Genomic DNA, 72,089 nt, shown 5'->3' on the forward strand with positions numbered 1-72,089 from the left:
CTCATTAGAATATAAAGTGGAGTTTGGTGGTAGTACAAGTCATGAATGTAATTAGTTTAGAACACAAGACATTATGGTGTTGATAAGTAATCATACAAATAACAAATTAATAATATAAGCAACTTAGAACATAGAGGTTAAAATTTAGAACATAAGGAATACTATAGAACCTATTATAGATTAGAACATACAATAAACTTTAAAATATATAGAATAATTGGACAAAAATTAATATGATATTAAATTTACACGAATTTGAATTTTTTTCAATGCGCAAGTAAATGAGATTATTTTAGAACATGATTATTTTAGAGCATCTTGAATTACTTTAAAACATAAAGAATAAAATTTAGAACATAGAAAGTAACTTTAGAACATAGATAAAACACTTTAAAACATTAAATGAATTACATTAGAACATAATAAAATAATAAGAATATGAATTTTAAAAACAAAGTATAAAGTTAGGATATTAGAACATATTATTATATATTAATTTTGACTTAAAACTTAAAGTGTAGAAAATTAGAACAAAAGAAAATTAAAAAAAAAAAGTAATAAGAAATGACAACAGCCAAAGTAACAAGATTCCAAAGCATTTAATTGGTAACTTGATTCTAATTATATCTTATTATGTTGTACTTTTTTCGTATTACATGTCCAAATTATTGATTTTGTTAATGTTTTAATTATTTTTATCTATGTTCTAAAGTATTTGCTTATGTTCTAAACTGGCTGCTTCTAATCCATTACTTTTGCTTTATTTTTCCTTTTGAATACAATGCATACACTCTTTAGTGCATATCTAATAAGGCATATGTAAAGCAATGTTAACAAACTTGAATAAATAAAAGTTGATTAAAGCAAGATTCAGCTAAATGCTGTTCAATAAAGGTATCTAAAATGCTTGTACTATCATTACTCGTAGTTCAAATTGACTTAATAAAACAACTTATAATTACGAAAAAGGGGGAAGATGAAAAGACAGGAGATGTTATAAAAGATTATAATCAACTTTAATTAACATAAAATTGATAAGAAAAACACTAGTAGAGATACTCTGAATAAATATTGGACAAAAAAGAAATAAAAATATATTGTTTCTAAAAGTAAATAACATTGAGTTCTTATATTTTAAGAATTACATGAATAATATTTTACGTGCTAGTAAATGAGATATTGTTTCTAAATATATAACATCTCATGCAACTGGAATAATAGTACATTCATCAACCTGTAAAGAAAAAATAAAAACAATATTAGAACATAAGCACATAATTTAGCATCAAAAAATGTTATAACATGCCATTTGTATTAGTTTAGAACACATGATATTATATAGAGTGAAAACTTTAGAACATTTAAAGAAACCTTTAAAACATATAAAGAAAACTTTAGAACATATAAATAAGGAAAAATTTGCACCAAATAATACGACCTTTGCTCTGTCCGCTAAAAACAAGTTCACCTTTTGTTTATTGCAGAATAATACGACCTTTAGGGGTACTCCGCTTTAAACAGGTAAAAAAACTGGCAACCTACAACTAATAAGTCAGCAGGTTAAAAAAAATTGGTTGACCACCATTTCCCTCCCAAATTGCACAGGTGGCTTGCACAGGTGGCAATTAATGACTCCAACTACCCAAACTTGAATGCTCTAAGTTTCGTACTATTGCGCCATAATTGAAGCTCACCTAAATTCGTACTGCTAATTGGGGAAGACAACAGAAGTTATTGCGCCGGAAAACACCCTGACGTTGGTTAATTGCGTCGGAATTCACCTGGAGTTGCTTAATTTAAGGTACGAACTGACCACTGTTGATGTTTTGTTTCCATTTTTTCTGGGTTTTATGGAATGATTCAATTACGCATGATAATTTAAATGTGTGAAAGTAATTTGTGTTTGATAATGTGTGAAAGTAATTTGTGTTTGATTATGCTTGTTGTAACATTATTTGGTTGCGTCGAAGGTGTTTGCTTTGTTGTAGTTCAACTGTAATTGGATAGGTGAATTTAGGTGTTTTGGGGCTTTCGTTGATGCGATTTAATTTTGCTCTGTGTGTGATGATGTTGTTGGTTACTGTGGTTGATCTTAGGTGACAATGAGCAAGAATAGCTTATCTGAGAATGTGAGTTTGAGGTATTGGCATGGAGGCAACTTTAAAATTGTTGGTAATGGAGAGTTAGTGTATATGGGTGGTAAAGGAAGGACATTTCAGGTTTCTCCTGATGAATTATGTTATTGGGAGCTACTTGAATTGGGAACAAAATGTGGGGATTATATTAAGATTGCTGCCCTATATTATTTAGTTCCTGGGAAGTCTTTAGCAGATGGGTTAAGAAAGATAGCAGGGGATGCAGAAGTATTAGAAATGGGAGAGATAGTGATGAAGCATAGGAGTATTGATGTGTATGTGTTGCATAGTGATAAAGAGCTACAAGTGTCAGCAGAAAATCCTAGTACTTTTATTAGCCAATCAAGCTCAGAACACATTATCAGACCAATTTCAGAAAATATCCTATCTCCCAAACCAACTAAACCTAAAAAATTAACTCCCAAAAAGGGTCCACAGTCACTAAAGTTGGGCCCACCTAGAAGAAGCCCCAGAAAACACATGGCAGCCAATGTAACAACATCTTCTTCTTTGGCTGATCCTACTTTAACCAAAAAAAGTTGGCTCAAAAGCATCTTCTTCATCCTTTGCTGATAAAAACACTTTGACCCAACCATCAAACCCTATTTCTAACTTAGAACCTCCACAACAAACCCTCAACCAAGAACCAGCAAATCCTTCACATGGTTGTGGTGAGAACACAAATTTAGGCCCTCAGTATGATTGGGAAGACAACAGGCCAGAAAGTCCACTGACCCTTAAGGAACTATGTGGTTTTAGTACTGATGATGAGGATGAATCAGATCCTGAGTTTGTGCCTGATGAGGAGGATGAAGAGGAAGGAATTGATGTTGAACTGGAGGTAGAAGATGATGACTTTGAGGTTGATGAGGGTCTTGACAGGGTTGATTTGGTCACTGGTGAGTCAGACAACAGTGATGAGGAGGTTGAACAAGCTAGATAGAGAGTTTAAAATTGCAACAAAAAGATCCTTGAAATAGCAAGCCAACTTCAAAGAGAGGTATGTGAAGGGAGATTTGGAGGTCCAAAAACAGTAGAGGGTGGGCAACAAAGAGCTGCTGAAACAAGTGGTGTTGCTGAAACTGCTGGTGCTGATGAAACATCTGCTCCTGGTGACACAGCTGGTGCTGGTGACACATCTGGTGCTGGTGGTTATTACAGTGAGTATGAAAACAGTGAAGATGAGATTCACACCCCTGAGAATAGTGATGATGAAAATGCTGGAGCAAGAAGGAAGGGAAGGAAAGGTATGCTTGTGAGTGGTGGGACTGATTTTTCTACATTCACTTGGGTAGTAGGTAAGAGATTTGCCAATAGGAGTGAGTTTAAACAGGTTGTTGCTAGGTATGCAATTATGCAGGGCAGGGATTTGAGCTTTGTTATGAGTAACAAGAACAGGCAGCAGCATGTAGGAGTAAGATGTGTAGAAGGGTGTCCTTTTTTTCTGTATGGTGCATGGCATTCAAGAAATGCTACATTCTTGGTGAAGACGATGGATGGCAGTCACACATGTCATAGGAGTATGAAAAAAAACAGACAATTCAAATCAACTTGGGCTGCTAGAGAAATGTTGGAGGTTTTTAAAGCTAGGCCTCACTGGCCAGCTAAGGAAATAATTGAAGCTATTAGGAGAGCTTATAAGATTGTGGTGAGTAGGGACTTTGCATACAAAGTCAAATTCCATGCACATAGAATGCTCCATGGCTCCATGAGGGAACACTATATGAAAGTTGAGAGGTATATCCAATTTGTGAAGGATTCTAGCCCTGGAACAAGTATTGAGTTGGAGGTGGATACTTCCAAGCAGACAAATCCACCTGTTTTCCAGAGACTCTACACCTGTTTTGAAGGAGTAAAGCAAGGTTGGAAGGAAGGCTGCAGAAAAGTCATATGTGTAGATGCTGCGTTCTTAAAGACCTTTCTTGGTGCCAAATTTTGAGTGCAGTTGGCAGAGATCCTAATGAACAGATGTACCCAATAGCATGGGCTGCAGCAGAAGGTGAAAACAACTCATCTTGGACATGGTTTATCACCCAATTGCAAAGTGATTTGGAGCTAGGTGATGGCACTGGGGTTGCTGTTATATCAGATGAACAACAGGTAAACACTAAACCATACTTGCTTTGGCTGACACTAGTTAATGCTGGTTTTGTTTGATATTCTGTATGTTTATAAGAAGTTATTGGTTCATTTTTGTGAAATGTATGCACTAGTTCAGTAGTGTTGATTGGTGTGTTTAAGTATGCATTTTTTGTTTTTGGTTTTACAAGGCTATTGTACATGCTGTTACTGCTGTCCTACCAAAAGCTGAACATCGTCACTGTGCTAGACACATTTTTTCACTGTGGCATAAATCCTTTAGAGGAGATGAAATGAAACTACATTTCTGGAAAATTGCTAAATCCTACAACTTGGCAGATTATAATGAGTGTTTAGAGGAGTTGAGAGAGTTAAATCCAGATGCAGCCATAGCTTTCACTTCATATAACCCAACATTATTCTGTAGAGCTTACTTGAATTCTGAAATTAAGACAGATGCAATCACATCTAACATGGCTTAAACATTCAACTCATACATTATTAATGCCAGAACCAAGCATTTGATATATATGTTAGAGGACAGCAGAGTGGCTTTGATGCAGAGGTTAGTGACTAAAAGACAAGAAATGCAGCAGTCAACCTTTGTTCTTTGTCCTAGAATCCATGCCATGTTAGAAAAGGAAAAAAGTAAGGCTGCATTGTGTGATGTTTTACCTTCTTCAGATACAGTGTTCAATGTGAAGTATTTCCTTGATCAACTCAAGGTAGATTTAGAGGCCAGAAAGTGCACATGTAGGAAATGGGACGTGCTAGGGGTTCCATGTTGTCATGCCATAGCATGTATATTCTTTAAGAACAAGGATTCTGAATCTTTTGTGGATGATTGTTATAAAAAGGATGTATACTTGAGGGTTTATGGTGGTTTTATCCCTCCATGTGAAGGAGAGAGGCATTGGCCTAAGATACCCTACAACTTAAACCCCCCTGCCATCAAAATAGGTCCTGGCAGACCTAGAAAAAATAGGATCAAAGATCCTTATGAGAACCCAAAAAAGCCAGGCTCTTTGTCAAGAACAGGACTTGAAATGACATGTAGTCTCTGCAACATTAGAGGCCACAACAAGAGGAGATGTCCAGACAAAGACAACTTTGTTCACTCAGAGCCAGCAGCAAAGAGGAGAAGAGGCAGGCCAAGGAAAGAAGGGTCTGCAGCAAGGTCTTCTGAGCAGCAGGTAGTTGACCCCACATATGCATCAACTTCTTCCGCAAGTGTTCAACACCATTCCACCATTGCATAGCCAAGTCAATTAGGCAGGGGTGGAAGGGTAATTTACAGTGGTAGGGGTGCTAGAGGTGGTGCTAGAGGTGGTGCTACATCTGGTGCTAGAGGTGGTGCTGTTAGGGGAACCAGAGGAGGAAGGGGGAGAGGCAGAGCAGGGGTTGGTGTGCTGTTTAGTGCTGATGGTACCCCAGTACTACAAGTAAGGTTCATTTGCTTCTGTTTTGTGGTATCTGTTTTCTTAAGCTAAGTTATCTGTTAAGTAATTGTTTCAAAATTCTGTTTCAGGCCCCCTTTACAAGGAATAGAGCAAGGAATCAGGAGGCACACATATCCACACAGTCAAGCCAAACCTCTACAGTGCATCAACAACATCCATGACACCTTGGGTTCATTCAACTGTTACTTTGTGACACTATCATTAGCACTACGTATTTTGAACAACAATGTAGTGAATATTGCTTTGTCTTTTGAACAATGTAGCATGTGTAAACTAAGTATTTTGAACAATCTTGGTTTATGCCAACCCATATGCTTATGTTATGTAATTTTCAGACAATATGATTAGCACTAAGCAATTAGTACTGTATTATTATCAACTCTGTTATGAAATCAGCTCTGTTAAGCTCTGTATTATTATTGCAACTGCAAAACATAACAACTACAAATACAGTGCAACAGATGACAAAATCAAGTTCCTAAATCTTAATTGTTAAATTACAACTCCACCTAAACTCCACTTAAAAATTCAGATAAAACAACACTACAGCAAAGAAAATCCAAGAAAAAACCAAAGCCATGGATAAATTCTTCTCGTTCCTGGAACAATTCATCATCTCTACATGCATCGCATACACTTCGTTCTTCATTTCTTGAACATCCTCTTCTAAGTTATCCTTCTTCAACTGTAACCTCTTGATTTTATCATCTTTGCATTGTTGCTTATACTCTAACTCGCAAATTCTTGTTTCCTTCTCCAAAACATGATATTGAAGATCTTCCATGGGGTTGCTCTGATTAACCCACCTAAACATTTCACATTTGGTGTCCTACAGTAATACAATTTTCAATTAAGAACTATGAATCTCAATTAAGTCAACATCGAAAAAATTGAAAGGAATTTGTAATTGATAACAAACCGGCCATAAGGGACAGTTGTAGAACTTCATCCCACTGTTTGGACCCTTCTTTACAGATCTCACCACCGCATAATTGCCACAACTGCAGCGGAGTTTTTGGTTTTCCTCGTTCGCAAAGCTTGAAGAAGAACCACTGGATGATTGCCTTTTCCCAACCATTTAATTGCAATTTTGATTTTACCTGGGAAGACCACGTTTTCATGGAGAAAAATGCGAACAACAGATACAGAGGTATAAATAGAAGAAGATAAGGGAAAGAGGAAGACACGTCACCAGTTAACCTGCAGTAATCGGTTACAAATTTTTTTTTACCTGTTTAAAGTGGAGTACCCCTAAAGGTCGTATTATTCTGCAATAAACAAAAGGTGAACTTGTTTTTAGCGGACGGAGCAAAGGTCGTATTATTTGGTGCAATCTTTCCTATAAATAAAATATTTTGAACATAAAGAGAAAAGTTAAAATATAAAGGAAAACTTTAGAACAAAATGAATAACTTTATATTCTAAACATCAGAGCATATTGAATTACACTAAAACAGAAAGAATAAACATTAGAACATAGAGAAAACACTTTAGAACATAGAAAAGTAACTTTAGAACATAGAGAAAACACTTTAGAACATATTGAATTACTTTAGAACATATATGAATAACTTTATGTTGTAAACTTGCTTAGAACATAATTACTTTAGAACAAAATAAATAACTATATGTTTTAAACATTAGAGCATATTGAATTACATTAAAACAAAAAGATTAAACATTAGAACATAGAGAAAACACTTTAAAACATAGAAAAGTAACTTTAGAACATATTGAATTACTTTAGAACATATATAATAACTTTATGTTCTAAACTTGCTTAGAACATAATTACTTTAGTGCATATTGAATTACTTTAAAACATAAATAATAAACTTTAAAACATAGAAAGTAACTCTAGAACTTAGAAAGTAACTTTAGAACATAGAAAGTAATTTAGAACATTAGATGAATTACATTAGAACATAATAAAATAATATTACATGACATATATATTAGTTTAAAACACTAGAGATTATGTTTGGAAAATAAGAATATTAATCTAGAACACAAAGTATAAAGTTAAAATATTAGAACATATTATTATATATTAATTTTGACTTAAAACTTAAAGTTTAGAAAATTAGAACATAAGAAAATTAAAAATAAAGTTTACTTACAATATCACTTGACTTTTCTAGGGCAATTACGACTATCATGATAACCAAGCTCCCCACATGCTTTACATAATCTCTTCTTCTTTTGACTTTGTTCAATAGACTTTTCTCTGTCACTCTTCATTCTTTTGTCACTATTTGGAACATGAACCTCATTTGGAACATGGACATCATTTGGAACATTGACCTGATTTGGAACATGAACCCCCATGCCTTTGTTAGTTCTTCGAAATTTTAGGAGGTGTGATTAAAACATTAGAAGGTAGACTAGCTCCAATAAGAATTTCAATGTCTTTAACGTTGCTCGAAAGATTGTTGCTTCCATTTGTTTTCTTCTATTCCAAATCTACCCTCATGGCTCGAAGTTTTTTGACAAGATCACTAAGATCATCTTCATTGTTTTGCACTAAACTCACACAAGCATGAATTTCAGACCACAAATCATTTAATAGCATTTTCTTATCTACTGCATTAATACATTCCTCCAACGCATTACCCTCTAAATAAAAAATGGGCTTCTTATAAGCCATTGTACACCATCTATTTAGAACGTAGGCCTTGGGAATTTTTTCTAACATCCTTGCCCCTTCCACACCCAAATCATGTGCCTACAAGGCACACCATCACGTTCAAGTTTTTTACAAAAACACTTGGTATCAAAGGTAGTTGGATCAAAAACAACATCAAAAGTCCTCCTCCTAGTTCCTTCCCTCAAATTGAAAATGTAAAGCTCATTGTCCTTCTTCATCTCCTCAACACCACAATTAAAACATCCAATTTCAAGCTCATATTGAAATTCATAGAAAATTGTTGTTGTAAACAATTCAGAAGCATCTTTCTCTAAAGGAATTGGAGTCTTACACTCCGGACGCTTATTCTTCGAATCATTATCTATTTTATTTTGAGTGTGCCTTTAAGCATCCAATGCACATTCAAACCTATAGAAAATAGAAATTAACTTTAAAACATAGAAGATAATTGTAGAACATATAGTGAATTACATTAGAACATATAAATATACATGACATGCTTATTATGATCTAAATAATATTAAAACATAAAGAAAAAACTTTTCAACATGTAAGACAAAATTTAGAACATAAAAAGAGAACATAAAAGAGAATTATAAAATAAATAGTAAAACTATAAAGCATAAAAAGAAAACTTTAGAGCATACAAGGAAAACTTTAGAACATAAAGAGTAACTTTAGAACATATATAGACAATTACATATTACCTCATGTAGAACTCAATCAAAGTGAGATGGGGATTTGTGAACATAGTGAAAAAATTATTTTCACTTTCTGATCTAGATGTGGTCCTCATGATGCCACCCAAAAATAAATATCTGAAATACGCTGGAATCCACATATCACGTATGTTGTACATGTATGCCAACCATTCATGATCGTTCAAATGGAATTTTGAAATAACTTTGTTCCACTTTTCTTCAAATTCTACTGGCTCAATCTCTAAATGCCAAACACATGAACACAGTTTTTTCAAAAAATCAATGTCTTGGGCAATTGCCCGACCTACTTTTTCAGGCGCCTTTTTCATAATATGCCACATACAAAACCTATGTTCTGTAGTTTGAAAAACATTTCAAACAGCAACTTTCATTGCAGGGTCTTGATCGATAATCATACACATAGGCTCGTTATTTCCCATTGCTTTAAGAAAAGTTTTGAAAACCCATTCAAAAGATAATATATCCTCATGAGCTACAAAAGAAGCCGCAAAAGTAACACATTTCTTATGATGATCAACTCCAGTAAATGGACCAAAGATCATATTATATCTGTAACATACACAAATTATTTATGCAGAAAATGTTACAGCATAGAGGTAAACTTTAGAACATAGAGGTAAATTGTAGAACATAGAGGTATACTTTTGGAACATTAAGGATAAACTGTAGAGGATAGTAATTTACTTTAATTATTAAACTTGGCAGTAATATAGTTGTTTTAAAACATAATGAATTACTGTAAAACATAAACACTAAACTTAAAATATACAGTGAAGCTTTAAAAACTTATAAGTAAACTTTAGAACATATAGACATAATGTTTAGAACATGATGGATATTAGTTTAGAACACAAAGAATAAAGTGTAAAACACAAAAGCATAATGTTTAAAGCATAAAAGCATGATGGATATATTTCAAAGCATAAGATAGAACATCAGCAATATATGTTTAGAACATAAGACATACATAGTTTAGAACATAAAGAATATATGTTTAGAACATCAAAACATGATGGATATTTGTTTAGGAACACAAGGCATAATATTTAGAATATAAGAACATATGTTTAAAAAATTAATATGTAAAAGTAAAATATTAATTAGATTATGAAAGAAATTTACATTTAGAACATCACTTGTTTGTTTTGAATGTGGTATCAAAAGAAACCATATCACCAAAAAGTGCATAATTTTTTCGACAGATAGGATCAGCCCATAAAGCTCTACAAAGTCTATCTTCTTCATCAACATCATAGGAAAAAAAAAATGCACTCCAGAGCAATTTCTTATTTTGGAAATTATCCACAAACATTTGGGCATCTGATCCATCAATATAAGCCTTCAAATCTCTATAAAAATTTTTGAAATCTTGTTTAGATGCACCAACATTATCATGTGATCCAGCTAATTCTTTCATCATAGTATAAGACCTCACAGGACCAACATTTACCTGTTTACAAAAAAAAAAAAAAATTACTAAGATTAAGAATCAACTTTAGAACATAGTAAATCAAAACAAAGAAAACATTATTTAGTACATAAAAATAAATCACCTTTGAATTATCAACAATCAACTTTTTATGCATAATATGCATTTTTCTATTATCCTTCTGAAATTTTGCACAACTTGGAGTATATAAAAGATGATTATGTTCTTTTTTGAAATGAGTTACAACATACTTTCCAGCATCATATCTTATACATATGTGAGCATTGCATCCTACACGAGTGACTAAACGTTTCCTAGTAATACGAACTTTACCTTCTTCATAAACTGTTTGTTGAGCAATAAGTTTTCTTATTGCCCTGAAACCTTCCTTATTGCAAACTCCATATTGAAAAGCAATTATATCTTTGTTATTCTTCTTCTTTTTAGTAGTAGATTTCCTAGAAGTAAACCAAGCGGCATTTGCATATGCTTTATAAAAACTAAGACCCTCTTTAGGATCTTTAAATATCATCCCCAAACTGGGTTTTAACTCCTCGGGAACACTTGGAATCCATTCCTTAGTGTTACCACCAGGGCTAAATGATCCAACAACTTCTGGAGTACGATAAATAACACCAACTGCATTAGAACATGAAAGTAAACATTAGAACATAAAAATAAACTTTATAATATAAAGAGAAAGATACATAAAAAACTTTAGAACATACAGAGAAAACTTTAGAACATCAAGGATAAACTTTAGAACATCAAGGATAAACTTTAGAACATATTAAATCAGGGACATACTTATAACATAGTGAATTACTTTATAACATACATAATAAAATTTAGAATAAAGTGAAAAAATTAAACTAGAAGGTTAACTTTAGAACATACAATGAAAGTAAACATTAGAACATAAAAAGTAAAATTTAAAATTAGAAGGTAAACTTTAGAACATAGAATGAAAGTTTTAGAATATAAAGAGAGAGATATATAGAAAACTTTAGAACATATAGAGAAAACTTCAGAACATTACAGATAAACGTTAGAACATAGTAAAGAAACTTTAGAACATGTAAGTAAATTGAAATTAAAACATTGAAAAACAATAAAATTACCTGAATGAGTAACACAGGAAGAAGGATAATTAGGTTGCACACCATCTAATCCATCAATATGCATAAACCTATTTTGAAAAACACAAATTGTAGCAAAAAAGCAACCAGAAATTAAAATCCATTAAAAATAAAAAAACAGGAAAACAAAATAGGATAAAATCGAAAACGAAGTTGAAAAACTCAAGCAAAGGAAAAAAACAGAAAAATCTGGAAATAAAAAATCTGGAAATAAGCAAAGGAAATAAAATCTAGAAATAAAATTTGGAAAAATCTGGAAATTGAAGAAGAAAAAGAAAACTAGAAAACGAAATTGATGAAATTAATGAAAAAACTCAAGCAAATTCGCAAAAAAAAAAAAAAAAAAGATAAAATCAGAAAAAAAAAAAAAACTGAAATTAATCGCATGAAAGTCGCAAAAAAAAACAGATAAAATCGAAAAAAAACTGAAATTAATCGCATAAAAGTCGCAAAAAAAAATAAAATAAAATCGAAAAACTGAAATTCAATCGCATGAAATTCGCAATAATAAAAAAAATGAATGATGAAATCGCAAAAGGAAAAAAAACAAACAGATGATTTCAATTTTCGAGCTGATGAATTGCAAATCGCACAAATAATCAGGAAAAATAAAAATTTCACAGAAATTCGCAAAAATAAAAAAATTAGACAGAAATTCGCAAGGAATAAAAATCAATACATAAATTCAGTAAAAGAATAATTAAAAATAATAAAAATTGAACAAAAAACCTTAACTTGTTGAAGGAATTTTGCATCCAAAAGTATGAGAGGAGAGAGAGAGCTGTAATGTACCAAGTAGAATAATAAGGAGAAAGAAGAAACGTGAATGAGGAGAAAGAAAGGGGAAAGTACAGCAAAAATTACTAAAATGCCATTACTAATCATTCATTTTGAGCGGTCAGATCAAGCTAATTCCACGGTCCAGATTAGTTCTTATATATAATGGGTTCTTATACAGAGGAGGGTTCTTATATGAGTCTTCCTCTATATATATATATATATATTTGATTTTTTTAAATTATTAGAGCGCCATGTAGGATTAGTATTTTTAGAGCGTAACGTGTAGGATTATGCCACGTAGGATTGTTATTTTAAAGCGCCACGTAAGATTAAAATTAAAGGTTTACATTTATTATAAAAAATAAAATACTACTCTGTATCTTTTTAAATTGGAAATTTTATCTAAGAGAAAAGAAACAATTTATTTTATTTCATACACACACACACACACACACACACACACACACACACACACACACACACACACATATATATATATATATATATATATATATATAATACTATTAAACTTAAAAAAAAATGAAATTCACGTTCAATTGATATTTAAAAAAAATAGATTAGATAAAAAAAATATAATGAAAATATGACAAGTGATTATAATAAAATATTTTATAAGAAAATACTAATAAAAAAATGAAATCACTTTCAATTAAAAAAACAATTCAGTTTTTTCTAAAAAAAAAAATCAGTTTTTGATTAGATACAAAAAATAAGAAAAAATCATTGAAATTAAAAATATCCTTTCTCTTTTTCTAGCAAAAAAAATGTTCATCATTTATCATTTATTCGTCCAAAAGAGTAAGTTCTACGTTAACAAAATTTATCATATCTAATAATAAATTTTATCAACACTTTAAATCCAGTATTTTTAAAATCCTATATTGTAGACACCTGATTGTCTCCCCAAAAACCAAACCCAGTGATGAGTATCTTTCACGTTTTTGATCATCGCGTTAGGTAAAAAGTTGAAGAGTCTCGTGAAGTTCCCTTTAGCCTTAACCATTTCTAACCTTTCCTAAAATGTTTTAGACCAAAATCATTCATTTCGTATCCTTGAAATCATTCATTTCTTGTCCACTTTATAAAAATGTCCCAACCAGATTATTTTGGTCCATAATATGGGTCCAATAATTATGTAGTTGGATGGGATTTGAAAAGAGATTTTCAACGATACATTATAAGCCCAAATTTGAGTTATAACGAAAAAGTTATGGCCAAAATACTAAACTAAGCCCAAACCGAACCTTACCTACGACCCAATGACCATGTGGAGGGTCCATTAACCTTAAACATCATTCCTAAATCCCTTAGGATTTATTATTAGCTTCTAGAATCCTCTAGAAGGTTCTAATTTATCCTGTTTTAGATAAAGACTTAGAATTTTATATCGGATAAAACACTTGTCTTTTAATGATTTAATTATGATACAATTAGAATATGTACGGAAACACGTTTAACCCAATTTGATTGGGAGTCGGATTCCGTACGATTTCTATCTTCCAAAAAAAGTATCGCGTCGCGACGGAAACTTGTTTTACTTTGAGTCGGATTCTGACTCTTTTCTGATCTTTCGACCCTCTTTTTTCTTATAAATAGAGGTCTTTTTACCCCATTTTCGATCATCAACAAGCTTGATCGCCAACAATTATCATCTTAATCCCTCTCTAAGCTATAATCTTCTCTCTCTCTCTTTTTCTTAGCCTTAGCCTAAACACATCACACACCATACGTCCTTTGCGAGACTTGAATACTCCAAGCCCTTCTCAAAGTTACCTTCGACCTCGACGTGAAAGGTTGATATTTATGAGGGTTTAGTCCCTAATCTATATTCTAATTCTTATTTGATTTATTTATTTGATTTAATCTTTCTTGAAGTTACTAACGTGTGTATTGTTTTGATAGAAAGAGATACGAGACATCAAAGTGAGTAGATCTACTATCCTTATTCCTCGCTTTTGATATAGAAATCATGCTTAAAATATTATTTTAATTCCTAGTATCATGTTAGGATGTCTTTATGATTTCTAGTATCGTGTTAGGATGCTTTTATGATTACTAGTATCATGTTAGGATGTTGATTTTGATTCCTAGTATCATGTTTAGGGTGTTAATTAATATTTCTAATATCATGCTTTCTAGTATCATGTTAAGGCTAAAGCTTTGATTTTTATGAGTGACATGCTAGGGCTTGTTATTAATCCATTTAGTATCATGCCTAGGATCTTGCTAATTATGTATATTTATGATGATGATGATGATTGTTGTGTTAATTATACATTGCTTGATTATTCATAATTTATTGTTATTGCTTGATCACGCCCTTTCTTGTAGGATTAAAGGAAATTTGTACTTGAAATCACACTTAATAAGATAACTAATAATTCGATTTAGGCTAATATGATTTTAATTTAAGTGATCACCAATAATAGATTTATTTGTGCATTAATAATCAACCAACATAAATTAAACAAGTTTAGGATTAATTTGTAGTATGTATGTTGATCGGAAAGAGCACATGAATATCACAAGAATTAAGAAGAGGTCGATTTAGGGTGGGTTCAATCTCTTTTAGGTTGGATTCGTACCATCATCCCCGAATATCCAGTCATGGTTCTGGACCACTATGGAGTTAACGATCTCTGTGATCGTGAATGGGGTGTAACCTTCGCACCCGTGAACGGTTTACAAGTTCCTAAAACTTGTTGGCGACTATTTTGTCTCTAGCTTCTTTCCCTTTGGACGCCACCATGCTTAAATGCATGATCACTGTGGGGCTTGATGTTTGAAATATTCCCTATAGTTTTTTTGGCGACTTCACTAGGGAGGATTTCTAATTTTGATCCTAAAAGTTTTTGTGCAATTAACTTTAGAATGAGTGGATGAGACTTGAAAAATTATAGATATTCATTGTGCGTAATTTTGATTAACATTGTGGAATAAGCATAAAAATGTCCGCATTGGAAAGACCATCTGTAATGCGTAAAAAACATAGGATTTTTACACATAGAAAAAGCCGAAAATATCTTTCACAACTAGAATCGAAAAGATACTGCGAAAATCGAAAAATCCTAAAACATATATTCTACATCCTGATTGAGTTTTTCGTTCTTTTCTGAATCCATATGTGTTCTACATATGGTTTTAGCCCTTGGGAATTCATGCTCCATCTACCCAATCGAACGCTCCATGAAATGATGGGTACATCCGAGTTTGTGAATTCACCAAACCATGGAAGCAAGTCTAACTTGCGGGGTCCCATCCATACGCGACAACCCTTCCAAAGGTAAGACCTCCGCGCGATGCATCCGGACTCATAACCATGTACCCTCTTTGACTACTGTAATTCTTAAACTTTAAAGAACTAGAGCCATGGTTAGGTTGCAAACTCATTGCATCATATTGTGACTATTTGACTAGTGGTGCATTCCTTACTCATGCATATCTTGCTTGTGATAAGACTAACCTTTTATCTTGACTTGTGTTTATAAAGTCATAATAAACCAATTAATGACTAAAAAGGACTTTGCTTAATTAGTTAATTTAGGTTAATAAAGTCTAAACATACTTGACCTAATAAGACTATAGGCTTCCCTTTTGAAAGAACTACCGAAAATAAGTTAAATTGACGTTCTAGTTCTGGCGCGAAAGTTTGGCTTTTGATGAGTGTCGTTTACGCCACTGTTTCACCCTATTTCACTAATGAATTTCCCTCATTTGTCACTTGTTTGTGCTTTCTCTTACCATTTTTACTTCTGTTTTAGTTACTTTTATTCTGTTTTTCCTTTTCTTTTATTTTTTCTTTTGCTTTTTATCTTTTGTTTGTTTGTTTTGATAGCTCTTGGCACTCGTAGGCAGAATTAAGTTGCTCAATGGAGTTGAAATTGCTATTGTGGCTTGGTCCAACAAGAGGAGATGCATAAAGGAGAGGGCGCGCAACACACAGCAGGCCGTGGGAGCGAGTGCCAAAGCCGCGGGCGCGGGTCAAGGTTCTGAGCTGAACATCAGTTTCTGAAGATGGTTGGGAGAAGGCTTGGAGAGGGCACGACCCAGGTGGCCGCAGGCGCAGATCAGGTGGCTGCGGGCGCGGCAATCAAGGCCGCGGGCGCGGCGAGCTGGGTTTTCCCAACTTCGTACCTACAACGGAGAGGACGCGGCAGCTTCCTAGAGAGGCCTCTCCCCCACTCGGTTCCCTTATTGTATCAAGAGACTATAAATAGTCCTTGAATTGAAATTTCATGACATTCACTATTCCATTGTCATCTAGAACATTTGGTAGAGAGAATATCAACATTTTAGAGAGAGAAAATAGCTTAATCTTCAAGTTTCCATTATTGTAATCAAGATCTTTTCAAGCTTCCTTCAAGTTTTCATCTTTTCAATGCAACTAGTCCATGTTTGCTTAATTCTTCAAGCTTAATAGTAGAAATCTCTTTACCCCTTATCTTTTGTTTGGTTTTATTGCTCTTAATAGTGTTTATTTCCATAAAGTTCTTTGCTTTTACTTATTTCATCGCTTTTTCTTTGGTTTTGAATCATGTTTAGTTTTGTTAGGATTGAATCCATGTTTAGAGTAGTTGGTATGACTATCTTCTTTTCTCTAGCTTAGATTTCTAGCTAGGGAAGGGGGTGAAAATCATGGTTGATTGAGTTTATATTGATGATTGATAGGGTTTTGCCTTGAGTTGATGATTTTGTGCCTATAATGCTTGGAGCTATTGTTGTGCACCTTTAGCCCCAATATTTGAGTTCTAGATTAGATGCATGAGAATGATCTAGTTTAGGTTTGATCGATTTCATCAACTTGCTTTGAGTGATTGCATGAGAATGAATTATTTTGAGTAAAGTTTGTACTCCTTGGCATGAATCCAAGATGATTACCATAGCTGTCTTAGTTGATCATGATTGGAGCCCCCTCTCCCTAGTGTTTTTTTATCATATTTCCCTTAAAATGTTGTTTTTCATCTATATTTTAGTGATTCTAGTTCAACTCCTTATTTTGCTTGTTTTAATCCCTTTTTTTGGTAGATAGTTTAATCTTAGATATTCACAAAAACAAACCAAAATACCCCTTGTTACTTGCAATAGATTCTTAACTTCACTTTGATTGTGCAATACCCCGTTTCCTTGTGGTTCGACCCTAGCTTGCTGCTATCTAGTATAAACTTGATAGAGTTAGGTTAGGAATGTAAATTGTATATTTGATCTAGGATAGTAGACCAACGACCTATTATCGATCGATCAAATTTTTGGCGCCGTTGCCGTGGAGACGGCTAGTTTTGCACTCTTATTGTGTTGTTATTGGATTTGTTGCTTTTCATTTTGTTCCTTTACTCTCTTGCTAGTCATTGCTATTAGTTTGCTTAGCTTTGGTGGATGTTAAGGAGATCTCAAGGACCACCTACACATTACATTGACCACGAGATTGACCGCACTTTGAGACAAGTCCGTAAACTTTATCAAGAAGTGGGGCGAGGTCTTGGTGCTATTGTTGAGAGTGAGAGTGATTCTTGGTCTTCGAATTCTCAAAGTGAGGCAATGGCGAGACAAGAAGATGATGTCTTGTTTCATGATTTTGGAAATCCGGAGGATTATGAGCTCACGGGAGGGATTTTGCTACCCGTCACGGAAACCAATTTTACCATTCATCCTCAATACACTAGAATGGTACAAGCGGATCAATTTTCGGGTTCTCCAAGTGAAGATCCTATTAAGCACCTTAATAGATTCCTTGAGCTTTGTGCCATGATTCAAACAATCAAGTTTCTCAAGAATACATCCATATGCACTTATTTCGACAATCTCTTTCGGGTAGAGCAAAGAAGTGGCTCAAACAAGTTAAGCCAAATTCTCTTACAACATGGAGAGAGATTGTCAAGGCATTCTTAAAGAGTTTCATTTCCGAAGAAAAGACCGCCGAAATGAGAAGGAAGATTGCATCATTTTGAACAAGAAGCGGATGAGAGTCTTAATAAAGCTTGGGAAAGGTTCAAGGAGTTGGTACAAGCATGTCCTCACCATGAATATAATCAAAGCTTGCTCATGCAATTCTTCTATGATGGATTGGAACCTATGTCCTAGAGCTAACTTGGATGCGGGGGCGGGTGGACAATTGATTAAGATCCCCCAAAATCAAGTTGAAGCAACAATTGAACAGGTAGCGAAGAACTACTCTTGGGGTGGTAGAAGGAGGAACGCACCAAAGAAAGGTGGGATGCATGAATTGGAGAAGGTTGAGCAATTGAAACATCAATTTGAGCTTTTGACAAAAGGGCTTGCAAAGTTGAATTCGAGTGTTAATAGTGGGGCAAGCTCTTCTCAAGTCAATTCTTTCTCTTGTCAAAATTGTGGTGGTACAAACCACGATAAATCTTATTGTGGAGGTTTGAGCCCCGAGCATGTGGCGGCATACAACACAAGGTAAGATGGATATAGGGGAAGTGGCGGTGGAGTAGCTTGGAGGCAACCACCACCTGGATTTGCACACCAACCTCAACAATGGAGTCAATAAGCTCAACAATCATACAACTCCAACCCTCAATACCAAAACCCACCTCCATTTCAAAACCAAAATTCAAGACCCTCTATCATCTATCAAGGACTCTCTTTGCTTCACCAGACGAACGCGTGGTTTTTAGGCGAGCGCGTCGTCTGGCAGCTCTCGTCCGAGGAGCCTTTGGTTCCTGCGGACCCTTCGATCCGGATGCTGCATCGGATCTGCTGTCTACCGGGGATCAAGCTCAGGCGATCCTTTGTTATCTTGCGGAGCAGCTGGTGCTGCTTGGAGCATCTTACCATGCGTTTGTTGCATCCACACTGACTCCATTTCCAGCTTTTGTTTCGGTTAGTCTTTCTTTCTCTAGATTTTGTTGTGTTTTTTCGGCGTTCGGATATTGACCCCTTGTTTGTTTTATTGCTTTACTTTTTTTTTATAGAGGGTCGAGCTGGGTGGTTGGGTGCCTCCCGAGGCAGAGAAATCGTATACCGTTCGTCCCAAAGACGGTCAACTCGGTATGTTTTGTTTCGCATATGTACATAAGTTCTTCATTTATCATATACGTTTTTATAACTGTCCTATTTTTGGAACAGGTTTCGCGGGAGACCGTGAATGGCATGGTGAGGACCCTTCGTGCTTTCCGAGCTGCTTATCGGAGGGCCCTCGTGGCTTTGTCATGTCGTGATCATCGGATGGTTACGGTATTTTTCTTTCTTTCTTATTTCATCAAAGTTATTACATGTATGCATATTAATCTTTGATTTGGATTTTGCAGGATGTGCAGCGGCCTTCTGGGAGCCGCCAAGCACCTTGATTCCATCGTGTGTGTGTGTATATATATATATATATTGATTTATGGGAAGTGTATATATATTTTATTATTATTATATTATCTTTTTTATACACATGCGATATTGGTACATGACGTATTTTATATATCACCGTTTGTCATTTGTCGCATTTTATTTCCCAGAAATATGTGTGCAAAAAAATTGCAAAAATTTCCGAGGGAGGGAAAGGGTTCCTTACCTACCCTCCTCTGAAAAAAAAAAGAACGAAAAAAAGAAATGAAAAAGGAAAAAGTAAAATAAAAATAAAAAAAGAAAGGAAAGAAAAAAAAAAGGCAAGAAGGAGGAGAAAGAGAAAAAATAATAAAAATAAAAGAAGAAGAAAAATAATAATAATAATATCTATCATGTTTTGATGTTCTAAACATATATTGCTGATGTTCAAAACATATATTGCTGATGTTCTAAACATATATGCCTTATGCTCTAAAATATATCCATCATGCTTTTATGTTTTAAACATTATGCTTTTGTGTTTTACACTTTATGCTTTATGTTCTAAACTAATATTCATCATGTTCTAATGTTCTAAACATTATGTCTTGTGTTCTAAACATTATGTCTATATGTTCTAAAGTTTACTTATTAGGTTTTAAAGCTTCACTCTATACTCTAAGTTTATTGTTTATGTTTTGAGTAATTCATTATGTTTAAAGCAACTATATTATTGGCAAGTTTAATAATTAAAGTAAATTACTATGCTCTAAATTTCATCATTTATAAAGTATACCTCTATGTTCTACAATTTACCTCTACGTTCTAAAGTTTACCTCTATGTTCTAATATTTTCTACATATATAATTTGTGTATGTTACAGATATAATATGATCTTTGGTCAATTTACTGGAGTTGATCATCATAAGAAATGTGTTACTTTTGCGGCTTCGTTTGTAGCTCATGAGGATATATCATCTTTTGAATAGGTTTTCAAAACTTTTCTTAAAGCAATGGAAACAATGAGCCTGTGTGTTTGATTACCGATCAAGACCCTGCAATGAAAGTTGATGTTCATAATGTTTTTCAAACTACAGAACATAGGTTTTGTATGTGGCATATTATGAAAAAGGTACCTGAAAAAGTAGGTCGGGCAATTGCCCAAGACACTGATTTTTTGAAAAAACTCTATACATGTGTTTGGCATTTAGAGATTGAGCCGGCAGAATTTGAAGAAAAGTGGAACAAAGTTATTTCTGAATTCGATTTGAACGATCATGAATGGTTGGCACATATGTACAATATACGTGATATGTGGATTCCAGCGTATTTCAGAGATTTATTTTTAGGTGACATCTGAGGACCACATCTAGATCAGAAAGTGAAAATAATTTTTTCACTATGTTCACAAATCCCCATCTCACTTTGATTGAGTTCTACATGAGGTAATATATAATTGTCTAAATATGTTCTAAAGTTACTCTCTATGTTTAAAAGTTACTCTCTATGTTATAAAGTTTTCCTTTTATGCTCTAAAGGTTTCTTTTTATGTTTTATAGTTTTACTTTATTTTATAATTCTCTTTTATGTTCTCTTTTTATGTTCTAAATTTTGTCTTATATGTTGAAAAGTTTTTTCTTTATGTTTTAATAGTATTTAGATCATAATAAGCATATCATGTATATTATTTTTATATGTTCTAATGGAATTCACTCTATGTTCTAAATTTATCTTCTATGTTATAAAGTTAATTTCTATTTTTTATAGGTTTGAATGTGCATTGGATGCTCAAAGGCACACTCAAAATAAAATGGATAATGATTTGAAGAATAAGCGTCTGGAGTGTAAGACTCCAATTCCTTTAGAGAAAGATGCTTCCGAGTTGTTTACAACAACAATTTTCTATAAATTTCAATAGGAGCTTTAAATTGGATGTTTTAATTGTGGTGTTGAAGAGATAAAGAAGGAGAATGAGCTTTACATTTTCAAATTAAGGGAAGGATCTAGGAGGACTTTTGATGTTGTTTTTGATCCAATTATCTTAGAAACCAAGTGTTTTTGTAAAATGTTTGAACGTGAAGACATTCCTTGTAGGCATATGATTTGGGTATGGAAGGCAAGGATGTTAGAAAAAATTCCCAAGGCCTACGTTCTAAACAGATGGACTACAATGGCTTGTAAGAAGCCAATTTTTGATGTAGAAGGTAATATGTTGGAGGAATGTATCAATGCAATAGATAAGAAGATGTTATTGAATGATTTGTGGTCCGAAATTCATGCTTGTGTGAGTTTAGTGCAAAACAATGAAGATGATCTTAGTGATCTTGTCAACAAACTTCATGCTTTGAGGATGGATTTGGAACATAAGAAAACCACTAATACAAGCAACACTCTTTCTACCAAAGCAAAAGATATTGAAATGCTTATTGGAGCTAGTCTACCTTCTAAGGTTCTAATTAGCTATAACATAAAATTATTATATAATAGGAAAAATTCATGGGAATAATCCCACCTTTGCGCCATTCGTTTTTAATAATCCCACCTTTGGATTATTTTTTAATAATCCGACCTTTACCCCCCATTCATTTTTATTGGTCCCAACCGGTCAAGTGACCTATTATACCAAGTTACCTGACACTTGGCAACCTGTGATTGGTCAAAAAATAAATTAAAAAAAAAAAAGCTCCCAACCACCCCTAATCCTCTTTTCCCTGCCCCTACCCTATTTCTCACCTCCATGAATTTCGACATACTCCCAGCCACCCCAACCACCTTCACCGCCCTTCCCCAACCACCCTATTGCCCTTCCCAACTTCCCTAGCTACCCCAACCACGACCACCCACCTCACCTCCACCTTAAACTCAACCACCCCTCTACTCAACCCCAACCACCGCTCCTTTACCACCTTTCTACCCCACTCGAAACACTCGAAAACCACCTGTAATCATAAACCGCTGCTTTACCACCTCTTTCTCATCTCTTTGCTAAGTGTTTCGGGTTTCTAGGGTTTCGATGTGGGTGGATTAATTGTTGTTGCTTGCTGATGTCGAGGTGGAGAGAGAGAGAGAGAGCAGCGGCAGGGGTTTGGAAGTGGCGGTAATGGGGTTGCTGCTGTCTTGAGGTTGTGCGTGAGAAGGTGTGGCTGATTGGTGGTTGTTTGTTGCATGTTGGTGGCTAATTGGTTGCGCAGGGTGGAGGTGCGTGGGCTGAGAGAGGAGGTGCGGTGTTTTGTGTGGTGGCTGCATTGGTTGGAGTTCCGAGGATTTTCGAGTGTTGGCCGGAAAGAGAGGGAAGAGGGACTAGTTGGCCGGAAAAGGGGAATTGAGGCTGCATGGGGGACTTGGTTGCTGTCGGTGGTGGGGGTTGCTGCCAGGGGAGGGGAATAGGGAGTAGGTGGCTGGTTGGTGGTGGGGGTGGTGGTTTGGGTGGTGGTGGGGATGGTGGCTAAATTATTTAGGTTTTTTAATTTATTTATTTTTTTGACCAATTATGTAATGACACGTGTATTTTAAACCAAAAAAAAAAAATTTACCTCTTTTACCGGTTTCAGGTCAAATGGGACCAATAAAAATTAAAGGCACCCAAAGGTCGGATTATTAAAAAATAATCAAAAGGTCGTATTATTAAAAACGAACGGCCTAAAGGTGGGATTATTCCTATGAATTTTTCCTATATAATAATGTGTTAAAGGTTATCAATAATGTCCTAAGTTTTTACTTTGAGTTTTAATTTAATAAATGCCTTTTCATATCATTTTATTATATTCTAACGTAATTTTGTATATGTTTTAAATGCATCTAATATGTTCTAAAGTTTATCATATATATATTCTATTAATATTTTTATGTGTTTATGTTCTAATTATATTTAATTTTTTTTTCAGGTTGATGGATATGCAATTAGTACAATTGCATGAGACGTTTTATTTTTAGAAATAATCTCAATTACTTGCACATGGAAAAAAATTCGTATTATTTTTTTATTATTATATTGAGAACATAATATTATATTATTTTTTGTCTAATTATTCTATATATTCTAAAGTTTATTGTATGTTTTAATCTAATTAATATGATCTATAGTTTTCCTTTATGTTCTAAATTTTAACCTCTATGTTTTAAGTTGCTTATATTTTTAATTTGTTATTTGTATGATTACTTATCAACACCATAATGTCTTGTATTCTAAACTAATTACATTTGAACATGACTTCAACTACCACCAAACTCCACTCGCAACAAAGAAGATAGAATTAGTATTAGGATAAATTTTAACCTGCAGTATTTAGTTTAGAACATAAACTATAATTTACTATGTTCTAAACTATTAGTAAACCATCATTGCATGTTATATGTTATTAGTTAACAAATTTCTATCAAAGTAACTTTTATCAAACAATAAAGAAATGTACTCTTATGTTCTTTGCAAATATCTGTCTACAAATGTAAACTTAAGATCTTAACAATCATATATCAAGTTTGTTCTCCTTTGAACACTTTTTTGATCTCTTGATCACTCTATTCCGTTCTTCATTTACTTCTGCTGTTATTATCTTCCCACAATACTCCACTCTTAAATTTTTCATTTGGTCAAACTGCAAAAAAAAAAGAGTAACTTTTAGAACATAAACAATAATAAATTAAAATATAAGCATATAATTATTAGAACATAATCAGAAATACTTTAGAACATAAGCATATAATGTAGAACATGAATATAATTTAGCATATAAGCATATAATAAATATAATATACCATAACAAATCTAAATAATAATCAAACCAAACCACAACACTAAAACCGTAACAACAAAACCATAAATGAAACTAATTTAAAACATGTATGTTATGTTTTAAACTTACATTGTCTAGTTCTAGTCCCGAATTCCATTGTTTTACAGATTCTTCTTCATATGTTTCCATGTGCTTCAATAGGAACTCTCCACAATCATCTTTGTTCTTATTGCTCTTTCATGACATACTCAAGTTTCTTGTTTTGAAGGAGGATACAAAGTCAATCTTTATATTTGACTCAACTGAGTGAAAGGAATCACCAAATGCATTCAATTGAAAAATTGGATAAACTTTAGAATATATAGTATAAACTTTCAAGCATATAGGGTAAACTTTAGAACATAAAGAAAAACTGTAGAACATAAAGGGAAAACTTTAGAACATATAAGGCAAAAGTTAGAACATAAAAGTATAATTTAAAAAATATAAACTTTGATGTCTTACCATTAATCTATGTTAATTTCCATATTTATTTTGAAAAGGAATATTTGGTGGAAGAAAGTTGTTGTCAATCAAATCAAGTGTTCCTTCCACAAAGTTGACACACAGCAAATAACAGTGATCTGGTAAAACGACCGGGAAGAAAACCTAATAGATAAACAGAACTAGAATATAGATAAACAAAATTAGAACATAAGCATGCATTTTAGAACATAAGTATATAGTTTAAAAAACAAGCATATAATTTTTATAACATGTATTTTAGAAAATAAGCTTGTAGCTAAGAACATGTAGTTTAAAACATAAGTAGTTTAGAAAATAAGTAAGTAGTTTAGAACATAAGCATGCAATTTAGAACATAAGCATGTAGTTTAGAACATAAGCAAATACTTTTAAACATAGATAAAAATAATTAGAACATAAACAAAACCAATAATTAGAACATATAATAAGATATAATTAGAACCAAGTTACGAATTAAATGCTTTGGAAGCTTGTTACTTTGGTCGTTGTCATTTCTTGTTGCATTCTATCAAACAAAGCCTTCATTCTATCTTCTTGCCTTTCATTTGATTTGAAGTATTTTTTGGTACAACGTATGAGCTGAAAAAGAAAAAGAAATTAAAACATAAGTAATTGAACATAGGTGCATAGTATAATCTATATGAGGAACAAAAATTAGAATTTAAGTAAGATACTTATAACAAATTTATAATTTTAAGTTCGAAAACATACATAGTACTCAGTAGTGAAAAAGAATCTACTCTTCTTGTCTACACCACGTCTTTTATTTTTCAAAATTCAATAGGCAAACATAAGCATGCAATTTATAATACCTTTGTTGTGTACTTGCACCATATGTTGTCTATGAGATGTTGCATTTTTCCCGTTAATTCTTCCTCGACAAAAAGATGTTTTGCTTGTTCTAACATGCCATACATCTTTTAACATTCAAGGCAAGTGTTTTTGCCAAATCTCCAAATTTGCTCAAAACGTCCTTCATTACAACACAAAAATAATTTAGAACATAAAGGAAAACTTATAAAGGACACAACATGGATAATTTAAAGCGTAAAGGATTAAATGGAGCGTAAAATATAATTTAGAACATAAAGTAAATGATAATTAAAACTTGAAGGATTATTTAGAACATAGATGATAATTTAGAACATAATAAGATGAGAATAGAAATAAGTAAATAAATAAATAAATAAAACATTTAAACATTATACCATCATGTCATTTCGAGAAGTTGTAGAACTAGAAACCCTTGATGGCTGTTTTATTATTCCCTCCTTACCTTTGTTTTTTGTGTGTTTTTCTTTGTGTGCCTTCCAAAACATAAAATACAAATCTTAGAACATATGCATAAAAACTTAAAATAACTAGAGCATAAAGTATAAAGTATCTACAATATTAAGAAGTTAAGCATATATAGTTATAATTAAAAAGGTATAGTTACCATTGATGATTTTTCCATTCTCTTCTCCTTGTTCTTTTGTTTTGGTTGTTTCTTTTTTCCTTTTGGTGCCTTCTAGTATATAAATTACAAAATTTAGAAAACAATAACATAAATTTTAAAGATTAGAATATAAAGGTTAGAATAAAGTGTCTACAAATTTTAAAAGATAAGCATATGTAGTAATAATTTAAAAGGTATAGTTACCATTGATGACTCTTCCTTTCTCTTCTCCTTATCCTCTTGTCTTAATTGTTTCTTGTTTTCTTCCTACACATTATAATATATAAATTACAAAATTTAGAATATAAAGGATAAACTTTAGAGCATAAAGAGTAAACTTTAGAATATATAGGGTAAAATTTAGAACATACAAGGTAAACTTTAGAACATAGGCAAAAGTAAGTTGAATGATTAGAATATAAAGGATAAACTTTACAACATAAATAATAAACTTTAGAACATACAGGGTAAACTTTAGAACGTACAGGGTAAACTTTAGAAAATAGGCAAAAGTAAGTTGAATATAAAGTTTAGAATATATAGGGGTAAATATTAAAACAGTTTATAACATAAAGTATATAGTTTAGAACATAGATGGTAAAATTTAGAACGTGGGCAAATATAGATAGAATATAAAGTGTAGTGTTTAAACATAAGCATATACAAATATCATACCACATTTGATTCCATTCTTTCCAAGATTTTTCCATATCCAAATCCATAATCTTTTTCAACCTTATATCTCATTTGAATCATTTCCTTTATTCACACCGATATTAGTGGATTTTTTCTTGGTTTTTCTAACCCTCCTCTTTGTAGACGATCAAAATAGAATACCTATTTATTACATGTTAAGAATTAATTAGAATATTTTTCACACATTTTCAACATAACAAGAATAACATATATACATAATGGTAATAAATTAAAACTTACCATTAGAAAAGGTAAAGGACCTGTAAAGTAAAAATTTCCCTTCTTCCATACATTAATAAAATCTTTTAAGTGCTCAATTACAAATGTGCACCAATCCAATTCAGCAATTTTCCTTACATCCATACAACTATACAAGAATTTAATGTATAGTTGTGTGTTGTTTGTTGATTGGATGCAACAATTGACAACACATACCACAAAGTTCCAAAGGAATTCATCAGAAACTATTGTTTCCTTCTTCAATTCTTGAATTCAGTTGATCAATCTTTTGTTGGTTGGACTTCCCTTTTAGAGGTTAAAAAAAACATATAAATTAGAACATATATGGAGATAATAGTCAATATCTATAACATAAGAAATTATAATTTAGAACATAATAAGCAATATATTTATAATGTAAAATATAATAGATCTATTTTAGAACATAATTAGTGTACTTTAGAATATAAGCAGAAAACACTTCAGAAAATAAGCAAAATAATTTAGAACAAAGGAGATTATAATTTAAAACATAAAAAGTGTAATAGATATAGTTTAAACAGGATAAATAATGAATTTGAACAGACAATTTATAACATTACCATCTTATACCAATATATTATCATAAAAATAGTTAGATATAATTTAGAACATTACAAGTCAAATAACTACATATAAGATCTGCATTTTAGAACATAATATTCATACTTTAGAACATAAAATTTAAAACATAACCACATTATATCATCATACCTTTTTGAGGCCAAACTTGCTTCTCCAATCTTTTAGAAACTTGCTCCATTTCAGATTTGATTCATCATTTGGTTGCTCAATCTTTTTGCCTCCCAATGGCAACCCATAAGCCTAATGAACATCAAATGTATCCAAAAAGATTTCTTGTTTTTTCTTAGACAGCTTCAAACAACATCTTTTTGTGACAATATTCATAACCAAGTATTTCGTCAACCTAGAATTATGATGAAAAATGTAAAATTTAGAGCACAATACACCTAGGTTTAGAACATAATAGTCAAACTTTAGAACATAGAAGATTAAATTATTTAGCATAATATTTAAACTTTAGAACATAATTTAGAACAAGAATAAAAAAGGTTCTATTTTATAACATAATAATCATACATTAGAACATAACCAAAAATTAATTTAGAACATTAGTGTATAGAGATTCAAACATGAGAGATTATAATTTAGAACATAACAATGATAATACATATGATTGTAGAACATGAAAGATCTACTACTTACATAGAATTAATATGGATTGGTGAATCCAATCCCAAAAAACCTCCAAAACCAATATTCCAAATAACTTGCTTATGTTTCTTCGAAAGATCTGTCAACACATCCTCCATGAATTGGGTAGGAGATACTCTTTGATAAGGTTGCCTCTTAACTAGTTTTTCTTGCTCATTAGCTTCTAGTACTTGGACATCCTCATCCTCATCATCTTCTTCTTTTTCAATCTTTATATTCTTCTTCTTCACATTTTCAGTTTCCATGAATATGTACATCATGCAAAAAGATTAGTTCATAATAAACCACATCTAAATAAATTAGGAATGCCACTAAAAAAATAAAGACTTACTATTACCTGAGTTTGTTTGTTTGGTTTTTTTTTTTTTTATTGATTTTTTGTCCTCCTCACTATCATCTTCAATCTCATCCTCTTTTTCATCTTTCTCTTTTATCTTAACATCACCCTTATTATCATCCTCACCATCATCTTCACTATCATTATTCTCATCATCATCCTCACCATTATTATTAGGGGTGTTCAGATCCAGGTACCCGAAAATTCGGGGTACCCGGTAGTTGATATACCCCGAATTTTCGGGTAGTTGATAAGTCGGCCTGTGTCCCGTCCCGAATAATTCAGGTACCCGATATCGGGTACCTGAATTATCCGGGAAGGGATACGGGTACCCGGATTTTATTCTTCTTCCCTTTATTCGAAATAGACAAAAATTTGAAGTAGTCGTAAATTATCGGATTATTGGTCTTGAATTAAATTTCCATAAAATCATGAAATTCGTCTTATTAAGAAAATGATACTATCTGCTCATCAATCAAACAATAATTAATAAACAACTTCCACCCTCTTGAAGTTGGTTACGCTTTCTATTTCGATTTTCCTAAGTTGGTAAAACTATCTACTCAAATTAAATTAATTAATTTATACATATAAACAAATTGTGATGAAAACGAACAATTAACGAAAATTGTACTATTTTATTGACTAAATTATCTGGAAATATTATACCAACAAACAAGCAATCATTTCAATAATTCAAACCTTCAAACACAAAATCCAGATCCACAAAAATAAATAAAAAAATAAAAAATAATCTCAGAAACTCCAATTGTCGGTGGGTTTGAACCTAAACAAAATTCCAATTCCAAAAGGAAGAAAAAAAAAAGGAAATTACCAATAGTAGGAGATTGATCATGAGTGGAATTAGAAATGAAAGAAACAAGCAGACTACTTTTGCCAACTCCAGAATCACCATTTAACAACACTTTGAATGATAAATCATAATTACTACTTCCAATATTATTCGTACTTGAACCCATTTTTATTTTCTCTGTCTCTCAGTTATTAGGATTATGGGTTAGCAATTTTGAATCCTCAGATGTCGAGATGAGGTGCAAGAGAGAGAAGAACACCCAACGGAGGAGAGAGAGTGAGCTTGAACGGAGGAGAGAGAGAGTGAATGTCATGACTGCGTTTTTATTCTTTGATAGTTATTGGAACCCTAGGTTTAAGTGGGCTGGGCCTTAAATCCGGTATTTCATACGATTTTTTTTAACGGGTATTCGGGTACCCGTAATTAGCAAAGCTTGTCCCGTGTGCCGGCCCGTGAAACTGCTTTTTTAGCGGGACGGGTACCCGACCCGAAAAAAACAGAAAAACTTGTCGATTTTCCATCGGGTTTTTTGTGGGTCATCGGGTAATCAGGACGGGACAACTGGGTCGGGTTTTTTTTTAACACCCCTAAGTATTATCCTCTTCTTCTATTTAATCTTTTTCTTCTTCTCGATCTTTTTCTCCTTCCTTTTTTTCCAATTTTCGAGGTAGTTGAAGCCTTGTTGGAAGTTTGCTATGTCTTTTATCAACACTTTTATTTGCAATATGCTTCTTAAATTCCGACTTGTCGATTACTTCCGCTTCAACGTTTTCAACTTTCCTTTAAAAACAATCATAAATAATTAGAATATAACTAATATTAAATATAGTGCAAATATAAAGGGATAAGATGAACATAAACTATAATGGATACACATTAGAATATCTACCATAAACTTTTGAACATATAGCATAAACTTTCGAACATATCGGGTAAACTGTAGAAAATAAGGGTAAACTTTAGAACTTAAGGGAAAACTTTAGAACATAAAGGGCAAATTTTAGAACATAGGAGTTGTTCTGTAAATACAAAATATTAAATTTGGAACATGATAAAAAAAAAAATCAACCAATTCAAACCTCAACACCAAAACCTTAACCAATTTCAAACATAATCAAATAAAACCACAAAAGGAAAACTTCATAATCATGTATGCTTTGATCAAAACTTACATATAGTGCAAATATAAAGGGTTAAGATGAAATTTAAATATAATGGACAAACATTAGACTACAAAATAAGCTTTCAAACATATATGATAATCTTTAGAACATAATACAAATCTTTAGAACATAAGGGAAAACTTTAGAACATAATGGAAGACTTTAGAACAAACTTTAAAACATAATAGGTAAACTTTAGAACATTAGTTTAGTTACCTTGTTCTTAAGTAAGTAATTTCTTCTTCTTGTATATTAGTAACTCCTTCTTCTGATTTTTCTTCATTTTGGCCTTGCATTTTGCTGCAATTTTAAGAAATAAAAAACATTAGTAACATTCCAACATTAGTAATATATTTTTGAACATAGGAATAATTTAGAATATGCTGAAAAAGAGTTTAGAACATGCTTAAAAAGAGTTTAGAACATGCTAAGCTATGTCAGTTGCATTCATATCTTAAAAGTGTATTTTAGATCATGACATTGACATTCTATAAACATATCGACAAGAACAACGTGGAAAGATCAACACCATGACTCTCCAAGAAAAATTCCAGCAAATAAATTGCAACAAAAGATACATTCAGGAACACAAGGTACAAGCGTACGCAGGTAGCAGAAAGTCTATACAAAGGACTTACAGGAAACAAATTGACCAAAAATAATAACAAATTGTGCAGGAAACCAGCAAAAGCAATCATCCAGATTGCCTGGATTACACTTAATTCCAGTAGTATCATCAACAGTACCACAACAATTCCACGCACCCCAAAACAACAATTAAACCACCGCCAGACCACCATTTCAGTCCACCATAGCACCACCACACCAATAAAAAATAAACAATAAATAATCAATAGTAGTGCAGAAATTACCTAATATCACTGAAGTTCGAACACTAAATCTCTAAAATTCGAACACTAAATCTTTGAAATTCGAACCCTAAAATCAAACCATGAATCCGCTGAAAATTGCAAAAATCAAACTCAAAAAAATCGAACTCATGCGAAATTCATTAAAATCAAATTTGAAAAATCGAACTCATGCAAAATTCATAAAAATCAAAACAGAAAAATCGCAAAATTCAAATCACAAATATCGCAAAACATAAAATCGCAAAAATCAAATCGAAAAATCACAAAATCTACTTGAACATCATGCTAATTTCATGGAAATTTGAACAAAATCGAAAAAAAAGACATACCTAATTTGAAAATCCTTCAAATTGCAATTTCTATGGAGATTTTTAGGGGTTTAAGGAGAGAGAAAGTGATGAACACGAAGAGAGAGAAAGTTAGAGGAGAGAGAAAATTTTAGACGGTTGGTAGAGGGTTTGAGGGAGGATATGTGTTTTAATCTTAACCGTCCAAAGTAACTTAATCCTACGGCTGAGATTGGTTCCTATATAACTGGGGCTCTTATATAAGAAGGGGTTCTTACCGGATCCCTTCCATATATATATATATATATATATATATATATATATATATATATATATGAGAACTCATCCAATATGTGAGAACAAATCTCAGCCCTTAGATTGTATTAAATCCAACAGCTGAGATTAATAATATAAACCTCCTAAAAACCAAGCCTAACTGTCTTCTCTCTCCACCTTGGCAATTTCTCTCTCCTCTTCTTAGCTTGTTCACAAGCACACAATTTTCATCGATTATTGAGGTTTGTTCATTCTCTAAGTTTTAGATTATTTTCGTCAAAATTTCCAATTGTTTAGTTCTGATTATTTAGATTTTTGATGATTTTCGTTAAAATTCAATTATGTTAGTCGTCTAATCTTACTGAATTGCATGTTAATCTTAGTACTACCTCCGTTAATTATTATGTGCAACAAAAGGGTATTATTTGTGATATATAAAAAAAGCATTTGTTGCACATAATAATCAATGGAGGTAGTATTTGAATTTATTGTTCTGATAATTTTCGAATTTACTTTTGAATTTTTGTTGAAATTATTGCATTCCATGTTCTATTGATTTTCGAATTTACTTTTGATTTAGAGATTTTAATAATATCATATTAAACTTGATAGTGATTGTAATGATGTCAGATTAAACATATGATCAAAAATTAAGAAATATTCTGAAATTTCCAATTGAATGCTCTTATTATGTTGCTAGTAGGTTCTTATTTTCAATTGAATGCTGTTTTATGTTCTTATTTTCAATCAAATTTAAATCGAGCAAATAAAATGAAATGAGCAAACCTAAATATGTATACAATAGAACATTTCTAACTGTTTTTTGAACTTGTTATTGAGAAAAATAGTATTAAAATGAGAAAATATTAATGAGAATCATAGGCCCCACCCCCTTCTATAATTACTATAGATTTTGAGCAAAAAATAATTAAAATGAGCAAATATATTCCAAATGAGCAAACATATTATGAATTCCTTGGTCTATTTGCCTGCGCACATGCCCCACCCCCTTCTTGGTCTGTTACTTGCACACTAACTCCACTCCCTTCTTCCGCTTCCCTGCACAAACCTATCCCCCCTACCCCCTCCTTTTTCTGCTTGTAGTTCTGATTTCAAAAACTGATTTCAGTTCTAATTTTAGATTTTGAAATCATTGTGTGTGTGTGTGTGTGTGTGTGAGTGAGTGTAGTGTAAGTGTGTGTTTTTGCTTCTGCCCATGTACGTTCTTATTTAAGAATCTGATTTCAGTTCTAATTATTGAGAGTGTGTATGTGTGTATGCGTGTGTGTTTAAGTGTGTTTAAGGGGGGTACAGAATTGCAGCTGATCAATTACAATTATGTTTTCTATATTATTGTGTTATTCACTTGTTACTGTTTTGTTGAGTTGTTCTTCACTTGTTAATGACTTGTTATTTCTATTATGTTTAATGACAGAAATGATGAGGAACAACGAACAACTTGAGAGTCATTCTAGTACCATCATAAATGTGCCAACTACTCCTACAATAGTAGTTTCTCTTAAAGTAGCACCTTTGCTCACTCTTGGAAGAACAAAAGAATGGCTTCCAATATGCCCCAATGAGTTGAAACAAACTATAGGGATGAAGTTTAATAATCTTGAAGAGGGCCTTGAATTTTATAAAAGTTACGCATTTGTTGTTGGATTCAACACAAGGAAGTCTCCAACTAAAAGACCAAGAAGCAAAGAATTGAAATCACGATATATCTTATGCAATAAGTAAGGATACAAAGAGAAAAGAAAGGCTACTGTTGAAGAAGATTTAAATAACAAGGAAGAAGAAAGCAATGAAGAAAAAGCTTCAATCAAAAGGAAGAGACTCGTTACTCGTGTTGGGTGCAAGGCACATATTATCCTAAAGCATTGTGGTGATAACAAATTCATAGTGACACAATTTCATGAGGGACATACTCATGCACTTTATACACCTAGTTGCAATCTCTTCCAAAAAGAAGAAAGGAAAATGAACATATTGCACAAAAAAATAATTGTGAATAATTCTAAGGTAACACTTTCAAAGTCTCTTATGTTTCATGAATTCTCTATATGTTCTAATAAAAGTTGTTTGCTCATTTGACAAATGAGAAAATAGTTATTTGCTCATTTGAAAAATGAGCATTGAATTGTTTGTTCATTTGAAAAATGAGCATTAAATTGTTCAAATGAGCAAGCAAATAATTAAATGAGCATTGAATTGTTTGCTCATTTTAAAAATGAGCATTGAATTATTTGCTCATTTGACAAATGAGCAAAGAATTGCCCGCTTATTTCACAAATGAGCATTGAGTTATTTGCTCATTTGACAAATGAGCATTCAATTATTTGCGCATTTGACAATAGAGCAAAGAATTGTTTTCTTATTTCACAAATGAGCATTGAGTTATTTTCTCATTTGACAAATGAGCAATCAATTATTTGCTCATTTGTCAAATGAGCATTGAATTATTTGCTCATTTAAAATTTAATCTGTATGTGTAAACAGGTACAACATGGTGTTTACTCCATTTACAGGGATTAACCATCATAAGAGCTGCATTATTTTTGTTGCTGGTTTCATAAAAAAGGAAGATATTGTGTCATTTGAGTGGTTGTTCAGATCATTTCTCAGGGCAATGGGTGAAAATGAACCTAATTGTCTGATCACGGATCAGGATCCAGCAATGAAAATTGTTGTTAGTAGTGTGTTTTAGAAGACTAAGCATCGGTTTTGTATGTGGCACATAATGAAGAAGTTACCAGATAAGGTGGAGAAAACAATCATGCAGGAAGAAACTGGTTTCCTAAAAAAAATTATGTGCTTGTGTTTGGCATCTTGAAATTGAATCCGTTGAGTTTGAAGAAATGTGGAATAAGGTGATGGTTGAATACCACTTGGAACAACATGAGTGGTTAGGTTATATGTACAAGATAAGGGACAAGTAGATTCTGGCATATTTCAGAGATGTGTTCCTTGGAGGAATAATGCGTACAACATCAAGATCCGAAAGTGAAAACAACTTTTTCTGATCCTTTATCAATCCTTATGTGTCACTTGTTGAGTTTTACTTGAGATATAAATCTGCAATTGATGCCCAGAGAAACACTCAAGGTCAAAATGATAATGAATCAAAGCACAAATATCCTGAGTGCAAAACATCAATAGGGATAGAAAACCATGCCTCACATTTATATACTAACTCTGTCTTTTATGAATTTCAATATGAGGTTGAAATTGCTTGTTTTTCTTATGGTGTTGATGAATTGAAGAAAGTAAATGGATTGGAAGTTTCAAAAGTAAGTGAAGTAAATCGGACTAGAACATTTGATGTTGTGTTTAATTTAACTAACTATGACACCACATGTTCTTGCAAGCTGTTTTATAGGCAAGGAATTCCATGTAGACATATGATTTGGGTTTGGAAAGCAAAAAGGTTTGAAACCATTCCTAAGCAGTATATGCTACACAGATGGACTACTATGGCACTGAAGAAACCAATTTTTGACTTAGGAGGAAATCTGTTGGAGCAATGTGCTAATATAATTGACAAGAAAAAATTGTTAAATGATTTATGGTCAGAGATACACACTTGTGTAAGTTTGGCAGAAGGCAATGATGAAGATATTTCAAAGACCTTGTGATAAATCTTCAAGGATTAAGAAAGGATTTGGAAGCTAAGAGGATTGCAAGAAATAATAAAACAACAGCTGGAAGTGCAAAAAACAAAGAACAAGACATTGAGCTATTGATTGGAGCTAGTGTGCCAACTGAAATAATTGTCAAACCTCCAAAAATTTCAAAGAATAAAGGGACTAGAGTTCATGTATTAAATGAAGAGACTGCAAAAAAGAAAGGGATTGAGATTGATGTGTCAAATGTTGAAATAAGAGGTAGAAGTGCAAAAAGGCTGAAGGGAGAAAAAGAAAAGGTTGTAGAACAAAACAAGATAAAGAAGAGATTATGCAGAGGTTGTGGTGAATTGAGTCATCATGATATTAGAAATTTTCCAAAAAAAAGTGTAATGATACTTTTATATACATATAAGATTTAATATTTTTAGCACATCCCCTCATTATTTATCGAACATATAGAAATTTTGTGTTTTTAATTTTGTTGAAATTTGTTTATTTTATATTTCAAATGAGCAAATATTTAGTTGCTAATTTAACAAATGAGCAAAAACTTAGTTGCTCATTTTTTCATTGAGAAAATAGTTATTTGCTCATTTGCCAAATGAGCAAACATATCTTAAATCATACATTAAATCAACAAGCATTTCTTTGCTCACTTGTAAAATGAGCAACCATTAGTTTGCTCATTTGTCATATAAGCAAATAGTTAGTTACTCATTTGTAAAATAAGCAAACATTTCTTTGATTATTTGGAAAATGAGCAATCAAATTTTTGTTCATTTAGCAAATGAGCAAATAGTTAGTTGCCCATTTGTCAAATGAGCAAATACTTAGTTGCTAATTTAACAAATGAGCAAAAACATAGTTGCTCATTTGTCAAATGAGCAAATAGTTAGTTGCTCATTTGTCAAATGAGCAAACATTTCTTTAATCGTTCATTAAAACAACAAGCATTTCTTTGCTTATTTGTGAAATGAGCAATCAATTATTTGCTCACTTGACAAATGAGCAAATATTTCCTTACTCATTTGTCAAATGAGCAAATAGTTCGTTGCTCATTTGTAAAATGAGCAAATAGTTCAAATAAACCCTAGGCATAAATGACAAAGTATTTCAAGTAAAAACTAAAAAAATTCCAATTTTGATTTAAATATAACCACAATTTTTACATCATTCAAAGACTAACAAAGATCTAATTTTGATTCAAACTAATTATCTAATTTCGATTCAAATTAACACTACCAAACTACTTACAGGTTGATAAAATCATTCTTTCTCTACTTCTCTAAACCTAGAAAGCCAAATCAACACCACCAAGTATCTAAATCAACACTACACCAAGTAAAATACCGAAGTTTCACTAACAAGTAGCTTTCTTAAGCCTTTTCTTCTTTTCTTCTTAGCCTTAACAAAAACTTTCTTCTGCTTTTTCTTCTTTTGAGGAATTTCTTTAACGGACTGAATTGTGTTTACTTCACTTGAAATTATTGATAGGGTGTACTTCACACGAAGTTTTTCTATGATTATCACCTGTAAGAAATAGAAAAAGAAAAAATAAAGCAACAAGAAAATTTTAAAAAAATATAAATGCAGGAAGGAGGGTGAAGTAGGAAGTAGAAGAATAGAATAAAATATATCCTAAATGACCATGACCATGCATAGAGCTATGCAACCAGAATTTTGAACTTTTTAAGCACTATTAGTGCTTATATTAAAAAGGATGAAGTGACCTAGGCAAATTCCATAGCTTAAAGAGCAATACCAAACGCAAGCACACTGGAAGATAAAGTGGAAAACATGATATACAGAATAAAAGCCAATAGTACAACAAATACAATAAACAAATGCAAATGTTATATAGGTAGAATAGTAGAATATGAAAACTAGCAAGGCGAGCTGCAAAGTAGAGGTGAAGGTGATTCCCTTACAAATGATAAGTACTAAGAAACCCATATATTGGCCATAGCCAGAATTCAATAAAAGAGGAAAATGTCATCATTTGAGCAAAGAATAATTTGCTCATTTGAAAAACGAGCAAAGAAAAATTTGCTCATTTGACAAATGAGAAAAGAATAATTTGCTCATTTTAAAAATGAGCAAATAATTGCTTGCTCATTTGAAAAATGAGCAAATTATTGGTTGCTCATTTGACAAATGAGCAAGATTTATTTCCATAAGCAAATAAGACCAAAACATCTTATTATTAATGATACTATAATATAAAAGACTTACATTATTCTTCTTCAAACTTGAAGGCCACTTTGACAAACCCATGTATGTTTCCATCCATAAGCCTCATCAATGCAACTGCACAGTGCAAATGTTTGATATCTGTAGACTTCCAAGGAGAATCAATCACAGCATACTCCATGCGCTTGATATCGCTTGACAACACATAGCTCTGTACATTTCCTCCATATTGCATAAAATTGCAAAATGCACTTCTCTAAAAAACACATCAAATGACCAAACGTAATAGATATTTCTAAAATCTAATCATTTTACCGAAATAAGCAAACATAATGTTAATAGACATTAACTTTTAAGTCGTACCAAATGTTTTAAAAGTTGTGTGTGATCTCCAGAATCTTCATTATAATCAATAACCTCGATATTATCATACTGTGTGGTAGTGTTGAAACATACCAAATAATAATGATCTTCTTCGTAAACTAGGAAGAAGAAAAGTTGAATGTCTTTCTTTGGGACAAAAGTTTGGTCGTATAGCTTCTTAGCAACCTCACGAAACATAGCATTCATATGACTAACAGAATCAATCTCATAATGAACAAGACACTCCTACATGTTTAAGAAAGAAAAAAAATAATATTAAATACAACAGGAATACTGTAGAATAATTCAATAAAACAAAATAAATGAAAGAATATTAACTTACAGTAGCACTAAGCTTAAAAAAGAAACAAGCAGGAGAATTTTAGTTTCTAAATTGCTCATTATAATTCAGGATACTACACCAAGCATTAATGATTTCCGAATCAATTTTATTTTGAGTATAAAGCTTTTCAAGTTGAAATCTCGTGATTTCAACATCATCCTCTCCATTAAATTTGGATAAAAATACATTTTACTGCATAAGAGAATTAAGAAAGTTAGTATCACTAAAACAAATGGGAGTTAGTGTACAAGATAACAAATTCTATAATAAAAAAATACTTACAATGATTTTTATCATCATCAAACATAGCTTCCCAGACATCTTTTTGAACTTATGATAATGTAGAGTAAGTGTTGATAATCCGTGAATTAAAAGGTGATCTAAGCAGCATTGATGGTTGAACTTTGCGCTTCTTTGGAACAAGAACATCATCAGCAACTGAAGCAGAAGGACCAACATCTCCACTCACAGGAGCAACTGAAGGTCGTACAAAGGTTGGGGAGTTCTCCAGATCATCACTATTTTGAGAATCTAATCCTAAACTGAAAGTAGGAGTTCCAAATCCTTTTTTAACTGAAGATCTCAAACTAGATGGAATACTTGAACCTCCTTCAGCCTTTTCAATTTCAACTATAATAGTAGGACCTTCATTATCAGGAAAACTAATTGCTATCTGAACACTTTTAGCAGCAATCTTTGTAACATCAATGGCTTCGGTTACGGTTGGACAATCATCCCTAGCAAAGACTGAGGATTCAGCATTCTTCTCATTAGCTGAAATCTTGGAAAATCTATCCTAAGCTTCAATGACAATCGGATCTTGCCAATACACATTGTCTTGGCTAAAAGAAAGGCTATGATTTTTCAGCATAGCTTGGGAACTCAATCTTTGCTCGTCACAAATTCCCTTGGCATCTTCCTTCAGCTTTCGTATTTTCTCATTGTGAGTAAAATACTTAACAGCTTGTCCATGCTTTTCATTAAAGTCCATGTATGCCAGCACTAGGTTAGTCGAAGCTGCTGCAAGATCCATAAGGCATTTCTAGAAAAAAAAACATAAATAACATAAATATAAATCAAATAACTAAATAAGAAATAAGAAAAGTGAACATCAAATAATCAAAGTCATATAAAATGGGCAAATTAAATTTAATTACAGAAATCAATAGTAAAGTTTATGCTCATTTAACAAATGAGCTTTGACAAATGATTATTGAATAGAAAAGTTATTGCTCATTTCCTTGATTTCACAATCTGATTTCAAAATCTGATTTCAGTTTTGATTTCAAATTCTGATATAAAAAAATTGATTTCAAAATTGATTTAACTACCTTCTTTAGATCTTGTTCATTTTATTCATTTTGTGGACTAACTGGAACCGGTGTTTCCTAAAAACAAAACACAAAACAAAAAAGAAAAATAAAGTAAGAACATGTTGATGCCAAATACCTCAAAAAAATATAGACAAATGTATTATTTTCTCATTTGTGAAATGAGCAATAAATTATTTGCTCAGTTAACAAATGAACAATATTTGAACCTATTCTATTCTACATGCAAAGGCAAGATTTGTACTAATTCTATTCTAAGCAATGCCAAAGGCAGAGAAAATCTAAGTAGATGTCCTAAATAATTAATATTAATTATTTGAAATTGAAATACCAGTTTTGGTTGTTTGCTGCTAGAAGGACCAACAACCTTCAGATTTTTATCAACAAGTCCAAGCCTCCCCTTATAAATTTCCAATTTCTCACGATTGGACAACATATTGGCTGGCCAGCCTTTGATAACTTGAGTTTTTCGTTTGGCTCTAACATCCTGAATGAGAAATCGATCAACATATACAAGCTACAAAAAAGTAAGAAAAGAAAATTTAGTACATTAAAATTAAACAAATAAATAACAATTAATACATAAAAAATTAAAAAAAAACTTAGAAAATAACAGCCCCCCCATACTGCCACCTACCTACACAAACCTGACCCCCCCTTCTCCTTGGTCACATTTAAATTTAGTAGCTGATATCAATTCTGATTTCAAATTTTGATTTCGGAAACTGATTTCAAAATCTGATTTCTGAATCTAATTTCAAATTCTATTACAGGTTGTGTGTGCGTGTGTGTATGTGTATATGTATGTATGTATGTATGTGTTTGTGTGTGTGTGTGTATGTGTGTGTGTGTGTGTGTGTGTGTGTGTGTGTGTGTGTATGTGTGTGTTCTTGTTTAAGGGGGGAAGGGGGTGCAGAATTGCAAGGGATCCTGCTCTTTTTCAAACAATACCTTAGAATGATTATTTCATAAACTCTGTCAGATGACAAATTAAAGAAGAGATAGAAAATACCATAAGATGTAACACATAAAAAATAAAGAAAAGGTAGAAAATACCATAAGAAATAAGAGATAAAAAATACCATAAGATGCAACACATAAAAAAAAATAAAGAAAAGGTAGAAAATACCATAAGAAATAATAAAGATCCTGGAAAGTATCGAGTAGGAAGCTCATCCCATTTCATCTTCGCCTTCACAAGAGAATCAAGGATAAAATTCGACCAATTCAAATCCTTGATTTTATCAACATTAGTCAAATATCTGAGAATTTCATGATTAACATTCTTGTTTTGTCCTCCTAACATAAAATAACAAAATTAAATTAAAATAATCAAACAAGAACTAAAATGATCAAAATGAAAGTAAAATGAACAAAATAAATTTAAATGATCAAAATGAAAGTAAAATGAGCAATATGAAAATGAAAAGACTACCTGACATTAATGTGGAAACACAAAGAACTACAAGATTGCGTTTAAACATTGGCCCAGCTGATTTATGGTCAGTCAAATACAATGTAAGCTCCCCAATGTTGACAGATAATGAGTTCTTTTTGAACTGTTTTTTCCATTGGGTAATGACTTTAGTATCCTTGGAAAAAACATTTGCATCCATCTCCATGCCTCCAACTAGCAACCCTTGGACCTCATGTACATGTTGTTCAATAATTTTGGCTCAGAATCAGAAATATTCAAGGAACAACTCTGAGCAACAAAGTGCTTGACCAACCAAAAATCCAACTGCAAAGGCAGTTGGGACACCTTCAAATACTCTAAGGACCCAAATCCTATAGCTCTAATAACAATCAACTGATCTTCCGAAAGCTTCTTAACAACATTAACGATAGATGAAGGCGACATCCTATTACAGAACGTCCCATAAACAACAAATTTCGATCCTTGCACTTCATCAACCGCATCCCCTAAATTCAATCCTCCATCTTCACCATCAAGATCCTCGAACTTCACATTCTGTTTTTCTTTCACTCCTTTTTCAACTTCTTTTACTTTACCCTTAGTAGCGACTGATTTTAATCTCTTCTGCTTGTTTTTCGATTTTATAGATGCACTGAGCTTCTCAGACTCTATAGCCACTACAGCCCCTAATGAACCAACATCGGCAGCACACACCTTTTCAATAAAGTTCCTGCTCATACAAAATCATAAAAAATAGTAAAATATCACATAGATTTTTTTTGGAAGTGTAGTGAAGAGGATACTTTAGGGGAGGGTCTGGAGTATGTTATGATAGAGAAGCATAGGCTGATAAATTATCTAATGAACAATTGTCAAATGAGCAATCAATATTTTGCTCATTTAGCAAATGAGCAAATAGTTAGCAGCTCATTTGTCTAATGAGCAAATACTTAGTTGCTAATTTAACAAATGAGAAAAAACTTAGATGCTCATTGTCAAATGAGCAAATAGTTAGTTGCTCATTTGTCAAATGAGCAAATAGTTAGTTGCTCATTTGTCAAATCAGCAAGTATTTCTTTGCTCATTTGTGAAATGAGCAAATAAAGAGTTACTCAATTGTAAAATAAGCAAACATTTCTTTGATCATTTGGGAAAGGAGCAATCAGTTTTTTGCTCATTTAGCAAATGAGCAAATAGTTAGTTGCTTATTTGTCAAATGAGCAAATACTTAGTGGTAATTTAACAAATGACTGTAACTCCAATCAGAACATACATTTCATCAGATATGCTATACAGAATAAAAAACCTGATATTTCATAAATGAGCAACAAAACATAAAATGAGCAAGTTTTATCCAAACAATAACTATTATACTGACCATGAAAACATAAAATGAGCAAATAAGAAAACACGTACATTTTACTTTCCAAAGGTACATCCGTAGAATCTTTAGCATTGGTAGAATCAATAGCATTAGTAGAATCAATAGCAACCGAAGAATCTTTAGCATCGGTAGAATAAATAGCAACCGAAGAATCCATAGCACTGAACAATTCTGCAATTATTAAAAAAAAAAAACCAAAAAAAATGTAAGCTAGCTAAAACAAAGGAAAAATCAAACTAAAATCAAGTTAATAAAAAATAAAAAAATAAAAAAGAGAAAGAAACACTCGTAGTCTTGCACAAAACCAGAAACCTCAAGCAAGGGTTGTTTTGTGGTTTCCCCTACATGAAAGACTACTAACCTACAACACTAAATAGGGGTTACAACAAGTCAACAAGACTAAACTTAGACTTGTGTCAAGCACTATCCACACACCACCTGAGTGGGTGAGTGTTTTATTTCAAAGTTTTTCTTACAATTTGAGTGAACACAGGATTTAGGAACACTGAGTTCAATAAGTGGTGAAAATAATAGAGAGAGATTACAATAACCAATATTATTCATACAATAGTCACAAGACTCACTCGCACTCTATCTGACACGTTGAATCCTATGCATAAAAGTGTGTCGCAATATTATTTTCCTTAGCAAAGACAATTCATTACAAGAATTAACCTGAGAGAATGACAAAGCCTACCAAATTCCTGAACCTTATGCCTCCAAGTTTATTGAACATATATGAACATAATATGAGCACAACCCTATGTTCAGAAATTCTTAGAGATATAGAGGTTACAAATGAGCTTGCAAGGACACTTGGCTACCTTAGTCTGTCAAGAATTTTCAGATTTCGTGGTAAGAGGACAATAAAATTTAGGTCGAGTTACTGAAACAATTATGCCATCTTCACAGAATACATGTATGATAACGAAATCAAACACTAAAATTTCAGAAAATTGATGAAGAAATTAAAAATATCGAAAACAAACAGATAAAATTAAGCAAAAAAATTAATCACAATTGAAGAAATTAAGCCAAAAAATCAAACAAAAATCAAGGTAAAACTCAAATAAAAAATAATCACTCAAATAAAACTAAAATCATATTAAAATCAACTTAATAATTATTCAAATAAACCTAAAATCAAGCTAATAGTGCGTGAAAGAGGAAGGAGGAGAGAGAAAAAACGCAGGAATTTGTTTTCAAATGAAATTGTTTTGTTTGACGGAGATTAGTTGTGGCCGTTGGATGTAATTGATCCAACGGTTATAATGAGTCCTCACATATAATAGGGTTCCCACATAAGGGATGTGGTCTCACATGATACCATTTATATATATATATATATATGTATATATGTATATATATATATATATATATATATATATATATATAATATAATGGACAATTTGATTAGGATTATAGAATGTAAATTCCGTTCATAGTGTTCTTTTTTAATTTTTTTTATGAATGTTTGTTTTCATATTGGTAAATGTTCATTTATATATTAATATATGGTAAAAAAAAAGTTGAAGACGATTATGTATATATTGAGAAAAATATATGTATAAATTAAAGGAAAACGCACAAGCATTATAAAAGAAAAAAGGGTATAACCGTATGACAAGGACGATGATTCTATATACTTTTTATTTATACCAAATGCAGAGATTGAAAGACAATAATCATTTCGTAAGGCACATATATATGATATGCACATTTTTTATGTTTAAGATTTTTACTTTTTTTTTTTTTTTATTTTATTTTTTTTATTGTTTTTAAACTTAAACATGTGTACATTTGAAAAGTTAAAAGAGTTTCCTTTTATGCTAAAGAAACAATGAGTATATATTGATTTAAAATGATATTATAATTGTAATTAATTAATTTTATTATACATTGAAAGATATTTTTTCAAACAAAGCCTATTGATTTAACTAAGACAAATTAATAAGAAAAACTATCTAAAAATAAAAAAAATAAAAAAATACTAATTTGAATATTGCATGTTAACAAGATTGAACATTTAATGTTACAAAATTGAATATTTAATGATACAAAATTAAATATTTATATATATATAAAAATGAACATTTTATATGTGAATCAGTATCCAGAAATTATAAGATGGCGTCATTATGATAGAAGGGGGTGCAGGTAGAGCTACCTACATAAGGGTGTAGGTAAAGTTTTGTAAAATTGAAAAGCTAGAAAAATAAGACAAAATAGGGTCGAAAATAGTCTAAATTCTGCGGATATTAGACTATTTTCGGCCCAAATGACCAAAAATTTGTAAAACAATACTCCTGTCCCCATTTGTTTGCCCCATTACAAATAAATGAGTCAAACTTATAAAACTTTGACCAAATATTCCCATTAATCAATAAGAAATGATACAGTCATGTGGGGACTTATTAAATTCGTCTCATTGTATAGTTTATTAATATCAAGTTTTAAAATTTTTGTGCGTATAATAATTGAGTTTATATATATACGTTCTAAAGTACGTCTTGGAGACCATGAAAAGTCAAATTCACTACAAGAAAAATACCTTTTCATAGCGATTATTTTAACATTTCGTATCGATTGTAATTGCTACAATATAAAAAAAAATTCCCAACAAATGGTTATTCGATACAATATACCGCCGTTACCATACCCTTTAGTAATGTTTTTCGCTTTCGCTGGGGTTATCCTCATTAATCGATATGAAAATCTACATTCAATCTTGGTGATTTTTGTAGCGATTACAATCGCAACAAAAGTTGAACTCCTTTTCTAAAAAAAAAAAAAATTTCTTACATATGATCTACACAAGATTCAAACATGCAACCTCAAGCTCTAATATTAAATGTTTTTCCAATAAGCTATGACATATATTTTTTTTTTGACGGGAAAGCTATGAAATATTTTATGTTCTTTTCGTCAAACAAAATTTTAAAATCTAGTGTAAAAAGGCTTTTCGTATCGATTTTTGGGTTTTAGTGGCGATTTAAACGATACGCTTTTTCATAATTTCATAAATGTGTAGAAAAAGGTGAATAATTAGTATTATGTTTTCGTATCGATTTCATATGGGTTTACTATGTCGATTGTAAAATGATACGAGTTCCTCTACTATTTCACAAATATATATGCATATTGTAGCGAATGTACAATTGCTACGAAAAGACAATTTTTTTTTATAGTGATGGGGCAATAAAATTAGGGACAGAGGGAGTAGAAAAGAAGAGAGGAGAGGAGAGTGTTAGATTTTTTTTTTAGATGTGACTAGATTTCAACTGTATAAATTCTTAAATGGACCTGGTTCACACTAATGTAGTGTGGACCACTAACATTAGAGATATTATAATTATTTTATTAATAAAAAAGGTCACTACATTAAAATAAAGGTTATTATGTTGAAATAAAAGTCATTTTGACATTATAACAACTATAAGAGGATAATATTTTCAATGAAATTTTTAATATACTGGTCAATATTAATAATAAAGGTTACTATATTAAAATTAGGGTCATACGTTGTATTTCAAGTTCACAATAAATTAAAGATCACACAAGTTTGAATAAAGGTTACCATGCTAAAAATAAGGTTACTATGTGTAGACACCTAAAAATGTCTCCCCAAAACTAAACCCCATGATGAACAACCTTTCACCGCCATTATTGGTTGGGTTGAGTATTTAATCTCGAGAGTGCTTAAAATCCACATTCAGTCAAACACAACTTACAAATCAGTCAACAGTTCAATCCTAATGTTTAGTCAAAGCATAGCCCAACCCTCATTTTAGCCCAAACCCTTTTTAATTCATTTCGTTTTATTTATTAATTAAGCCCGATTAATAAATATTGAAACCCTAAACTTGAAATAAGTCCGGAACAGCTGGAACAACGCCTAATTAACACGTGCTTAATGTTAAACAGAAAGTTAAAAATGAATTTGGACGGAATTCTGGAAAATAGAATTGTCGTGTCACAGAAAATTGCACCATGTCACGGCAATTTCTGCTATGGCGCGACAATTTTCTAGGGTTTCTCCGCGGCGCATTTCAATTCTAGGGTTTCGTGCATCACCCTGTTCATTTATTCTATGAATACGAGGCTGATTTCTTAGTTTTGGGGCACCAAAAATCATCTCCTCTTATGCTCTAGCCTAAACACTAGCCTTCCCTATTCTTTCACAATAGATCCCTTAAGCACTCCCTGGAGTCCATACTTTACCCGATGTTCTACACTTAAACCAAGGCGTGATAGGTAGAATTGTTTGAGGGTTTGGCCCCAAATTAACTTTACTTTCATTTGATTTAATTTCCATTACTATTTATTAATTTTCTTTGAAGTTACTTACGCGTTTATTGTTTTATAGTTGCAAGCAAAAGCAATCAAAGTAAGGAATCATGTTCCTTTTGTTCCTGTTAAATTTCTAACGGTTTTTGTTATGTTTTTCATATACTAATCGTTATTATTATGGTTAAATTGCTTCTAATGTTGATGTTGAATTTTATTATATTATTGATCACCATGTTGCATGTTTAAAGGGAATATGTAATTGAATATAACGCTTAATAAGAAAATTTGGACGACCAGTTTAGGTTCCTTTTTAATCTTATTGTTTAATCAAGTGATCATTAAAGTTTTAGAATTATATGTTGCATTAACATTCAACCAATTTAGCCTAATATTAGTTTGGAGCAAATTGAATCTTTGTTTGTATGCCTTTGAGATCGCATGAATAACTTTTCGCTATAAGAATCGAGTAGAGGCCAATACGGGCGAATGTGACTCCATGACTCACTTCGTACCATCATCCCCGATCCTCCTTTCGTGGTTCCGAACCATATAGAGCTAGTAATCTCATGGATTATGAATGGAGTGTAACCTTCACTGGTTAATCGTTGTTGCCTATCGTTGTCCCTTTTCGTGGTTGCCTTTTAAAGGCTCCCTACTTTGCTTTGTCCCTAATTGTATGTCAATTCCCACTTCCTATGAGTGCCAAGCATATTCACAACATGCTTATGTAGACGCTTCGAATGACGCCTACACTATGTTAAATTTAAGGGTCACTATTTAGGGTAAAAATACCCTTAACATATGGACCAATTCCACTGCGACACGTGTCCATAAGCTCAGCTCTCAACGAGCCAATTAGAGCATGACACGTGTTACTCAATGATAGAAGGGTAAAAACGGGCCTCAAGCCCATAACCCTAGAAACCGTAAAACGGTGGGAAGCCTATCTACTTAGGTGAAATAACCTAAAAGGCACATGTCCCAATGCACTATAAATACTGATCATTTACATCAGTTGAGAAAGAATCAATATCCTCCAAGTGCAATGACTCCCAAAAATACTCCCCCCCTCTCTCTAAAATACCTTTTTCCGGTCACTAACTGGATCGTCGAAGGTGACCTCCTGCACACTGGAGGTTCGTTGTATTGCAGGTGACCAGGTCGTTCGAGTGTTGCATTACGGATCTATCTCCTGTGGGAAGTACACACCCCCTTCTCGGGTACGTACAAAAAACCCCAAAAAATTTGGCGTCGTCTGTGGGGAGACACATCTATAATGGCACTAAATGGTGATGGATCACCGAACAACGGGAGAGAGTCAATTCATGATAAAAATATGTACTTGGTCAAATAAAATAATCCAAGTTGTATGAGACACGGTCGGCAATAACTCATCAGCCCGGTGCGAAATAGTTAGACGGTAAAATGTGAAGTACAACATATAGGCGTCATGAGGCCAACTATCATGTACAATAGGCGTCATGAGGCCAACTGTCAAGTACAACAGACGTCATGAGGCCAAATGTCAAGTACAACAAGCGTCATGAGCCCGAATGTTAAGAACCAGATGGTCAAGAAAAATATCTGACTTGTCTAGCTAAGTCATGCATTTTATTGTTGTCACAAAGAAAGGTTGGATGGCATAAATTGTCGTTTGATCCTCCTAAGATGGGCAATAGTAAAAAAAAAATAAAAAATAAAATAAAGAGTATCTATTTATTTATGTAGATATAAAATCTAATACATGCACCATGCAAGAATTGATGAGTAGCAAGCCAAGTGTCTTGCCATTCTCAAACGGCTAGCCTACATTTCCCATTTATTATATATATCATCATGATTATATATGCCAAAGCTTGTAAAGAATAATATCCTATTACAAGGGTACATAAGCGGCATCACTGTGATGTCTGATCATCATCACACAAAAATATTCATATATATTGATATATGAAAAGCTGCATGCATGTAGCATTTGTGTGAGATCTATAGCCGCTATTTCATGCAAGTGGAGCATCCTCTCCATAGCCGGCCTGCTAAAAAAAAACACACACACATGTGGAAACTTTAGTTGGGCGCCACTCCTACGCAGCCATCTGAGAATGTACCGAGAATGGTTGTCCAACTATTTCCAAGCAAGCTCAAATGAAAGCTTGTTTGAAGTTTTTGATATAAAACAACAGTGTTGGAGGAAAAACAAGAGAGAAAAAACATATGAAAAGGAAAAGTCCCACATTGGTCGGGGGAAGAGTTTTTGCCTTGTTTATATATTGTAGTGCTTTAGCACTACTTAGTTGAGTGACTTGGAGGTGGGTGTTGTACCACACACACGCGTGCGCGCTGAGCTGGGTCGGGCTCGGGCCTCGAGACTTGGGGTCTTGGGGAATGCGATGTGCGGGCGTGGGTGGGTTGTGGGACCTCTATCTTTTTGGAGAAATTTTATTTCCTTTCTTTGTTAACTGGATATTCCTAAGCTTTTAATCCGGTTTTGACTGTTGGGATTTTCTGACTGTTGGGATTTTCTGACTGTTAGGGAATTTATTCAGCCACTAATCCCTTGATTATAGCTGACTGTTACACTCCCTTGATTATTGCTCTTGATTGACCGAGTTAATCTGGATGGTTTTTTGGCTAAGTTCTTCCCTTCTTTTCTGCTAACCGTTTCCTCCCTTCATCCTATAAATACTCGATTCTTCTTCGGCCAAATACACACAACAACAATCGTTTTCTCTCTTCTCTAAAATTGCTAAACACGGGTTTAATCTTTTCTGTTTTCCGGGAAAGTATTCTGAATTCCAGTCGGGTTGTGAGTGCACATAAACTCCGGCGCCATGCTTATCCTGGAGGCGACCGCTTCACGTTTACTGCACCGGGAGGTAGTGCGGAATCGTCTTTTAGTCAATGGTTCGCCACAACACGACTATTGTTAGTTTTGGTTTACGCATCAAGAGATAAGTAATTCCTGTTTTATTGCTTATAGGATAATAATCTAAAAGACGATTATGGCTTCCAAATTTCTAATTCCTAATATATCTAAGTTAGAACCTCTTGATGGAAAGAATTATAGACGTTGGAATGTTAGGATGCGTTTTTATTTGAAACAAATTGATGTTGTGTTTGTGCTTTATGAAATTGTTGAACCTATTAATAAGGATGATTTTCCTGAAAGTGATGTTAAGTTTTCTAAAGATGATAAAACCTAAAAGGGCATGTTGTTGCATTATATGTCAAATAATCTGTTGGATATTTATATGGGTTTTTTATCATGCTAAGGATATTTAGGATGCTTTAGAGAAAAAATATGGGACTGATGATGCTGGTACCAAACGTTACTGTTTTAGTAAGTGGTTGAGTTTTCAAGTTGTGGATGATAAGCATATTATTGATCAGATTCATGCTTATGAGAATGTGTGTATTAATATGGCTGCTGAAGGTCAGTCTATTTTTTATATTACCCTTGCTATTGTTTTGATTGAGAAACTCCCTCCTTCTTGGAAGGATTTTCGTAACCAATTGATGTAAAAAAAGAATGATCTAACCTTAGCAGAGCTTGTAGGACACCTCAAAATTGAGGAGGAAAACCGTACTAAAGATAAAGGCCATTTGGTTTTCCGTTCCTCTTCTTTTGCCAAAGACAATCTTGTTGAACCCAAACCAAACAACCAGTCCAAAGCCAAAAACAGTTCTCTTAAGCCTAAAGGGAAGGTTTAAGTACAAGTTTAAGGGTACCTGTTTTGAATGTGGTTTGGCTCGTCACAAGGCTAAGGATTTCAGGGTCAAGAAGAAGAATACGCAGAGTCAAGCGAATCTTATTAAGGATTCTAACGTTATTGTTACTGTTGTTTTAGAAGCTAACTTGACAGGTAATGCTGCTGAGTGGATTGTTGACACTGGAGCAACCAGGCACATCTGCGCCAACAAGGACATGTTCACTACCTATGACAAGGTTGAAGGTGAAAATGTCTTCATGGGCAACTCAGCTTCTGCTTCTATCTAAGGCAAAGGGAAAATCATTCTCACTCTCACTTCTGGAAAATTGCTTACTCTCACTAATGTTTTGCATGTTCCTAAAATGCGCAGGAATTTAATTTCTGGCAGTTTGCTCATGAAAACTGGACTGAAGCTCTCCTTTGATTCTGATAGATTAGTTCTTACTCACAATGGGGAATTTGTGGGGAAAGGCTTTTGTAATGGGGGGCTTTTTACTCTTGATGTTAAAGTTGACACTATGAATAAAAATGCTAGTACTTCTTCTGCTTATATTGCTGAGTCTATTGATTTATGGCATGCAAGATTGGGTCACGTTAATATTGATTCAATTAAAAGGCTTTAAACATTTAAATTTGATTCCACGTTTTTCTAACACTGATTTTTTGAAATGTCAAATTTGTGTTGAAGCCAAATTAACAAAGAAGCCATTTAAATCAATAGATAGACTGACTGAAGTACCAGAACTTGTTCATAGTGACTTAGGTGATTTTAATGCAGAGGGGGTAAAAAGTATTATATTAATTTTGTTGATGATTGTTCACGTTTTTCCATGGTTTATCTTCTCAGGTCTAAGGATGAAGCTGAGGAAATGTTCCTTAAATATAAAGCTGAGGAAATGTTCCCCAAATATAAAGCTGAGGTAGAAAACTAATTGGATAAGAAGATTAAGAGGGTTAGGAGTGATAGGGGTGGTGAGTACAACCCTAACACTCTTAAGGCATTTTTGTAATACCCCATATTTTTATAAGTATTTTAACTTAAATAAGTATTTCTTAAAGTATTTTAATAATTCAAAAATGAATTATTTATGGTGTTTCATTAATTTAAAAAGAATTATTTTAATTAAAAATTTATTTTTAATTATTTAAAAATCTTGAAAATGTTTTATGTCGTGATTTGGAAATGTTGGGGCATATTATTTTATAAAAGGAAATTTTAAAGTCAATGGTATTTAAGGAAAGTCAAGATACTAGTTTGAATAGGAGAAGGGATCATTAAGGGTAGAAAGGGGAATTTAAGTTGGAGGGTTTAGAGAGGGGGTATAAATACCCATCACATGGGCAAATTGAACCTTGCCCAAGGTGGAGAATACACAAAGGTAACTATCTCTCTCCTCATATTTTCTCTCTTTTTCTCTTATTTTCCCCCTTCCCTTTTCTTTTAATTTTACACACGCACACCCACACGTGGCCGACCGGCCACCACTATAACCACCACCGGTCAGTCACCGCGGCCACCAGCAAACACGCCAGTAGCCGTGGAAACACCAATGGGCGCGATAGCAGCCCAGCCGTGTGTCGTGGCTGTGAAGTGTTCGAACACTAAAAAAAAAAATCTTCTTTTGATTTTTAATTAAATCCACCCTTGATCTAATTATTGATTTTAGGTTTTGTGATGATTTTTATGATGTTTGATAATAAGTATTTTGTATGTAAATTTTCAGATTTAGTTTTAAATTAAAAAAGCCCCAAATTATAGACCCTAGGTTTCTAAGTTTATGTATATTGACAGAAATTGTTTATGGGTGATTTAAATTATTGAAATAAGTGTTTAAAACACAATTACAGCAATTTTAGATTATTTAATATAGCTGGAATAATGTATAAGCTATAATTATGTTTCTTGAAAGGATTTTTAATTACTCATTAATTGGAATAAAAGTAAGGGTTTAAATTAAATTTTAACTTGTTTTAAAGGTTTATGAGTGATTTAAGGAGTGTATATATTAATGGCTCTTTGTAATTTTGGTTTGTAGGAGGTTTCCAAGTGAGTGATTTTATTTAGTCGTGGCGATTTGGAGTTCATATTATATGTTTGCATACTTGGTAATTATTTGAATATATAGAAGCATGCTAGGCTTTGATCAATTAATTTCAAGTAGTATCATCATAGGTATTGGTTAAAATTTGTTGTATGATTGATGTTGGTGAATGATTTGTGATGTATGAATTATTTATGATGAATTGGTGATTGGAATTAATTATGTTGGCATGTTGAATAACCACACTTTTATTATTATTATGAGGGTAGACATGTTTAATTAAACTAAATGTTTGATTTGGTTTGGAATATGAAAAGGGAATTTATTGTGGTTCATATAATTTTTATTGATGCTATAAGCATGAGGAAGGAGCTATCTAAGTGTCTATGTACACGAGGATTAAATTATATTTTGGTGCCTAAGTGCACTTAAGGTGTTTAAAACACTGAGGGATAGGATTTGTGGTGCTTTATGAGATTAAGGTGTTATTTAACACCGAAATATTTTAAAAAGGATTCAACATTAAATTTATATGGTCACTAATTATTCAAGAATTAAATTGGTATGATTGAATGCTTGAATGAATTATAATGTTTGATTGTGTTATGGTTTGAGAGTCACCACCAAGTAAAATAATATGTAAAGCAACATAAACTGAAAGAGATTACGCACCAAAACTCTTGGAACGTATATACCTTGAGTATGAACATATGGGGGGAGTTATGCGACTTTATATTTGACCATAACTTCTACTGGGAGTACAAGACGCTGTATATTCATTTTTATTATGCGCGAGAATTCCGCAACTTACAAGTGGCTCTTTTATACTGGCACGGTTAGCTCCCATGTTAATACCCCTTTATTGGGGCAGGTTAGGGGGAAACCCGTTCGATGCGTAATCAAATTAAATGGATATTTGTATCTGTCTAGTTAAGTGTTGAATGTCATGTATGCTTGTTTACAGGTGCAACAAGGTAAGTTGTGTGATGATGGTATGAAAGCACGATAGTGTGTTTTATTAGGCTTATGTACTCAGCATTGTAGATTGTGTGTTTGTATGTTTGTTTGGCCTTGTTTTACCTTGGCCCTACAACGATCCATTTCTAATGGCGAGTAGTGGGGACAAGTAGAGAGAAGTTTTTCAGGTGATGAAGCATTTCCATGATGGGCATGAGTGAAAAGCGAATCATGCTTAGTTTCCATAGGAATATGATGTGTTTTATTTGCTTTGAATATTATTTAATTTATCATGCTCATGAGACTAACATAAAGGTTTTCAGTATTATTTGGTTTTAAAGGCATACAATGGTTCCAAGTTGTAGGTTAACTTTGTTTGACATTACTTTCATTTGGTTTGACATTTAAGTTGACTTGTTTTGAATGGTTTTAAAGATAGTCTTCCGTTGTGTGTCTTTGATATTTGCCTTAGCCGTTTTCACGGTGGCAGTAATGTCTTAGATTTTCCTATTTCGTATTTCAAAAAGGACAAAACAGGTATTTTAAAGGAAAGGAATTTATAGGGTGTTACAATTTTGTGAGCAACTCGGCTTTGTACATTAGACGACAACTCCTTATGCACCTGAACCAAACGGTATAGCTAAAAGGAAAAATAGAACTTTAAAGAATATGATAAATTATATGCTTATTAGTTCTGGGCTTCCTAATAACATGTGGGGGGAGGCTATTCTTTCTGCTTGTCATGTTTTGAACAGGGTCTTGACAAGACTCCATATGAAATATGGAAGGCTCGAGTACCAAACCTAAAGTACTTGAAAGTGTGGGGGTTCCTAGCAAAAGTAGGCATACCTAGCTTCAAGAAGGACAAAAATGGTCCTAAAACTGTTGATGCTATTTTTATTGGCTATGCTTATCGAAGCGTAGCTTATCGTTTCTTTGTTAAAGGTACTAACAACACTTATGCAGGTGGCCATATCATTGAGGCAAGAGATGCTGAATTCTTTGAGAACATTTTTCCTTGGAAAATATCTCCTTCTAATGATAGTGAATTACCTGCTATTAGTTATGTTAGTTTACCTATTGCTAATGCTCCTATACCAAGGACAACAGTTTTTGTCCTGATTTTATTACTTCTTTCTTATTAGAATCTTCCTTAATTGATGATGATTTTGTGCATATCTTTGTTTTAGAAGATGATCCAATAACCTATGATGAGGAAATAAGGTCAGTTGATGCTGTTTTTTCGAAAGAAGCAATTGATAGTGAGTTGCAATCAATTCTCAATAATAACATTAGGGAATTGGTTGAACTTCCTAGAGGTTTTAAGCCCATTACTTGCAAATGGATCTTTAGGAAAAATTTGAGGGCAATTCTGCAAACACTAAGGGAAAATAAGCTTTACGCAAAGTTCTCTAACTGTGAGTTTTTGTTGGAGAGTAGCATTTCTAGGTCATTTTATGTCCAAAGATAGGGTAGAAGTAGATCTAGCAAAGATCGAGGCAGTGAAAGGTTGGCCCACGCCAAAAGCAGTGTCTGACATTAGGAGTTTCTTAGGTTTAGTAGTGTATTATAGGCGTTTTGTGAAAGATTTCTCAAAGATTGCTAAACTTATGACCTCTCTAATGAAGAAAGACAAGAAGTTTTAGTGGGATGACAATTATGAGGAAGCATTCCAACTCTTAAAACAAAAGCTAATCACAGCGCCAGTGCTTACACTGCCAGACGATAGTGGAATTTATGATGTATATAGTGACGCATCCAAGAATGGTCTAGATGTGCACTTATGCAAAATGGGAAGGTGATTACGTATGCATCAAGACAGTTAAAAACTCATGAAGTAAATTACCCTACTCATGACTTAGAACTCGCTGCAATATTTTTGCACTAAACATTTGGAGGCACTACTTGTATGGAGTGAAATGCAGGATTTATACTGGCCATAAGAGTTTGAAATACATTTTCACTCAAAGGTATTTAAAATTATGCCAAAGGAGATGGTTAGAGTATACGACAAATTATGACTTAGACATACAATATCATGAAGGGAAAGCAAATGTAGTCGCAGATGCTCTAAGTCGTAAAACCAGTCATGGACTGAATACTTTGATAGTGGCTGATGAGTTATGTAGAGAAATAAGGAAAATGAATCTAGAAGTGGTAGAATGGGGAGTGTTAGTAGGCATACTTGCGAACCTAAGTATTCAAACAAAAATATTTGATGAGATAAGGGAAAATCAAGCAGGAGATGTAAAGTTGGATAGGATTCTTGAGAAAATAAGGCAAGGAAAAGCTACAGATTTCAAAATTCATGAAGATGGGAGTTTAAGGTACAAAGGTCGTTGGTGTGTACTACAAAAATGTGCGGAGGTAGAGATAAAGTTGATGGAAGAAGGCCAAAATACACCGTATTCAGTACACCCAAGAGGGGACAAGCTATATAAAGACCTGAAAAAGATGTATTGGTGGCCCAGAATGAAGAATGAGGTTGTGGAATTTGTGGCAAAGTGTCTAACTTGTTAGAAAGTGAAGGTAAAACACAAAAGACCGTAATAAGGAACTATGCAATCACTGGAAATTCCTGGATGGAAATGGGATTGTATTTCAATGGACTTTGTGACCTGCCTCCCAAAGTCAAAGAGTAGAAATGACACCATTTAGGTAGTGGTGGATAGACTTACAAAATCTGCAATGTTTATACCAATGAAGGAGACCTGGAAGATGGAGCAACTTGCAAAGCTTACATAAAAAATGTGGTGAGATTACATGGAGTTCCAAAAGATATTGTGTCTGATAGAGATTCTAGGTTTCTTTCAAGGTTCTGGAAGAGTGTGCAGGATAACTTTGGTACAACACTTAAGATGAGTACAACATTTCACCTTGCCACAGATGGGCAAACTGAGAGAACTATTCAAACCCTGGAAAACATGTTAAGGGCTTGTGTTATAGATTTCCAAGGGGGATGGGAAGATAGATTGGACTTAATTAAATTAATAGCTACCATGCAAGCATTGGCATGGCTCCATTTGAGGCATTATATGGAAGGAAGTGTCGCAGTCCCATCTGTTGGAACGACATAAGTGAAACAATAATTTTAGGGCCTCAAATGATAGAGGATACAATTAAGCAGGTAAGGGAGATTCAAGCTAAGATTCAAGCAGCGCAAGATCGCCAAAAGAGCTACGCGGACTTGAAGCGTAGAGAGGAGGAATTTGAGGTCGGAGACAAAGTATTGTTAAAGGTGTCACCAATGAAAGGTGTAATGAGATTTGGAAAGAAAGGAAAGCTTATCCTAAAGTATATTGGTCCATATGAAGTATTGCAAAGGATAGGCAAAGTAGCTTATAGGTTGGCCTTACCTATGTAGCTAAGTAAAGTACATGATGTATTTCATGTATCTCAGTTAAGAAGGTATATCCCTGATAAGTCACATGTGCTACAACCTGAAACCATTGAGTTTGATCAAAGCTTAACTTATGAGGAAAGACTTGTCAAGATCCTTGACAGTAAAGTGCGTAGTACACTGAATAAGGAAGTTAAGATTGTTAAAGTGCTATGGTCTAACCAAGAGTATGAAGAAGAAACTTGGGAAGCTGAGGATGAGATGAAAAAGAAAAATCCTGAGTTTTTTAAGGTATGTTGAGTTACGGGGACGTAACTCGTTTTTTTTAAGGGGGGTAAAATACGGTAGAATTTCGCGCTTTTTCCCTATATTTTCAGTTATTTTTGTGCTTTTTGCGCATTTTTAACAGCTATTTCGAGTAATTTTGATTTCAAAGAGACATTAAAGGCAAAAGTATGACAAAAGAGTACAACAATATTATACTAAGTGAGGGTAGACTGTAATACCTCGTATTTTTATACGTATATTTAACTTATAAGTATTTCTTAAAGTATTTAAATAATTCAAAATGAATATACATGGTGTTTCATTAATTTAAAAAGAATTATTTTAATTAAAAGTTTATTTTTTTTATTATTTAACAATCTTGAAAATGTTTTATTTCATGATTTGAAAATATCGGGGCATATTATTTTATAAAAGGAAATTTTAAAGTCAATGATATTTAAGGAAAGTCAAGATACTAGTTTGAATAGGAGAAGGGATCATTAAGGGTAGAAAGGGGAATTTAAGTAGGAAGATTTAGAGAGGGGGTATAAATACCCATAACATGGGCAAATTGAACCTTGCCCAAGTTCATGAATACCCAAAGGTAACTCTCTCTCTCTCTCCTCTTATTTTCTCTCTTTTTCTCTTAATGTTCCCCTTCCCCTTTCTTTTTATTTTACACACCCACACACACACGTGGCCGGTCAGTCACCACCGCAACCACCACCGGCCGATCACCGCAGCCACCAGCGAACACGCAAGCAGCCGCAGTGACACCGGTGGGCGCGGCAGCAGCCCAACCGTGTGTCGTGGCTGTGCGGTGTTCAAACAAAAAAAAAGTCTTCCTTTGATTTTTAATTAAATCCACCCTTGATCTAATTATTGATTTTGGGTTTTGCGATGATTTTTATGATGTTTGATAATAAGTATTTTGTATATAAATTTTCAGATTTGGTTTTGTATTAAAAAGCCCCAAATTATAAATTCTAGGTTTCTAAGTTTATGTATGTATATTGATGGAAATTGTTTATGGGTGATTTAAATTATTGAAATAAGTGTTTTAAAACACAATTACAACAACTTTAGATGATTTATTAAAGTTGGAATTTTTATATATAAGCTATAATTATGTTTCTTGAAAGGATTTTTAATTACCCATCAATTAGGAATAAAAGTAAGGGTTTTTAATTAAATTTCAGCTTATTTTAAAGGATTTATGAGTGATTTAAGGAGTGTATATATTTCCAGAAATTTTTGTGGAATAGGTACTAATGCCTCTTCGTAATTTTGGTTTGTAGGAGGTTTTCTAAGTGAGTGATTTTATTTAGTCGTGGCGATTTTGAGATCATATTATACGTTCGCGTACTTGGTAATTATTTGAATATGTAGAAGCATGCTAGGCTTTGATAAATTAATTCTAAGTAGTATCATGATAGGTGTTGGTTGGAATTTGTTATATGATTGATGTTGGTGAATAATTTGTGATGTATGAATTATTTATGATGAATTAGTGATTGAAATTAATTATGTTGGCATGTTGAATATGAACCACACTTTTATTATTATCATGATGGAAGGCATGTTTAATTAAACTAAATGTTTAATTTGGTTTGGAATATGAAAAGGAAATTTTATTATGGTTCATATAATTTTTATTAATGCTATAAGCATGAGGAAGGAGCTATTTTAAGTGTATATGTACACGAGGATTAAATTATATTTTGGAGCCTAAGTGCACTTAAGGTGTTCTAAACATCGAGGGATAGGATTTGTGGTGCTTTATGCGCTTAAGGTGTTATTTAACACCGAGGTAGTTTAAAAAGGATTCAACATTAAATTTATGTGGTAACTAATTATTCAAGAATTAAATTGGTATGTTTGATTGCTTGAATGAATTATAATGTTTGATTGTGTTATGGTTTGAGAGTCATCATCAAGTATAATAATATGTAAAGCAACGTTAAGTGAAAGAGATAACGCACCAAAACTCTTGGAACGTATATACCTTGAGTATGAACACATGGGGGAGTTATGCGACTTTATAATTGACCATAACTTCTACTGGGAGTACAGGACACTGTATATTCCTTTTTATTATGCGTAGGAATTATGCCACTTACAAGTGGGTCTTTATACTTGCACGGTTAGCTCCCGTGTTAGTACCCCTTTATTGGGGCAGGTTAATTAGGGGGAAACCCGTTCGATGCGTAATCAAATTAAATGGACATTGGTATCTGTCTAGTTAAGTTTTGAATGTCTTGTATGCTTGTTTACAGGTGCAACAAGGTAAGTTGTGTGATGATAGGATGAAAGCATGATAGTGTGTTTTATTACGCTTATGTACCCAACATTGCTGATTGTGTGTTTGTATGTTTGTTTGGCCTTGTCTTTACCTTGGCCCTACGACGACCCATTTCTAATGGCGAGTAGTGGGGACAAGTAGAGAGAAGTTTTTTAGGTGATAAAGCATTTCCATGATGGGCATGAGTGAAAAGCGAATCATGCTTAGTTCCCATAGGAATATGATGTGTTTTATTTGCTTTGAATATTATTTAATTTATCATGCTCATGAGACTAACATAAAGGTTTTCAGTATTATTTGGTTTTAAGGGCCTACAATGGTTCCAAGCGGTAGGTTGACTTTGTTTGACATTACTTTCGTTTGGTTTGACTTTTAAGTTGACTTGTTTTGAATGGTTTTAAAGATAGTCTTCCGTTGTGTGTCTTTGATATTTTCCTTAGCCGTTTTCACGGTGGCGGTAATGTCTTAGATTTTCCTATTTCGTATTTCAAAAAGGGCAAAACAGGTATTTTAAAGGAAAGGAATTTATAGGGTGTTACAATTTTGTGAGCAACTCGGCTTTGTACATTAGATGACAACTCCTTATGCACCTGAACCAAACGGTATAGCTGAAAGGAAAAATAGAACTTTAAAGAATATGATAAATTATATGCTTATTAGTTCTGGGCTTCCTAATAACATGTGGGGGGAGGCTATTCTTTCTGCTTGTCATGTTTTGAACAGGGTCTTGACAAGACTCCATACGAAATGTGGAAGGCTCGAGTACCAAACCTAAAGTACTTGAAAGTGTGGGGGTGCCTAGCAAAATTAGGCATACCTAGCTTCAAGATGGACAAAATTGGTCCTAAAACTGTTGATGCTATTTTTATTGGCTATGCTTATCGAAGCACAGCTTATCGTTTCTTTGTTAAAGGTACTAACAACACTTATGCAGGTGGCCATATCATTGAGGCAAGAGATGCTGAATTCTTTGAGAACATTTTTCCTTGGAAAATATCTCTTTCTAATGATAGTGAATTACCTGCTATTAGTTATGTTAGTTTACCTATTGCTAATGCTCCTATACCAAGGCAAGAGAGGCAATAAGGTCAGTTGATGCTGTTTTTTTGGAAAGAAGCAATTGATAGTGAGTTGCAATCAATTCTCAATAATAACATTAGGGAATTGGTTGAACTTCCTAGAGGTTTTAAGCCTATTACTTGTAAATGGATCTTTAGGAAAAAATTGAAGGCCGATAGATCCATAGACAAGTATATGGCAAGGATAGTGGTAAGGGGTTTTACTCAAAAGTTTGGCATTGACTATTTTGGTACTTACACCCATGTCACTAAAATTGCAACCATTAGGACTTTAATTGGTCTTCCTTGCATTTTTGATCTTGTTGTTCACCAAATGTATGTCAAAACTGTGTTTTTAAATGGCGACTTGGATGAGGAGATTTACATTGTCCAACCTGAAGGGTTCATTGTTCCGGGCCAAGAAAATAAGGTTTGTAAGTTAGTCAAGTCATTGTATGGGCTTAAGCAAGCTCCAAAGTAATGGCATGACAAATTCGACAAGACTATGACTGGTATTGGTTTTCATGTTAATGAAGGTGACTCTTATGTTTATTCTAAGTATAATAGTCTTGGTTGTGTGATTATTTGTCTTTATGTGGATGATATGTTGATTTTTGGGACTGACTTGGATTGATTAAATGAGACTAAACAATTTTAGAGTTCAAACTTTGAAATGAAAGACATGGGTGAGGCAGATGTATTTTGGGAGTAAAAATCAAAAGGACTCTAAATGCCATATGTCTTAATCAGTAACACTATGTTGAAAAACTTCTTAAAAATTTTGACTCATTTAATGTCGATCCAGTTAAGACTCCATATGACCCAAGTTTCGACCTAAAGAAAAATAACGTTGATCCAGTAGATCAGTCTGAGTATGCTAGAATCATTGGTAGTGTTATGTTTCTTATGAACTATACTAGACCTGGCATTGCTTATTTTGTTAATAGGTTGAGCAGGTACACTCATAACCCGAGCAGTGATCAATGGGTTGCTCTAAGGAGGTTGCTTAGGTACCTTAAGGGTACTATGGATTGGGGTTTACACTACTCCAAATTTCCTGGAGTTTTGGAAGGTTTTGTGATGCCAACTAGGTATCCGACAATGATGAAGTTAACTCCACTAGTGGCTATGTCTTCACTCTTAGGGGTGGAGTCGTATCCTGGAAATCTTGTCAGCAATCTTGTACTGCTATGTCTACTATGGAATCTGAGTTTATTGCTCTTAAATTGGCAGGTTATGAGGCAGAATGGTTGAGGAACATGCTTGTTGATATTCCACTCTGGGGGAAGCCAGCTCCTTCAGTTGCACTTCATTGTGATTCGCAAGCTGCGATTGTTGTTGCACACAACCATGCCTATAATGGGAAAAAGAGACACATTCGTCTGAGGCATAAGGCCGTCAGAAATTTGTTGTCTGAAGGGATGATATCACTGGACTATGTTAAGTTGGAAAAGAACATTGCGGATCCGTTGACTAAAGGCCTATGTAGAAAACTAGTTTTGGAAACATCGTAAGAGATGGGGCTAAAGCCCGTTGTATGAATTGTGAAATAATGAACTCCTACTCACTATGAGTTCAAAGGGGAATATTAAATTATATAATAATTTGGAAGCAAAATTTTTATTTTTTGTCCATCTCTAGATATTTGTTTTGTGCTTAGCTACAAATGAGAAAGAGGTTGAGCATATGGCTCTTAATGAACCCATATCCACATTTTTGGAGGTGTGTTGTAGCTCACACTTGATGGGATACACCTACTTAGGTTTGGAAGTGTGGTCGCTTCCTATGAGTATTTCGTGGGCTTATACTCTTGGCACCTATGAGCATCCAGGCTTGGATGTATGACCAGTATATGCGTCATCTTTATTCGCAGAATTTCAGAATATTTTACATGTTCAATTGAGTGGCTCAAGTGATGGGTCCCTAACTTCCTATTAAGTTCAAGACGAAGGTCATTTGGTAGGTGAGGGATCATAGCTTGATGTTCACTATGTGTTAGTTCAAGTCGCGAGACATTGACACTTATGCAATTGTTTTGTTTTGCATAGAAATCATTTTTTCTTTTTCATATCTTCAAACCTGTGGGGGATTGTTGGAAGTTCTTGATATAAAACAAGGGTGTTGGAGGAAAAACAAGAGAGAGAAAAACAAATGAAAGGGAAAAGTCCCACATTGGTTGGGGGGGAGAGTTTTTGCCTTGTTTATATGTTGTAGTGCTTTAGCACTACTTAGTTGAGTGACTTTGAGGTGGGTGTTGTACCCACACACACACGCGCGCACTGAGCCGAGTCGGGTCGAGTTGGGCTCGGGCCTCGGGACTCGTGGACTTGGGGAATGCGATGCGTGGGTGTGGGTGGGCTATGGGCCCCCTATCTTTTTGGAGAAACTTTATTTCCTTTCTTTGTTGACTGAATATTCCTAAACTTTTAATCCGGTTTTAACTGTTGGGATTTTCTAACTATTAGGGAATTTATTCGGCCACTAATTCCTTGATTATAGCTGACTGTTACACTCCCTTGATTATTGCTCTTGACTGACCGAGTTAATCTGGACAGCTTTTTGGCTAAGTTCTTCCCTTCTTTTTTGCTAACCGTTTCCTCCCTTCATCCTACAAATACTCGGTTCTTCTTCAGCCAAATACACACAACCACAATCGTTTTCTCTCTTCTCTAAAATTGCTAAACACGGGTTTAATCTTTTCTGTGTCTAGGCAAGTATTCTGAATTCAAGTCGGGGTTGTAAGTGCACCATAAACTCCGATGTCGTGCTTATCCTGGAGGGCGACCGCTTCACGGCTACTGTATTGGGAGGTAGTGCGGAATCGTCTTTTAGGTCAGTGGTTCGCTACGAGACGGCTATTGTCAGTTTTGGTTCACGCATCAAGAGATAAGTAATTTCTGTTTTATTGCTTATAGTATAACAAAGCCGACCCACCTAGGCGGCGGCAAAGAAGAGTGTGCAACATTAATGCCGTCTGTAGTTTGTGACTTTGCCTTTCAAAAGCAATCAACAAGCCCCCAACTCCGTAAATACAAGCGACAAATATGCCAACTCAAGGTCAGCCTGAGAGCCTCTTATGTATGAAAAGGGTGAGGCGGCATCATTGCAAAGCCTTAAAGAAGGGCATTTCAATTGGTTACCCGGCATTTTATGAAGTTGCTCGCCTATGGAAGTCATCATTTTATAATTGGCCACCAAAGTCAGTAAACGAAGAAAGCTACCAATGCAAGAGCTTGAGGAAGTAAATCAATATTATGATTATATGTATATACAACTCAGCCTCAAGTTTGTTTAGACAACACTATCAAGCAAAGTCTCTTGTGAGTTTAAGACACAAGCGGCATTATACATGGTCGGCTCTTATTAGCCAAGAAGTTGAGACGTTGAGCAAGGCATCCGGCCATGGAGCCGAGTAGCATGCCGAGAGCTCGCGTACAGACAGCAAGCATAGCTTGCATAATTGATAGCATTGAGGTACTACTTAAATGGATGGTCTTTTAAGTTTGACCATCATTATCATATATACATATAAGTATTATTAAAACATCATCTACTTAAAATTATTGTTGCACATGAAGTGCCGTCCAACTACATATACACTAAGGTAGTGAGCTGCATAGTCATCCGCACTATATATATGAAATATAGGCGGCAGCGTAGTGCGTTGAATAATAGCTAAAACTCACTAAGATAGTTGAGTGGCAAAATGTACCGAGTTCCTCCATAGCTAGCTATTAAAAGAAGAGCATGAGTAGTTAAACGGCACGAATGCCGAACAACAAATAAAGCTCATACTCGCATAAGCTTAGCTAGGCGGCACTATTGATTATGAGCTTCCTTTAATAAGTGAGCTAGGCGGAGTTAGAGCCGTCTAAAATGCCGATCGAGTTGGCCATGACAGAGCAAGCGGCATCAAGATATTTTATCTATTGGTGTCAGCTGACACTTGATGAGAAAAATAGTGAGTTGGTCTTCAATACCATATCACCCTTGAAGCAGCTTATTTGCGTGAAGTTAGTTGGGCTACCATGCAAAATTACAAATCATTGTTATGATTACTACTGTATTATTAAAAAAAAAATAAAAAAAAAATAATAAAAAAAAAACTTATTTTATTATTATTCTGATTGTATCAGTTTTTTTTTTTTATTTATTTTTATTTATTTTTATTTTTTGACAAACACGCTGATTGTATCAGTTAGGGGCTACAACTACGAGCATTGATAACTGATAAGCGGCACTTAAGCGTTACATAGACGGCACTAAAACTGAGCCGAATGTATGTAGGCAGCATTTTCAATTCACAAGAGCCGCATGTATATGGGTTTAAGCCTTGACACATGTATATGGGTTGAAGCCTTGCCGAATGTAAATGGGTTGAAGCCTAGCTGAATGTACATGGGTTTAAGCCTAGCCGAATGTATGTGGACTTAAGCCTGTAATTTTTGGCATTAAAATGCCATCTAAGACCGAGCGGAATGAATTTGCACAACACTCTCACTGACACCAAGAAAGCCTCTTGTGAGTATAAGAGTCAAGCCATAAACCATCCGCTTCAGGGGCTTAGTTTTGTTTAATGAAGCCGAGCATGTTTTCTTTAAAGCTCAAGTTCATGGCAGACAAGTATGGAATACTATTAATTGGTGCTACATGCTACCAAGCTAGGCGTGTTAAGCACAAAAGTGACATGTAAAATACAAGTACTATATATCAAGGTGTCGTGTAACTATTAAGCTGATACCATCAAGCCCAAATATGGTAACTTTTTTTTTTTTTTTTTATTATTATTATTATTATTATTATTATTATTGATTCATTAATTGAATTTCAATAAAGTCTAACAACCTAAAAAGACCGTTCACACTCCCATTGAGAAGTTCTTAAATGAACTTCAGAAAAGTTAGACGGTCTAAAAATGACCGATCAAGTTAGACGGTCTCAAGGGCAGCATACCGACCGAAAAAGGTCTAAAAAGTATGTTGAACTGGCTTTTTTACATCCAATAAATGTTAGATATGGCTCCACATGGGAGAAGCACCGCCTTTGCGATGTACAGATGGTAAATCTAACCTCATCGTCCACTCTGATAGAGTGAGACATTCGGCGACATCCATTCGGGTGTATTCGCTTATAGAGAGCACCTCCCATTCGGGTGGCACATTACTCTATAAACTCGTACCACAAACGGCCCAACCAACTGTCTTAATTAGGACCAGGTTGTAGTCGCTTGTAATTGCAAAATCTAACGTAGGACTATAAACGGGTTAATTAACCGTTTGTCCTATGGATATCAGACAACCTCCTACCGCCTGGTTGCTTTAAATTCAAAATTAGCCAACTTAGTAAGGTCTCACAATAGCTGAACCAACTAAGTTAACCAGCTCAAGTTGTCTGTAATTGTAGAAATGAAACACAGGCGGCAAAATAAGTCGCCCGCCCTATGGGATATCAGGCGGTCATTAGCCACCTGCCTATGGGATATTATGCGGCCATTTGTCACCTGCCTATGGGATATCAGGCGACCATATGCCCCCTGTCTTTCAGATATATATCAGGCAGCCATTTGCCACCTGCCTATGGGATATCAGGCGGCCATATGCCCTCCGCCTTTGGGATATCAGGCGGCCATTTGCCACCTGCCCTAAAATTAAAACTTGGTTAAGTTTCATAATTGAGTAAACTAAGTCTAGTAAAACAGCTCCAAGCCGGCTGTAATTGCTAAAATGCAACACAAACGCTAAAGGAGGCCGCCTGCCCTATGGGATATCAGACGGCTCCCGATTGCGAGTCTTTAAGATCAAATTGAGTCTTAATTTGAACGTACATACGTTCCATTAAATTATGCAAATAACACCTAAAAAGGTTTAACTATTTGCAGAAATCTTAATAGCCAAGCAAATGTCTGAAGAATATTCTAAGTCGCCCAAAGGTAATATGATCGCCATAGTGGGGCTAAAAAAAATGAGAGTCGACATCTGTCTAGTTCAACAACAATCATTATTATGATTGATTAACTTAGAAAATGTCATACCATTCAAGATATCAAATCTCTCTTTTATTGAACTATACAAATGTCGACCAAAGAGACTTTGAACGGCAGCAAATAAAGCCTTAATTTCGAAAGGAACAATCCCTCTTAAAATGAGAAATTACTCCTTCCGAGGGGCTAATGTTTAGGGTAAAATACCCTTGACATATGGACCAATGCCACCATGACACATGTCCCTAAGCTCAACGCTCAATGAGCCAATTAGAGCATGACACGTGTCACTCAATGATAAAGGGGTAAAAATGGGCCTCAAACCCATAACCCTAGAAACCGTAAAACGGTGGGAAGCCTATCTACTTAGGTTAAATAATCTAAAAGACACATGTCCCAATGCACTATAAATACTGATCATTTACATCAGTTGAGATAGAATCAATATCCTCCAAGTGCAATGACTCCCAAAAATACTCTCCCTTCTCTCTACCTTCTCTCTATAAAATACCATTTTCCGGTCACTAACTTGATCGTCGGAGGCGAACCTTCGGCACACCGGAGGTTCGTTGTTTTGCAGCTGACCAGGCCGTTCGAGTGTTGCATTGTGGATCTGTCTCCCGCGGGAAGTACACTCTCGGATACGTTCAAAAAACCCCAAAACAGTCACTATGTTTAATATAACGTCAGTTGCGTGTATATAAACCTCTTGTCCACAATAATATTATTGTAGACTAGGTTCACGCAAAATTTTTTATTTCAATTGTGTCAATTATTTAAAAATGGAGGTAGTACTGTAAAAAAAATTAAAAAAGTGTTGCAATTAATTAGAAAGAAATGGCAAAAATCTAAGGATAATGCTATCACTAGGCGAAAAATGGTAATCAGCATCGGTTCAAAACCCCCATTTAGCACCGGTTTTGAACCAGTTCTGATTGAGGGATGCCAAAACCCAAGACTTTTCGCACCACTTCTTGCTATGAACCAGTGCAAAAAGTTCCCCAAAAAAATTTTAAAAAAACTTTTCGCATCGGTTCTTGCTGTAAACCGGTAACAAAAGTCCTGGCGTGCCTTTTTTTTTTATATACTTTTCGCACCGGTTCTAGCAGTGAACCGGTGCCAATAACTGCCCTTTTTTTGTTTTTTGGCAATAAATAATAATATTAATACTAATAATAATGATGAAAACCTGTACATCCTGCATTAATTCTACCATTATTATATATTATAATAACAATAATTATTATTATTATTATATTATTATTATAAATGATAATAATAATAATATTAATAATAATAATAATAATTTCTAAATTGAAATAATAACAACAATACATATGTTTCGGGGTTCTTTGATGTCCTGTGGGAGAGTTACAATTCCGAGACTGGAACCGGACGCCTGTACCTGCAAAACAAACGGAGACTCCGGGTGATTGGAGTTCCGCCTCCAACGGTCAAGTTAGTACTTGTTTAGGGAGTTATTAATGCGGAAAAAAGGTCAATGTGTTTCTCTAGGTGAGAGTATTTAATGTGCGTAATCCGTTTTAATGAGGATTAATGTGCATATTTATATGCCTTGGGATGCGTGCCAATTCCTAGGTTTAGGTTAAACCTAAGGCTGACTGGGCTTTCTCCAAGGGTTGGGCCTAGGTGGCCGGATATCCCATGTGTCATGGGGAAGACACGTGTCGTGTCGTAATTGGCCCATGGTGGACGGATCACTGCTTGACACGTGGCATGCTCCTATTGGCCCATGTGAAGGACATATGGCGGATCCTGATTGGTCCACTCGTCAGATGGTGATTGGTGGAAAAAAATCCCCTAATCATTTGCCCCTCACAGGTGGCATATGATTGTTCATTTGTTACCTGTGACAGGTGTCGGCCTGTAACTGGCGACGGTCCACTACAGGTGTCGCTTGGTGAATGGCCGGGGGTTTTTCCCGCTCAAATTTTGAATTTTGGAAGTGACTCTTCGACTTCTCCTTTTGCCTATATAAGGGCGTGTTGACTTCAGATATTCACACTTGAGAACTTTTTTAAGAGAACACTCGGACCCCTGAACCTGCTCTGACATTTCCAGCCTACCGCCTGTTCTGACAAGTCAGCTGATACTCAGATTACTTTCCAGATCTTCGTCAACTTCTCACTCGTTCAAGTAACCGTCTGTCTCTCATTCTTTTACATTTCTTTATTTTTTTCTTTTCTTTTTTAAAATGGCACCACGGAAGCACATGACACGACCTAGGTTAGTGATCAGCCGGTCACCGGGGACGGTTGAATCTAGGACTAGGAGTGCCGCCTGCCCCTTTTCGAGCCAATCTTTTCCCTTTATACAAAGTTCGACTGTCTCTGTGTCTATGCAGAACATAATGGACAGAACAAAAAGAACTGCTAGGATCACCAATTCGGACGGCTCCTCCTTCCAGGTGCCGATTAGTGAAACATCTGACCAAACGCCAGATGTTGAAGTGAACCAAGGCGGCTTGGCTACCGACAGCTCTAAGGGAGGGATCAAGGTGGTCCCTTCCCATTTTACCGTAGACATGTCTACATATTCTCCCGCTCCTGTTGAAGGAGAGGAGGCTGGCCCCTATGGGAGAGGGGAGGAGTCGTCCTCTGCGGACTCTTCAGAGGACTAGTCCGACTTCAGTTCTTCTAGTCATCTTTCTCTCGACGCAGAGGAGAGACACAACCGCCTACAAGAGGCGAGGCTTTCTCATTCAGTAGAGAAGGGGGACAATTGGGCGGAGCCATCCGCCACCTATAGGGAGCAGAACACCCCTTACTACTGCACTGTTCCGAAAGGCCGAGTCAAGGCCATGCAAGAGAAAGTGGGTAGCTTCATAGCTGACTATGTAATGGGCCCTGGCTTTCTAGTTTTTGTGCCAGATCCGGAAGACACAGTCGTCTGGCCGGCTGGGACCAGTTATGATAGCGCCTGCTTTGGCTGCTATGAAGCGGCCATTAGAGCTGGGCTGCGCTTCCCCTTACATCCGGCTGTTCAGCGAATCCTTGACGATATGAGTTGGGGTTATGGCAGTTAGCCCCAAATTCCTGGTTCAACGTTCTCGGCTATGTAGCCGGGTGTGAAATGTATGGGGTGGAGCCAAATTTCGAGGCTTTCGCTCACATGAACTATCTCAGCCGGACCCCTAAGGCAGGCGGTACCGGCTGGTACCAGTTGACGAGCCACAGAGGCTACCTCATGACAAGAGGTAAAGAAAACAAATGGAAGGATTGGAGAAGCACCTTCCTCGTTATTGAGAGTTCAGACAAGGAGCTGAACCAACGTTTTAATAGGTGGAACAGAGACCCGCCTCTTCTTGCAGGCGGTCACAGCATGCCGCCTGTTCCCCTCAAAGCTAAAAAAGAGATCCTGGACCGAGGACTCTTTAAAGTAGAGACCAGGGTCGACTCTACTACAGGGGTACGAGAGCAAGTACCCTTGCACTGCGTCCCGAGCTACAAATGGCTCTATGACGACTACTTCCTGGCCGCTTGTGGCCTCAGCAGTCGATGCTCTAGAGGTAGCCGATCTGTCGAATACGTAATTTTGCGGAAATTATTTTATGAAGTTTCTAACTTTCACATTCGTTTATGCAGCGGAAGCCATGAGCAAAATAACTGCCTCCAAAATAGCGGCTGCTATGTTGCGAGCATCCATCATGCAGCAACACTCACTAGCTGACTCTCCCAACAAGGAGACGCCCTTAGTGAGTTCCCAGCTTTCGCCTCTCCCCTTTTTTGTTAAAAGGTTGAGTTTATACACATTAACCATTTGTGTGTGTTTTTTTTTTTTTTTTTTTTAGACGGGCACACCAAGAACTTCCTCCTCCCAACAGCCAGACTCCAAAGCCCGGAAGACGACTGTTGCGAGTTCGCCTGGTTCTGCCAGGAAACCAGCGGCTGTTGACAAGCAGCCAGCCACTCCATCTAGCAGGCCGCCTAGAAGTATGAGACTGCTCTTCTAGACTTTGACCTATTTTTCTTTCACTTTGTCTAAAATCTGTTCACTCTTGGTACAGCCGACCCTCAAGAACCGGACCTGGTCGAAGTGGCCAAGTCCATGATAAAAGTCGTCCCTCCAGCAGAGAGAGACGCGGTCAGGGGTGTCGGCACCCTTGACCTAGATGGAATTGCAGGGCTCCTTTCTGAGGTATACTTAGCGTATTTTTGTTGTTTAATATCAAGACGCCTGCTTTTCATTAGAAATCTGACGCCTGTTTTCTTTTATTCAGTCCCTGCTTCGAGTAAACGGCCTTCGCAAACCCATTAGTGCGAAGAACAAAGAGGTAAAGGCTGCTAAAGCCATGACCGCCTCTGACTGTGATAAGGCAATGTTTCAAATTGCCCAAAATGAAATTTTGACAACTGATATTCTTTATTATCAGGCGCAGGCCACTTTTGCTATTAGGACTCAGTTGGAGGTGGCCCAGAAGAGAAATAATGAGTTGGAGGCGACCATCCAGAACCTCAAAGCCGAGCTGAGGCCTCTTCGTCAAAAGATGTCCTCATACGACACCTTGGAGAAATCCTTGGAGCGTGTCAAGGAACGCCTGGTAACCCAGGAGAAGAGCCTCACTGAAGAGCTCACGGCCAAAGCTGAGTAAGAGAAGAAGGATTTGGTTCGGGAAATGATGGAGGACTCGGCCCATATCCAGCGCATGACCTGGAGTCGCCTCTTTCCAAATGCCGATTTTGCTTCTTGGGAAAAACAATTTTGCCAATGCTCTGAAACGTATAACCAAGAAGTCCTAGCGGCTGCTGAGAATGAGGCGCTAGAGGAGGAGGCGGAGGAGCCAATAGTGGCCTTGGTGCCGATTGGGGCAGATGCATCTAAAACGAGTGCAGCTGATGCCGAGTCAAGCAAGAAGAATGCTGATCAGGCGGCTGTTGTTGTTGAAGATCTGCCCCCATCTTATTGCTTATGTCTTCTTTTTTCTTCGGCCTGCGTGCCGTCTGTTTCTGTTTCTTTTTACCCGACCAAGGGGTCGGGGTCTGAATATTTTGCCGGTCTTTATGGCTGGCTTATTTTTGTATCTTTACCCGGCCAAGGGGCCGGGGTCTTGAATATTTGTGCCGGCCTTTATGGCCGGCTGTTAATAGAATTTCGGCGACCATCTTTTTAGGTCGCCTTAGCTGCCAAATTTCGAATTGTGCTC

At 34.3% G+C, this 72,089-nt stretch overlaps 3 protein-coding genes across 5 annotated transcripts; all 3 read right to left on the reverse strand.

Moving 5' to 3' along the window:
- Positions 1-7,798: 7,798 nt before the first annotated feature.
- On the reverse strand, positions 7,799-9,351 carry LOC110699861 (protein FAR-RED IMPAIRED RESPONSE 1-like). Its single transcript, XM_021877372.1, has 4 exons — positions 9,029-9,351; positions 8,413-8,702; positions 8,142-8,290; positions 7,799-7,978 (listed from the first exon to the last, which is right to left on the reverse strand). Exons 1-4 carry the CDS (start codon positions 9,349-9,351, stop codon positions 7,799-7,801), a joined length of 942 nt encoding a protein of 313 aa, XP_021733064.1.
- Positions 9,352-9,396: 45 nt separating this feature from the next.
- LOC110699862 (protein FAR1-RELATED SEQUENCE 5-like) lies at positions 9,397-11,182 on the reverse strand. Its single transcript, XM_021877373.1, has 3 exons — positions 10,597-11,182; positions 10,180-10,493; positions 9,397-9,592 (listed from the first exon to the last, which is right to left on the reverse strand). Exons 1-3 carry the CDS (start codon positions 11,002-11,004, stop codon positions 9,397-9,399), a joined length of 918 nt encoding a protein of 305 aa, XP_021733065.1. The 5' UTR covers positions 11,005-11,182.
- A 12,846-nt stretch (positions 11,183-24,028) lies between these two features.
- On the reverse strand, positions 24,029-30,947 carry LOC110699720. 3 transcript variants are annotated; one of them, XR_002506972.1, is made up of 13 exons: positions 29,746-30,947; positions 28,565-28,797; positions 28,052-28,265; positions 27,320-27,604; positions 27,059-27,220; positions 26,588-26,650; positions 26,384-26,455; positions 26,154-26,252; positions 25,758-25,918; positions 25,423-25,524; positions 24,925-25,085; positions 24,550-24,722; positions 24,029-24,282 (listed from the first exon to the last, which is right to left on the reverse strand). XR_002506972.1 is itself a non-coding variant. In XM_021877246.1 (3 exons), the coding sequence occupies exons 1-3, from the start codon at positions 29,824-29,826 to the stop codon at positions 28,163-28,165; spliced, it is 417 nt and encodes a 138-aa protein (XP_021732938.1). In that variant the 5' UTR covers positions 29,827-30,519; the 3' UTR covers positions 28,051-28,162. The 3 variants fall into 3 exon arrangements, 1 of the variants encoding a protein (XP_021732938.1); XR_002506973.1 differs by lacking the exon at positions 24,925-25,085 and having other exon boundaries at positions 29,746-30,943; XM_021877246.1 differs by lacking the exons at positions 24,029-24,282; positions 24,550-24,722; positions 24,925-25,085; ... (5 more) ...; positions 27,059-27,220; positions 27,320-27,604 and having other exon boundaries at positions 28,051-28,265; positions 29,746-30,519.
- Between the last annotated feature and the right edge of the window lie 41,142 nt (positions 30,948-72,089).

Source organism: Chenopodium quinoa, unplaced genomic scaffold (assembly GCF_001683475.1).
Source record: "Chenopodium quinoa cultivar QQ74 unplaced genomic scaffold, ASM168347v1, whole genome shotgun sequence".
NCBI classification, from domain to species: domain Eukaryota; kingdom Viridiplantae; phylum Streptophyta; class Magnoliopsida; order Caryophyllales; family Amaranthaceae; genus Chenopodium; species Chenopodium quinoa.

Excerpts from the sequence above, each read along its gene's own strand:
- LOC110699861 (XM_021877372.1), bottom strand. The coding sequence starts at position 9,351 with ATGAAAAAGGCGCCTGAAAAAGTAGGTCGGGCAATTGCCCAAGACATT. Across the intron at positions 8,291-8,412 it reads TAAAAAACTTGAACGTGATG|AGGGTAATGCGTTGGAGGAA; the intron begins GTGTGCCTTGTA and ends TTTTTTATTTAG. Across the intron at positions 7,979-8,141 it reads AAAAACTTCGAGCCATGAGG|GTCAATGTTCCAAATGATGT; the intron begins GTAGATTTGGAA and ends GTTCCAAATCAG.
- LOC110699720 (XM_021877246.1), bottom strand. The coding sequence starts at position 29,826 with ATGGTGATTCTGGAGTTGGCAAAAGTAGTCTGCTTGTTTCTTTCATTT. Across the intron at positions 28,798-29,745 it reads TGATCAATCTCCTACTATTG|AAGAAGAATATAAAGATTGA; the intron begins GTAATTTCCTTT and ends GAAAATGTGAAG. Across the intron at positions 28,266-28,564 it reads CCAATCCATATTAATTCTAT|GTTGACGAAATACTTGGTTA; the intron begins GTAAGTAGTAGA and ends TCATAATTCTAG.
- LOC110699862 (XM_021877373.1), bottom strand. The coding sequence starts at position 11,004 with ATGATATTTAAAGATCCTAAAGAGGGTCTTAGTTTTTATAAAGCATAT. Across the intron at positions 10,494-10,596 it reads TGATTGTTGATAATTCAAAG|GTAAATGTTGGTCCTGTGAG; the intron begins GTGATTTATTTT and ends TTTTGTAAACAG. Across the intron at positions 9,593-10,179 it reads ACCACATTCAAAACAAACAA|ATATAATATGATCTTTGGTC; the intron begins GTGATGTTCTAA and ends TGTATGTTACAG.